We start from the raw sequence: 72,089 nt of genomic DNA, 5'->3' as shown, positions 1-72,089 counted from the left end.
TTCCACTGATGCCAAATCTGCTAGCTTACTGTCTGCTACTATCTGAAAAAGGGTAAAAACTACAGAATGAGCTAAAAAGCTCAGTGTGCTCCATACAGTATATAAGAAAAATATACAGATAAAATCTTTCAATGAAATCGGTTTATGCAATATGTTTTTATTTTTATTTTTAAAACATGAACACTACCCCCATCCGTTCACATCATAGTTGTGTAGGTTCCCCAGAACCATACACCCAACCGCACATGCCATTTAGACCCTGAGCACAAAGCCGAGAAGTCTGCAGATAATCTTCCTTCAACAATACCCCCCCAAATGACAATGAATGTATTAAATTGAAAACAATGATTAATCACTTAAAACATAACAAATATTTCATACTTAGAAACCATATGCAGAAATACGGAAATCAGAATTCAAATCAATAATTCAGATATCAGATAAGCAGATCTCAGAAATCGGTATGAAATACCTTAATTCAGAAGTTATATCAGAATATACATCAAATCAAATATCAAATACTCGGTATTCAGATAAATTATTTAAATCAGTAATATAATACTGTTAGGAAACACACCTGTAACAGTCTGGGAAATCAGATAGGGAAGCCTATTACTGGGTATGTCGATCACGTTCTGCTGCAGCGCTAGACCTTACGAATTGGAAAAATCCATATTGGAATCCTAATATAAATAATCTAAATATTATTTATAATATACTGAAACCTACGGGTAATTCTCGTATTACGCGGTTCAGACTGATCTGACGAACGGATAACACCGGACCTAATTGATCCTTGCTCAGGTGAAACACGAGTACCTTCATAAAATATTTTGTCGAATAAATTCCTTAACCAAAACTCTTAAAAATAATCAAAACATTAAGATACTAAGTCTTTTTGAGTTCACATGCTCGATTTGGGAATTTTGGGTCAGAATTTGGCAAAATAGACTTCGGAATCAAACTCAGGACGTCGAAAAACATAAAGTATGACCTTCTAAAATTTCGAATTCTTGGTCAAAATTAAAGTCAACGGTTTTGACTGACAATTTGGAGACTTTCGGGTTTGAATTTAGCAAAACAGACCCCAAAAACGGATTCGGGACGTCGAAAACTATCAGGATAGGTATTCTCGGTCGAAAACAAAGGTCGTTTAATAGCCGGTCAAAGCCGGTCAAAGTTCTGGTCAAAGTAGGTCAACAAACTTTCAAACATTTTACACAAATAGCACCATTTTCGAATTAATTCCCAAAATATTATTTTTTTCGAAAAATTACTAAAATAGCACCCATTTCGAATTAATTCCCAGAATAGCACCAAAACTAAATTAATTCCCAGAATAGCACCGGTCAACGGTCAACGGTCAACGGTCAACGGGTCAGGTCAACGGTCGGGTCGGGTAAACTGGTCGGGTAAACGGGTCGTGACCGGTCAAACCGGTCAAACCGGTCAAAACCGGTTCAAAACCGGTTAAACCGATCAAAACCAGTTTCCAGCGTTCACTCGCCTGCGGCGGCGCGTGTGGGCGCGTGCGACGTCCTCCGGGGCTCTAAAAATCACGGAAAAATTTCTAAAAATTATTTTGAGCGATTTCGAGATACTTACAAAGATCGGTTCAAATTTTTGAACGGCGGAGAGCTCGATTTCGACTCGGCCGAATCTTTGACTGATCTACCTCCCCACGCGCCGCCATCAACGGAGATCGAGGATGACACCGGCGGACTCGGAACGGCACAAGGAACGCGATGGTGCGGGAGGTGTCGTAAACGGAGCAACGATCCGCGATGAATTTAAGATTTTCTCGGCGATTTAGCTAAAAAAATACATCGAGACTTTGACTGGAAATTCCCGGCGTTTGGCAGCGTTTCGCTTCAATTAATCTAAGGGATTTGTTCCTCGCTCGATGATGAACACGATGGTGTTTTCAAAACAATGATCGGAGGTCGGACGACGTCAGGATCGTGGTTGAAAGTTGAGATGCGTGGGGGTAAAAACTTAGCAAATTGTTCTGGTATGAAACCAGAATCAATTTGCACGCATATAAGAAGAAGAACAATCTGCCGACACTCCTTGGCATTATTCAGTGATTGGTCACTGAATTTCCTCCACTTTTTAAAACATGCTACAAGTTTTAAAAACTTCCAATTAAATCCTCAAATTTCACCAATTAACTTAATTAAAACCCCAAATCGCAACTCATTCCATCTCCATCTATCACTCTCTTCAGCTACATATGTTCCTATATCCAACGACATCCTTCCCCATCCAGCAACAGGTTTTAGTTTCACAACTCGTTTGTTTAGTAAATTAATTTACAATAATGAAATCATCTAATGTTGATAATGTTTGGATAGATTTGTGTTTTGGAGGGTCATGGGAGAATGTTCATGGTGTTTTACAATATATGCCTTTACCCATGAATCTTCAACTAAAACTGTCATTAAAAAAGTTAACTTATGAAACTCTAATGTTACGTGTTGCAAATAAATTGAATTTAGAGCCCCTAAGTGGATTTAGGCTATCTTATCAGAGAAATGGTAAAGTTTATTTGTTAACCGACAATGAAGATGTTGAACGATTCATTGCTTACATTAGTGTTTCAAGTGATGATGTTACATTGTATGTTGTTGAACCTAGAAGTAGTGAAGTTGGGTCAGTAGCGGGTAGTAATCAACTAAGTTTTTCAACCCCAGTTTATGGTGCTCAAAATTTAATGGTTCCACCACAATTTCATCACCAAGCAAATATTGTTTTACCACATTTTCAATACCAAACACAATCTCAAAACCCACAACCTTTCCCTAATCCAAATCCCAATCAACTTTCAACACCAAATTCCGGTTTTCGTATTGACCAGTTAGACGATAATGAGCCAACAGAAAAAATTGTGAGTACTAGTCAGTATTCGAAATTTGATCTTGGTCAATACCCGGACTTTGATCTTGGTCAATACTCGAATTTTGATGATTTTCCAGAAGAAGAAACAGACCCTGCGTGTAATGATTTTGATATTGGTCAATACCCGAATTTTGATGATGAAACAGCCGTTGCCGAGGAAGATGTTGTTGATGATAATGAGGAGGAAGTTACGACTGTAAATGAACATGTTGAACATCCATTCTGTAATTCATATAACACTTAAGAAGAAAAAGAAGAAGAAGAAATCCCCAAAGAAAAGTCCCCGAAGAAAATACCACGGGAGTATAACTGGAATATGCCAGAATTACTTCAGATACCGGAAGAAGAGTTGGTAAAGATAGCAGTTGATTGTTACACAAAAATTATTCGTATCAAGAAAGATGATTGTTTTGATACAAAGGAAGACTTGAAGATAGCTTTGTATACGAAATGTGTGGAAGATGGCTATCAACTAAAAGTTAACAAATCAAGCAAAGATCGTTTCGAAACAAGGTGTATGATTGACAAAAACTGTACGTGGCGTATGATTACAAAGAGGATAAAAGATTGCGAAATGTTTCAAGTTAGGACTTTTATTGATAAAAATACATGTTCAAGAACCCAAGTTTTTCCTCAACATAGACAGGAAAACAAAAAGGTGTTGGGTGGTTTTCTGGCTGAGTTAATGTTTTTGAATGGCAGGGTATATCGGGGACATGAAATTATGACTGACATGAATGCTCGGTTCAAGATTAGTATCTCGTATTCTCAAGCTTGGAGAGCCAAATGTTATGCCTTGGAATTGTTGAGGGGGTCGACAGAAGCATCGTTTGCCCAACTGTCGGCTTATTGTCACAATTTAAAGCTGAAAAATCCTGGGTTGGTAACTCATATCAAAACAGATAGAGATGGACGCTTTGAGTTGTTGTTTATCGCCATTGGAACTGCGGTTAGTAAATCAATATAATTTTGTTGACTCATTTTTATTAGTTACATGCATTTCACATTTAAATGATTATATTTCTTGTGTATATGATTTTGTAGATTCGTTCGTTTATTAATTGCATGTGCCCAGTTATTATAGTTGACGGAGCAGATTTAAAAGGTCGATACCTTGGAGTAAACTTATTAGCAGTAGCCATTGAAGCTAATAGTACAGAATCAATCAACGCTCTAAGTCGTCATTCCCGGAAATTACCCATTACTATGTTAATGGAGTTTTTTCGAGCCTCTATTCAACAGTGGTACTACAAGAAAAGAAACCATGCAGGTATTATTTCTTTAAATTCGTAACTTATCATATATTTTACTAAGTATTATTTATTTAAATTTACAGGAACATTGGAACATCGTGTTACACCATGGACAGAAAAAAAGATAACAAAATGTGTTGTGAAGTCAACGTCATGGAGAGTTGAACCATGTTCAAACACTTTGTTTGAAGTACTGGATAATAACTTAAATGGGCTTGTCGATCTAAATGCAAAGACGTGTAGTTGTATGAAATGGCAAACATCTGGTTATCCGTGTGGCCATGTTATAAAAGTTTCTCTTCATCTAAACCAAGATGATTCAAGCACATACACTATGGATTGCTACACTACAGAAGTATATCGACAGACTTATTGCGAGATTGTCTACCCTATTCCACATCCTTCTGAGTGGGATATACCAGATGACTTACAAACAGTTTTGCCACCAGCCATGGACAGAAGGCTACCTGGCCGACCAAAAAGTCACGATCGTATACCGTCTAAGGGTGAAGAGAAGAAAAGATCGACATGTAGTCGGTGCAAGAAAAGTGGTCATACAAGGTTGACATGTGGATCACCAGTGCCATCACAATCATCTTTTCCTCTACCAAAATATGGATCCTCATCAAAATCCCAATCACAACCGGCTTCACCTTTTGGGACTGTTAACTTAGGCGATTTTTAAATGCAAACGTTGTATTATATGTATATTATGTGTGAACTTTTAACATTTTCAGTTAGGCATGTATTAGTAACTTGAGTTTGAACATTGCTATGATATGTTCAGTTGTTATCACTTATTAGACATTCATTTGACTATCGCAACGCGAATATGACTATCGCAACACAGAAATGACTATCGCAAAGCGGAATTGACTATCGCAACGCGGAAATGACTATCGCAACGAGAGAATCGCAATGCGAAATGAAAATCGCAACGAGAGAATCGCAATGTGATTCTCTCGTTGCGATAGTCATTTTCGCGTTGCGATAGTCTGTTTTGCATTCAACATAATGCAGATTGAAATCAACAAATCAACTATTACATTTCAATCAATTAAACAAGCACAAATATTATGTACACATCAATTAAACAAATCAACATTTACAAATCATCTTTTACAAATCAATTAAACAATCAAAAAATAATAATGAAATCAACTTTTGCACCCATACATCCATTTCATGCAGCTCACTTCAGGATTAACCTGCAGAAACCAAACATTGAATCAACAACACTTTCTACACATCTAAAACCTACAAACAACAAATTATTGAATTCTAGCTACTTAACCAAACATTTTCAAACCAAAAAGAGTATATATGTTTAACAACACTTTCATTTGACTTACAAATTGTTTATGGACACTTTCATAACGCGGATCCAGGTAGGCAGCGTCTCGCATATATCGCTCTAGCCATAAAATGCCGAAACCACAAGCCTACTGCACCTCTATCTCTATCGGTGGGAGGTAGAAAATGTGTACTTCCTGTCGTCAAACGCTCCAAGCACATGTATACGAGAGGACCACAATCCCCTCTGGCTTCATTCGTTTGTTGTGGCGCGGTCTCGTCTCTGATAACTGTAACATTGAACTTCTTTGGCTTCTTGTTTCCAGAATTAGTCCAATAATTAATTGCATCCAAGAATTTAGCCAAATGAGAGCTCCATCCCTTAATAATATCTCTCAAATTAGACAATGATATGTAATTTATCATGTTGTCATATACTATTGTCTTTAGGGATGGGAGCTGAAGCTCGACGAGAAGCCAATGAGTACGGTCCAAAACAGGGATAAACACCTGCATCGAAATGTAATAATTCAAATTGCGCACTTATTTATGAACACCTTTAAAATATTTAAACAAATATACTAACCTTATCGACCTCCCACCATGCAGGATAAAGTTTAACTTGTCCATTAGCCAACACATATGATTCCTGTCGTTGATTCTTCAAGTGAACTACGTGAAAAGACGTCGACATAATTGTATATCACGTTTTTTTATATTTTTCTTCAATTTCCTTACAATTAGAAGACGTGTAACCCATGCATCAATATGCTGTTTTACAAAAAAAGACATATATTAGTGAATTACATAAATTTTAAAAAATATTAATCAAACTGAAATATAAGAAGAAATATAAGACTTACCCCCATCGAAATAGCCGTTGTCTTCAACCCCTAATAATACACCCCACCAAGACCGTTCAATCAACAAATGCATATCATCGTTGAGTTTGTATATGTCAGCGTAACACCCTTGGCTCCGCTCATGTAGATAAAAATCAACTGCGGTCTTAGCCCAAAGGGTATTATCCAGAATTGTTTCCGGTAGTTGTTTCCTCTCCACTTCATCTACAGGAATGGTACTGGCCGGTAACTTATACGAAAGCCAACAGTCATCCATCATGTCCGACACGCGAGGGGGATTCTCAATAATTCGATATATTACGCCGTGTGAATCGGGCTCTAGAATGTTGGGAGGGACCTCTTCAACGATGACAGTGGCCTCTTGAACGGTGGGACGGGACTCTTGAGGGATGATAGGGGCCTCTTGAACGATAGGGGAGGCCTCTTGAACGATGATAGGTGAGTCGGGCTTTTTCTTACGGATTCTTCTCACTATTGGGGTGAACGGAGACGTAATGGCACGTGCACGCCGTCTGATGCATGAACTCCGTCTTGCAAGAAAAACCCGACGTAGAGCATCCACCTTAGCGGGCCGCTAAAAATAAATTAATACATAAATCAGTAAATAAACAGACATGATATTAAACAGTGAAAACAAAGACAAATATATTTCAAACTTGCACGGTATTCACCCAAGTCATTATTATATCATTGTTCACAAAATGCATCAGATAAAATTCTAGAAGTAAGCACTTATATAAACATTTAAAAGGACAACATATAGGTTTAGTGCAGGTTCAATGACAACATAAAGAGTAGTAGTTTATTCTTGAAACTTAAATTTTCAACACTGTGAAGTTAGTATTTGTCTTTTGGTTGAAGTAATGCAATTCATTCAAGTTTCAATTTGCAGAAGAAGAATAGAATCTGGAACTTAAAATCGCAACGCGAAAATGAGTATCGCAACGCGAAAATGACTATCGCAACGAGAGAATCGCAATGCGAAATGAAAATCACAACAACAAAATCGCAACGCGAAAATGACTATCGCAATGCGAAAATGACTATAGCAATGTGAATTTAACTATCGCAACGAGAGAATCGCAATGCGATTTTCATTTCGCAATGCGATTCTTTCGTTACGATAGTCAAATTCACATTGCGATAGTCATTTTCGCATTGCGATAGTCATTTTCGCATTGCAATAGTCATTTTCGCATTGCGATTCTCTCGTTGCGATAGTCATTTTCGCATTGCGATAGTAAACTATTCTTCTTCTGCAAATTGAAACTTGAATGGATTGCATTACTTCAACCAAAAGACAACCAAAAACAAATACTAACTTCACAGGGTTAAAGAATAAACAGTTAAACAGTATTGGCAGCAACCCAATGAATTTACTAAGCAATCTAAGTGAAATTACGAGTAAATTTATCATCAAGTTAAATATGAAAAATATTAAACTTACCTCGTTGCGTAGAGTATGAACCTCATTCTACAACGATGCTACAATCTCACGTAGAGCTGCTACTTCACTACGTAAAGTAGACACCTCAACACGCCATGCACCATTGTCATCGCGTAAAGTACCGACCTCCTCACGCAAGGCATTGACCTGATTACGTAACTCCCCTAACTCATCCTGTGGAGGTGGAGAACAGGGAGATAAACGTCGTGGCATCTTTGCCGGTCGCCTATCATGAGGTGATGGTGGAGAAGAGGCTCGATGATGTGAAAGAATAGGTGATGACTCTCGTTGTGGATGTGTATATTCGGGTCGATCAGGTGATGGCTCTGGGTGAGGTGATGGCTCTCGAAGTGGTGGCTGTTCATCATCCGTGCTATCAAAAAAACGCTTACTAGCTTGCCACCAATCAGTGGCAAGCTCAGCTTCCGTGGGTGTCAGCCTCTGTAATGGAGTGTTGGCTTCCTAACAATATAAAAGCTCAAACAAAGTTAAACGTGTACTAGTAATAACTTTTTTTATAAACATATGGTAGTATTTGTGTTAACTTACATTAATTATTGTAGTATACGATAGTAAATCTTCCCATTGCTGCAAGGACCGTTTCCTCTTCCAGGAAATAACCCTAGGAATATCATTAGAAGTTTTTAATCTATATGTCTGCATGGCGGGAAAGGCCTCAAATATCCAAATCTACAAACAATATAATAACAAACATTAGTAATTGTTAAAGAATTAATTATAATTTTGGAAACATTATATAAAAATTATTACCTTAAAGGCCCAAATAAAGCCTGACAAAGTGTATTTGGAACCATCGCCACACAAACTTTTTCGATCATCAAAGGCAGACGACAACTTATTCCATGTAGCTCTCCATAGATACGAACCCCATGGAAACAGGTTCCATGCATTTAGGTCCTCTACCAATTTAATTAGATCATTAGGAATAGGTTGTCGGGCCTCTCTGCCTAAAAAGTCGGCTTGCAAAAGTATTAGAAGGCATACTCGGACAACATCGACGTCATCCATCCGAGTAAAACCATCTTTCGTATTCAATAATATCGTCAAGTCTTCCACGTGTAAATTCGGCTTCTCCGTTGACAGCTCAGGAAAAACCCGGGAAAACCATGATAGGCGGGTAATATGTCTAGTGTACCGATCTACATCATCGTGTCCGAAGCGTAGACCGATGATTAAGCAAAACTCCTCCCGCCCAAAACAAGTATACGCCGGTGGAAAATCAAACCATATCTCTTCATCACGACATTGTATAGTCTCTGGTAGATCGCTAGTCATGGTTTGAAGAAACAGATGGGTCAACATAGCATCTCCACCCGGATGTTGTACTTTCAGCCATGGCCCGAAGCAAGTATCCTCAAATATTTTTCTTTGTGCAGGTGAAAGCTTCGACGCAATTGTTTTGGCCAGGCTTACTTTATTTCTTAAGGTCAATTGAACCGAATAAAAGTTCTGCAAAAACAATAAACATACCAATTTAGATATACCAAAAACTACACTGTGAAGATATAACAAGAACAATAAACATAAAGAGTAGTAGTTTATTCTTCAAACTTAAATTTGCAACACTGTGAATTTAGTATTTGTTTTTGTTTTTTGGTTGAAGTAATGCAATTCATTCAAGTTTCAATTTGCAGAAGAAGAATAGTTTCTGAAACTTTAAATCGCAACACGAAAATGAAAATCGCAACACGAAAATGACTATCGCAAGCAAGAATCGCAACGCGAAATGAAAATCACAACGACAGAATCGCATTGCGATAGTCATTCTCGGGTTCAAATACTAAAATTCAAAGAAACTTGAATGGATTGCATTACTTCAACCAAAAGACAAAACAAAGACAAATACTAACTTCACAGGGTTAAAGACTAAACAGTTTAGCAGTATTGGCATCAATCGAATGAATATAATAAGCAATCTAAGTGAAATGGTTAATCTATTATTGAAAACACCAGTAAACTTATCATCAATTTCAATATGAAAAACCTAATAATAATGCAAAAATTTCAAAATAAAAATAATTAAAAAAACTAACCCTCGGTGGTTGATTTGGTTGATTTTCCATTTCTGACCGTGAATGATTTCGTCGGAGATGGAGACTGATATCGTCGTGGGGACTGATTTCGTCGGAGATGGGGACGGATGTCACCTTAGAGAGTGAGAGATGGAGATGAGACTGAGTTGTGATTTAGAGTTTTAGGTTATGAGTTGCGATTACGGGATATACTGTGGACGGTTCAGTGTTCCGATATATTAATATATTCGTGTTTGGAATTTGAAAAAAAATACGCGTTAATACGAATGGCGCTATGTAAATCGCATTGCGATTTACGTATTCACATTGCGATTTATGTAATCGCATTGCGATTTTCCAAATTCGCGTTGCGATTTACGTTTTCGCATTGCGAATTAGGAAAATCACAACGCGAATTTGGGAAATCGCAATGCGATAGTCAGAATCGCGTTGCAAATCTGAAAACTGATTTGCGATACCGGAGATCGCGTTGCGAATTATCGATCGCATTGCGATTTAGCTGGTCATTTTGGCAAATCCAAAAAAAGTTGGTTAAAATCGTATATTATAAGGCATTTTTGGTCACTAAGGTTATTTTCTCTTATTTCTCTTATCTCCATCACTCTTCTTTATTCTTTTATTTTAATAAAATAAAAATAACATAATATATTAAATTAATATGATAAATAAATATAAAAAATTATAATTAAGATATAAAAATATTTATTATATAGATAACTAAAAAATATATAACCATTTTTAGAATTATTTAATAATATTTTTAGAATTAGAATATTATATATTTATAATATTAATAAATTTATTTACACGATTAGGCCCCATTTGGCGTAACTTTCTAAAAACACTTTTAGGTTAAAAGTCCGTTTCGACCATAAAATTAATGATAAATGGGTAAAAATGAAAAAAAAATACTGTGAAAACGGTGATTTTCAAATCAACCACAAAAGCTATGATTTCTATCTTTTTCAGTTTCAATTTTACGTTTAGAAGTAAATTGTAATACCCCAATTTAGGGGCTAAATTTAAGAAATTATAAAGTGGTGAATTTAATTAGTATTTTTGGAAGAAATTGAGGATTAAATTATAAAATTTCAAAGTTGACAGACCGTTTTATGAAGTGCAGGAAATTCAGTAGCTAAACTATTAATTTAGCCAATTTTCTATAGGAGAGAATTATAAACTCTTCCCCGTCAGTTTTCAGAGACATTTTTCAGTTTTCCCTTCTCCAACAACCCTCTTTTCAACTCTAATCTACTCGCCGTCCGACCTTTGATCGACGAATTAAAACCACCATCGTGTTCATTGTTGACCGAGGAATAAAACCCCTCAAACCTTTCGTCGTAAATCGTTGTTGTTCGTCGTTAATTTCAGTCGGAAGTATCATCGGTAATAACTCGATTTCAATTGGTTTTTCGTTGATTCACGATGATCCGATCATCCGTTTACGACACCTCTCGCACCATCGTGTTCCTTGCATCGTTTCGAGTCCACCGGTGTTCTCCGTTTCTCCATCGTCACCGGCGTGTGGAGGGGTGAGACCGTCAAAGTTTCCGACATTTTGGAATCGAGCTCTCCGCCGTTCAAAATTGTGAACCGAGCTTTGTAAGTGCCTCAAAATCGTTTAAAATAATTTTTAGGAATTTTTCCGAGAATTTTCCGACATCGTATAACTGTTCACGCGCCCCACGCGCCACCCCCCGAGAGTGGGCATCGTCTGGTTGTAATTAATTTATGTTTGGGTGCTATTTGTGTAAAATTCGGGTGTTAGTTTCGTAAATATTTGCAGAAGGTGGCTAATTTTGTAATTAATTTATGTTAGCGTGATATTTGTGTAAAATGGGCGAATGTTGACTGTTGACCGGCGTTGTCCATAGTTGACCAGAACTTTGACCGGGCATTAAACGACCTTTGACTTTGACCGAGTATACCTATCCTGACGTTTTTGATGTTTTGAATTCGATTCTGCAGTCCGTTTTTTGAAATTCGGACCCGACGGTCTCGAAATTGCAAGTCAAACCCGTTGACTTTGATTTTGACCGAAAATCCCAAATTTTTGAAGTCATATTTTATGCTTTCGACGTCCTGAATCCGAATCTGAAGTCCGTTTCGCCAAATTCGAACCCGGTAAGTTGTTTTTCACTGATTTATCATCCGATTCGATCCATTTTTCAAAATTAAGCTCTGTTTTTAATGTAATTTCTGTTGATATGGATCCGAGGAAATATTGGAAGTTGAATTAAAGATCAAAGGCGTTTGAATGGAATTTATATGGTCGATCAGTATGGCATAGAAATCGAGGTAATACTTTACTACCTCTTTATGCTTTATGGAACATGCTGATATTGGTAAATGCATGAATAAGATAACGTTGATCACTTTTGTGGACTTGAATAATTTATACACTCGATATGAATGTGGTAGAAATTTTGTAACTGAATACATATCGAATGACTAATATATAATAGATTGATGAATTGTTAGAATGAAATTACAAGTTTGTGATTGGTGATAAAGAAATCAACCCTGGATTTGTAACTTATATTTTATATCATCAAAGGTTAAATGTTAAAGGTACTTGGATGAAAAATTATGAGAATACTCCGGTAGGGTAAAATTACGAAAATACCCTTATGTTATAGGATGACAAGAATTGTCCCTGGAAGTTGGTTAATAACTCTAAAAAGACATATTGATCCGATATAATTATAGATGTGCATAATAAAATGCTAGTTTTTAATAACTGGTTTTTAATGCCAAAAAGGGTTTGCGCAAGATGCTAGAAGTTTGTTAATGAATAATTTCAAGATCAGAGAATGTTCGGAAATTGACCATAGGATCTTTAAATTATAATTATTTTCATTAAGAGCTAATATAGAAATTATCTAATTAAGAAATTACAAAAATACCCCTAAGAGGTAAAATAGTTCGAGTTGATCCTGAATGAGAAAGTACTTTGAGGATTTGTACTTAACTCGATTAAGTACAAATTTGATTGTTAAGATCCTGACTTAGTGCAGGAAAGTCTTGATATTCCCTTGGTAAAAATCTGAGAAGGCACTTGACCCGAAAATATCCGAGTTACGAGTAAATACCTGAAGAACAATTTATCGGGGTGCTCTTTTATCAGAATTGTTCAAAGGGACTGAAATAGATGATAAATTGGAATTAAATAATAAGATAGGATGAAAGAAAATAATTGAAATACATTTGATATGTAGAATGACCATAATACCCATGTAATGAAAATGACCCAAGATTATCACCAAGCTCAGGAATGATTGGATATCATCGAGCTCTGAAATGAATGGAATAAAACTGAACACCAAAATTACCAAAATAACCTTATGGCCTAAACTAAGTAAATTTCTTGGATTAATTAAGGAATCCAAATAAGCATAAGTGTTGGACTACCTTTAAAAGTAATGAAACACAATTTAAGTGAGTAGATCAACCCTAAAGCTATGTCAATACCTGGATGGCATAGATATTACTTGAATGCGTGTTCGTCTTCTCAAGTTTGGCTCGATGATAAATTTTGGAAGTATTCAGCTCAGCTCAACTCTAGATCGCATTCAGTACTAAGAATTGGACGTTTGTTCGACAAATCAACCACGAAGACCAAATTGAATGGAATAGAAGTACAACATGTATCTAAAATTCAGGAATGTTTGAATTACTCTAGAAAATCCCGAAGTAACTGGAATGGACATGATTGCTAAATGAACTAAGTAACCTCAATGACTGAGGATTTAGTAAGTGATTTGGATAAGTCTGGAAACTATGATGAGTTTACATAGTGTACAATTACAATGGGTTATGAACAAAATAATCAAATACGCCAACATTACATGATATTGTGGAAGCGTGGAAATGAAATAAAGACATTGAAAGATCTATTCAACGATGATTTCAAAAAAAATGATATGTGGACAAGAATTTGTGGTATTAAAGAGTAAATACCCTGAAAGAACAATGAATTGACCAATCGACAAGCATTAGTTATGGGAACTATTCATCTAAGAGTTGTCTGATAATCCGATCAATCGACATAGAATGTAAATGTCCTGAACCTTCATTTCTTCCTTATCAGCTCAAGTCACATTCTGAATAACTGATGATTCTGTCAGTTATTTAACTCTTCCAATAGTGATTCTGAATTCCGATATTCTATCGGTATACTGAAGATCCGTGTTCCTTTACTTATTAAGATTATCCAATATCTTTGAATACTATATGTAAATTTTGGTGTGTTACCTACTCACATGAATATTTTACCTGATTTTTTATTTGATTTCTGATCTGATACTTGACATGGATTCAGATCTGATATCTAACATGGATTCTGATCTGATACTTGACTTGGATTCTGATCTGATACTTGACCTGGATTTTGATATGATACTTGACATGAATTATGATTTGATTTTTGATATATCCGTTTACGGACGGAACATGTTTTATTTGGGGGGTAATGTTGGAGGAAGAATACCTGGAGGCTCCTCGGCTGTGTGTTCAGGGCCTTACTTACCAGTTCCTCGGTTGTGTGCTCAGGGCCTTACTTGACTTGACGGTGGGTGTATGGTTCTGGGGAACCTACACATTTTGGACTTGACGGATGGGGGTATATATATATATATATATATATATATATATATATGTTTTAAAAAGATCTGAAAAGTTACATGATTTTTGGGAACACACTAGATAACATATTCTGATCTCCTGAACCTAGATATCTTAAATATTTCCATATGAACTGAATATTATCTGTTACTACCTGAAATATCAATGGGACCCCAGCTCAAAAATCTATAGATATCTGAACCAATAAGGAAATATATGTTTATCTGTATCTGCACGTTCTTCAACATCATCTGGTAGTTCTGTATTATTGAGCTTTTCGAAGCTCACTCTATTACTCACCATTGCAGGTTAAAAGGATTGAACCAGTGCATCTATCGACATCAGTAAAGGAATTCTTCCGACGTTGTTTGCAGACTATGGTACATGTGATTAGGGGGCATGTAATTGTATTTTGTTTTATATACGAGTATGAAAATCTATTTTATTTTTGAATACTGATAAATGATTTTATAAGTTTACGTTTTGATAAAAAGTTTTAAATTTTCCGCTATTTTTACAGTGGGTCGCTCCGGTGGCCCTAATGTGACACTCCAGATCGGATCGGGTTACCTATATCGGTCTGAGGGGGTTACACAAATTATAATTTTACCTTTACTAATACATGAGTCCCACTCAATTATGTATTTACATTTTATTTTAATAATTTAAGACTAATATCCTTTAAAAAAATAATTTATCACTTAATAATTTATTTTAATTACTAATGTTTTTTTTAAATATTCTTTTTGTCAAAACAAGTATTTAAATTATTATTTCATAATACTTTTATATCTAAGTGTTAAAAATTATTGATAATATATTTTTAATAAAATATTTCATATATAAAATTATTATTAATGAGTTATCTTAATATGTTTTTTTATATTTTATTATAGTTTAAGTTGATATATTTTATATATATCATAATATTAATAAGTGTAAATATAATTTAAATGCTATATTTTTAATTTACAATAAAAGGTATATAATTAACATTTTATTTTTTTCAAACGCACTTTTTAACTACAATCTCAAATAGTTAAATTTTAAAACGCAATTTTGTACAACACTTTTAAAAGTGTTGTAATTTAAAAAGTTTGTTTAAAAGTTCATTCTCAAAAGTTAAGCCAAACTGGCTCCTAATATTTTTCATCTAAACTTTTATTGAAATACTTATATTCTTATATTAACTTTAAAAAAAAGTCATTAAAATCATTATTTAAAATGAAATAATTTGTTATAAAATATTAATAAAATAAAAAATCATATAATTTTCTAAACCAAATAGAAATAGATTCTAATATTTTACTTTAAAATTATAATTATAATTAATTTTATATTCATATATTATAAAATAATTAATTTAATTCAAAAACTCAAAATACATCTCTAACATATTTTATACATTAAATTATTTCTACTTAAAATTATAAATTTATTATAGTGTAATCTTAACTCTTTATTGAAGTGTTTTTGGAAATTAAGATTTTGGAAGAAAAAAAGTTGAAAGAACATAGTGTGAAAATTAACTCTTTACTTAAGGCCCGTAAGAGCTAAGGATGATCCTAATGGGGAAAACTTAATCCGTGAGGGACCCAAAGGAACAAGAGGGCCTATAAACACTCGTAGGAGTGGGTTACAACCGTAGTAACCATATTGAGTGTAATACGTCCAAGTATCTTCAGTCAATCACATATTGAATAATTAAGAACAAGGATCATTGCAGAGGATGTACCGACAAGAGGTACGATAAGTAAGTCAGATTTAGTAATAGCCAAAAATGAGTGCTTCGAGAACGTTAGTGAACTGAGAACGTATAAGTTGTCCCTCCAATTCAAGGGATATTAAGGAGAAGTACGATAAGAACGATTAGAGTGTTGTTACCTAGAAATGAACCTGAGTCATGTATCAGGCTAGTTAGTGTTGCAGGCAGTGAACAACAAACCCAATAGTAATCTTAAAATCATGAATCGCGTAGAGACTCCTCCAGAGACAAAAATAACCCAGTAATTATCAGGAAAGAGAACGAGCGAGATAGTAACAAGTGATAGAATGGCCTCATTTTAGTGTGTTTAGCTATGGTATAGTATAGCCAAGATACTTTAGTTTCCCTAGTGGGGCATTAATAGCATTATGAGGCCTTAGGCCCCTTAGATATGCATATGTAGTTGTATCAATTTAGTACAACAGAGATCCTTAAAACTTGGTTTAACGGTTGTGTGAGAATTGTATCGATGCTATATGACACTGGGTTCTCCCTCCATGATCCACCTGATGGCTATGTGAGACTAGGAGATCATTCAACATCTCAGTGGAAATTTTACTGATACTATGCGACACCAGGTTCCCTCAATTAACTAATGTCTGGTGGTTATGTGAGACTATATACTAGCATTGTTGCATTCATATAATGCACAAACAGAGTCAGTGTCACATTTAGATAGTGCGTAGCAGATATAGTCATTAAGGTTATAGACCTTTTAGAGGTGTATTCATGGCGAGACCCTTAGTAAAGGATCAAGGAAGCGTGAGACTCCTACTTTAGTGATAGAACAGTTGAACCTTAAGTAGACATCACTTGATTAAAATCTACATGTACCTATCTCTTAGGACTATGTCTTTAGCATGATTGTGTTTATGAGACTCATAATGTTGCTTTAGAATAGCGATTATATTGCTAGGCTTTTTAAGCTTAACGTTTGTATGTTTTTCGTTCAGAGGTTAGTAGCTACAGCCGATTGTGGAGCACCATCGCAACATGACTTCCAGCATCTCTTCCCGAGTATTGTACTATAGCTTTAGTATATATATGTATTCATAGACCCCTTATTATTATATTCATATTTATAACTCAAGTTTTATTATTTTGGTTTTAAATTATGCATCAAGGAGCTCTGATTTATAAAATGTTTTATAATTGTCGAATATGTTTATTTTGATACCATGTATCATGATTGAAATGCAAATGAATAGTTTTTAAAAAATCAAGGGTTGTCTTAGCAGCCCAATATGACACTTTAGGTCCAATTGAATTTAGGGTGTTACAATAACAATATATTTATAATATTTATTATATTTTAAACTGTTAAATAATATATTTGATAATATATTTTAAATTTTTAATAATTTAAAAAATATATTTTAGTAAAATAAAATTAAAAATCCCTAAAATCTTAAATAACTATCCCAAATGGTATCAGAGTTTCGAGAATTTCAAAAAATACTTGAAAATCTTGTGGGATAATATTTTCTTTTCAAAAATAATTTTCCTTATTTGTTAGAATTGCAGTGGCTTAAACAATCTGAGAATTCAACTTGAGCTCTGGTACCACTAAATGTAATCCCTTAGACTTGATCGAGATACATATGAAAGCTGATATATGCTCGGTTTAGAGAGATTGATGGTATGAGGGGAGTGGAATTTTGAAATGTAACAGACAATATTGAGAACAAAAGTGAAATTTATCAACCTAAGGCCACCAAAGTATAACTGATAATTTTAAAAAAATTCAAATATTTTTTTTCTTGTTTTTGTTATTAAAAGAGCAAATATAGCATAAACATGTACATATAAATTAAATAAGGCGAATATTAAAATTTTAAAAAAATTCTATCAAATTATCTCATTTTGCCAATTATTCTCTGTCATATCTTAGAGAAAATAACCTCAGTGACCGAAAATGCCTTATAATATACGATTTTAACTAACTTTTTTTTTGATTTGCGAAAATGACCAATAAATTCGCAACGCGAACTCTAATTTCGCAACTCAGTTTCCAAATTCGCAACGCGAATTTGTAAATCGCAACACAGAAGTCAAATTCGCAACACAGAAGTCAAATTCACAACGCGATAGTCAAATTCGCAACGCGATAGTTAAATTCGCAACACTGAAGTCAAATTCGCAACACAAAAGTCAAATTCGCAACGCGAATCTGTAAATCGCAACACATAAGTCAAATTCGCAACACAGAAGTCAAATTCACAACGCGATAGTCAAATTCGCAACGCGATAGTTAAATTCGCAACACTGAAGTCAAATTCACAACACAAAAGTCAAATTCGCAACGCGAATCTGTAAATCGCAACACAGAAGTCAAATTCACAACACAGAAGTCAAATTCGCAACGCGATAGTCAAATTCGCAACACTGAATTTCAAATTCGCAACTGAATTTCAAATTCGCAACTCGATTTTCGAATTCTCAATACGAATTTAATTTCGCAACAGGTTTTAGTTTCACAACACAAATGTTTTGGGTATATAACTACGCAGCACCAGCAACTCATAACCTAAATCCCTAAATCGCAACTCATTCCATCTCCATCTATCACTCTCTCCGACGACATCCGTTCCTATATCAAACTACATCCTTCCTCATCTCTATTTTTTTTACATAATTTTATTTCTATATAATTTTTCAATGATTTCTCTCCCAAATTATCAACTATCAACTTAATACATGCATGTTTTTCTCTAAGTTAGTGATGATATATAGTTTATAGCTCGTTTGTTTAGTAAATTAATTTACAACTTGTAGAATGAAATCATCTAATGTTGATCATGTTTGGATAGATTTGTGTTTTGGAGGGTCATGGGAGATTTTTCATGGTGTTTTACAATATGTGCCTTTACCCATGAATCTTTAACTAAAACTGTCATTAAAAAAGTTAACTTATGAAACTCTAATTTTACGTGTTGCAAAGAAATTAAATTTAGACCCTCTAAGTGGATTTAGGCTATCTTATCAGAGAAAAGGTAAAGTTTATTTATTAACCGACAATGAAGATGTTGAACGATTCATTGCTTACATTAGTGTTTCGTAAGAAGATGATGTTACATTGTATGTTGTTGAACCTAGAAGTAGTGAAGTTGGGTCAGTAGCGGGTAGTAATCAACTAAGTTCTTCAACCCCAGTTTATGGTGCTCACAATGTACAACGTTGTTATCAATCTCAAAATTTAATGGTTCCACCACAATTTCATCACCAAGAAAATTTTGTTTCACCACATTTCCAATACCAAACACAATATCAAACACAATCTCAAAACCCACAACCTTTTCCTAATCCAAATCCCAATCAACTTTCAGCACCAAATTTCGATTTTTGTATTGAACAGTTAGACGATTATGAGCCAACAGAAAAAATTGTGAGTACTAGTGAGTATTCAAAATTTGATCTTGGTCAATACCCGGACTTTGATCTTGGTCAATACTCGGATTTTGATGGTGTTTCAGAAGAAGAAACAAACCTTGCATGTAATGATTTTGATATTGGTCAATACCCGAATTTTGATGATGAAACAGCCGTTGTCGAGGAAGATATTGTTGATGATAATGAGGAGAAAGTTACGACTGTGAATGAACATGTTGAACATCCATTCTATAATTCATATAACCTTGAAGAAGAAAAAGAAGAAGAAGAAGTCCCCGAAGAAAAGAAAAAGAAGAAAATGCCACGGGAGTATAACTGGAATATGCCAGAATTACTTCATATACCAGAAGAAGAGTTGGTAAAGATAGCAGTTGATTATTACACAAAAGTTATTCATATCAAGAAAGATGATTGTTTTGATACAAAGGAAGACTTGAAGATAGCTTTGTATACGAAATGTGTGGAATATGACTATCAACTAAAAGTTAACAAATCAATCAAAGATTGTTTCGAAACAAAGTGTATGATTGACAAAATTTGTACGTGGCATATGATTGCAAAGAGGATAAAAGATTGTGAAATGTTTCAAGTTAGGACTTTTATTGATAAACATACATGTTCAAAAACCCAAGTTTTTCCTCACCATAGACAGGCAAACAAAAAGGTGTTGGGTGGTTTTCTGGCTGAGTTAATGTTTTTGAATGGAATGGTATATCGGGGACATGAAATTATGACTGACATGAATACTTGGTTCAAGATTAGTATCTCATATTCTCAAGCTTGGAGAGCCAAATGTTATGCCTTGGAATTGTTGAGGGGGTCGCCAGAAGCATCGTTTGCCCAACTACCGGCTTATTGTCACAATTTAAAGCTGAAAAATCCTGGGTCGGTAACTCATATCAAAACAGATAGAGATGGACGCTTTGAGTTACTGTTTATCGCCATTGGTGATGCAGTTAGTAAATCATTATAAATTTGTTGACTCATTTTTGTTAGTTGCATGCATTTCACATTTAAATGATTATATTTCTTGTGTATATGATTTTGTAGATTCGTTCGTTTATTACTTGCATGCGCCTAGTTATTATAGTTGACGAAGCACATTTGAAAGGTCGATACCTTGGAGTAAACTTATTAGCAGTAGCCATGGATGCTAACAATGGGATAATGCCAATAGTTTACGGGGTTGGCAAATCTGAAACCTCTTATTCATGGACATGGTTTATGGGGCAACTTAGGGATTACATAGGTCCTATTAGAAATCTGACAATCATATCCGATAGGGTAAACTCAATTGACAACGCTGTTAGAAGGTGTTTCCCAGATGCTTTTCATGGACTTTGTGGTGTTCATTTGTACAGAAATCTAAAATCAAGGCCTGCTGGTATAAAAAATCACAAATGGACATACTGGAAGGCTGTAAAAGCTTATCGGGAAGTGGATTTTAATAAGCATATAAATTGTTTAAGACGTGTTTTGCCTCAATGTGCTCAACCACTAGAAGATATCGGGTTTGAAAGATGGTCAAGAGTACATCAACTTGGAGCAAGATATGGTTTCATGACGTCTAATAGTGCAGAATCAATCAACGCTCTAAGTCGTCATTCCCGGAAATTACCCATTACTATGTTAATGGAGTTTTTTCGAGCCTATATTCAACAGTGGTACTACAAGAAAAGAAACCATACATGTATTATTTCTTTAAATTCGTAACTTATCATATTTAATATATTTTACTAAGTATTATTTATTTAAATTTACAGGAAAATTGGAACGTCGTGTTACACCATGGACTGAAAAAAAGATAACGAAACGTGTTGTGAAGTCAACGTCATGGAGAGTTGAACCATGTTCAAACACTTTGTTTGAAGTATTGGATAATAACTTAAATGGGCTTGTCAATCTAAATGCAAAGACGTGTAGTTGTAAGAAATGGCAAACATCTGGTTATCCGTGTGCCATGTTATAAAAGTTTCTCTTCATCTAAACCAAGATGATTCAAGCGCATACGCTATGGATTGCTACACTACAGAAGTATATAGACAGAATTATGCCGAGATTGTCTACCCTATTCCACATCCTTCTGAGTGAGACATACCAGATGACTTACAAATAGTTTTGCCACCAGTCATGGACAGCAGGCTACCTGGCCGACAAAAAAATCACGATCGTATACCGTCTAAGGGTGAAAAGAAGAGGATATCGACATGTAGTCGGTGCAAGGAAAATGGTCATACAAGGTTGACATGTGGATCACCAGTGCCATCACAATCATCTTTTCCTCTACCAAAATATGGATCCTCATCAAAATCCAAAGCTCATATGGTACCAAGCAAAAGGAAATCAAAATCGTAATCAAAATCAAAATCCCAATCACAACCGGCTTCACATTTTGGGACTTATTAACTTAGGTGATTTTTAAATGCAAACGTTGTATTATTTGTATTTTATGTGTGAATGCATACATTTTCAGTTAGACATTCATTAGTAACTTGAGTTTGAACATTGCTATGATCTATTCAGTTGTTATCACTTATCAAATTGTTGTCTGTTATCTTTTTGAAGGTGTTTTCCTTGAATTCACAACGCGAAATCGCAAACCAAAAATCGCGTTGCGAATTTGACTTTTGCGTTGTGAATTTGACATTCGTGTTGCGAATTTGACTATCGCAACGATAAAATCGCAACGCAAATTTGACTTTCGCGTTGCGAATTTGTACCTTCAACAGGTCTTTTTTGCCTTCAACATAATGCAGATTGAATTTAAAACAACAAATCAACTTTTACAAATCAATTAAACAACCAAAAAAAATAATTCTTATTTACACATCAAATTAAACAAATCAACTTTTACAAATCAACTTTTACAAATCAACTAAACAAGCAAAACAAATTCTTATTTCCTCATCAATTAAACAAATCAACTTTCAATGTAAAATTCAATTAAACAAGCAAAAAAAAGTGTACCCCAGACTGTTTTTTTGGCACAAATACATCAATTTCACGCAGCTCACTTCAGGATTAACCTGCAGAAACCAAAAATTTTCTCAAACAACACTTTCTACACATCTAAAACCAACAAACAACAAATTACTGAATTCTTGGTACTTAACCAAATATTTTCAAACCAATTAAAGAGTATATATGTTAACAACACTTTCTCAAATTTACCAATTGTTTATGCACACTTTTAGCATGTAGATGCAGGTAGTCAGCGTCTCGCATATATTGATCTAGCCATAAAATGCCAAAACCACAAGCCTACTGCACCTCTATCTCTATCTGTGGGAGGTAGAAACTGTTTACTTCCTGTCGTCAAATGTTCCAAGCACATGCATACGAGAGGACCACAATCCCCTCTGGCTCCCTGTGTTTGTTGTGGCGCAATCTCGTCTCTGGTCATTGTAACTTTAAACTTCGTTGGCTTCTTGTTTCCAGAATTAGTCCAATAATCAATCGCTACGAAGTATTTAGCCAAATGAGCGCTCCATCCTTTTGTAATAATATCTCTCAAATCAGACAATGGTATATAATTCAACATGCTGTCATATATCATTGTCTTCAGGGATAGGAGCTGAAGCTCGATGAGAAGCCAATGACGATGTTCCAAAACAGGGATAAACACCTATAATCATAAATAATTGCGCACATCAAATAAAAATTATGAACACCTTTAAAATATTCAAAAAATAAATACTAACCTTATCGACCTTCCACTATGCAGGATAAAGTTTAGCTTTTAAATTACTTAACGTATATGAAGAATCTCTCGGATCCTTCAAGTGAGCTACGTGAAAAGACGTCGTCATAATAGTCCATCGAGTATTTTTTATTTTCTTCAATTTCCTTATTACTAGAAGACGTGACACCCATGCATCAATATGATGTTTTATAAAAAATATATATATATTAGTGAATTTATTAATAAATTTAAAAAAAAAATTAATCAAAATGCAATATAAGAAGAATATAAGACTTACCCCCTTCGAAATAGCCATTATCTTCAACCCCTAATAAAATACCCCACCAAGACCGATCAAGAAACAAATGTATAACATCATCGAGTTTGCATATGTCAGAATAACACCCCTGGCTCCGCTCATGTAGATAAAAATCAACTGCGGTCTTAGCCCAAAGGGTATTATCCGTAATTGTGTCTGGTAGTGTTTCCCTCTCCTCCTGAGGAATGGTACTGGCCGGTAACTCATACGAAAGCCAACACGCATCCATCATATCGGGCACGAGAGGGGGTTTATCAATATGTCGATAAATGACGTGTTGTGAATCAGGTTCTTGAACAGTGAGAGGGACCCATTGAACGATGACAGAGGCCTCTTGAACGGTGGGAGGGGCCTCTTGAACGATGAGAGGAGCCTCTTGAACGATAGGAGGTGCCTCTTGAACGATGACAGGTGAATCAGGCTTCTTCTTACGGAGTCTTGGCACTAGTGGGGTGAAAGGAGACGTAATGGCACGTGCACAACGTCTGATACGTGAACCCCGTCGTGTAAGAAAAACCCGACGTAAAGCATCTACCTTATCAGGCCGCTGAAAATAAATTAATACATAAATCAGTAAATAAATAAATAAATAATGCCGAAAAAATGTTATTTGCATTTTTAGTATAGTATTAAACAAATTTACCTCATTGCGTAGAGTATGAACCTCATTTTGCAATGATGAAACAATCTCACGTAGAGCGGCCACCTCATCACGTAAAGTAGATACCTCATCACATAGCACACCATTGTCATCGCGTAAAACATCCACCTCACCACGTAAAGACCGTACCTCATCACGCCATGCACCATTGTCTTCACGTAAAGTACCGACCTCATGACGCAAAGCACCGACCTCATCACATAACTCATCTCGTAGAAGTGGAGAACAGGGATATAAATGCCATGGCCTCTTTGCTGGTCGCCTATCATGAGGTGATGGTGGAGAAGAGGCTCGATGATGTGATGGAATAGGTGATGGTGGAGGTGGAAAAGAGGCTCGATCAGGTTATGGCTCCGGGTGTCGAGCTGTAGAATCGGCCCGATCAGGTGATGGCTCTCGAAGTGGGGGTGCTCATCATCCATCCCATCAAAAAACCGCTTACTAGCTTGCCACCAATCAGTGGCAAGCTCAGCCTCTGTGGGTGTCAGCCTCTGTAATGGATAGTTGGCCTTCTAACAATATAAAAGCTCAAACAAAGTTAAACGTGTACTAGTAATAACTTATTTAACTATATGGTAGTATTTGTGTGTTAACTTACATCATTCATCGTCGTATATGGTAGTAACTCTTCCCAATCCAGTATGCGGATCCTCTTCTAGGTAATAGCCCTAGGAATATCATTTGAATTTTTTATCTCATATGTCTGCATGCTGGGAAAAGCCTCAAATATCCAAATCTACAAACAATATAATACACAAACATCAGTAATTGTTAAATAATTAATTATAAATTTGGAAACATTATATAGAAATTCTAAATTTAAAGGCCCAAATAAAGCCTGCCAAAGTGTATTTAGAACCATCGCCCCGCAAACTTTTTCGGTCCTCAAAGGCAGACAACAACTTCTTCCAGGTAGCTTTCCATAGATATGAACCCCACGGAAACATGTTCCATGCATTTAGGTCTTCTACCAATAATATTAGGTCCTCAGAAGTAGGTTGTCTGCCCTCTTTAACAAATAATCTCTTCAAGTCGTCGACGTGTAAACTCGGCTTTGACTTTGCCAGATCAGGAAAAAACCGAGATAACAATGATGGTCGGGAGATATGACTAGTGTACCGGGTTACTTCATCGTGTCCGAAGCGTACACCAGTGATTAAGCAAAACTCCTCCCGCCCAAAACAAGTATACGCCGGAGGAAAATGAAACTGTATCTCTTCATCACCACATTGTATCTTCTCGGGTAGATCGTTAGTCATGGTCTGAAGAAACAAATGTGTCAACATAGCATCTCCACTCGAATGTTGTACTTTCAGCCATGGCCCGAAGCAAGTATCCTCAAACAATTTTCTTTGTAGAGGTATAAGCGTCGACGCAATTTTAGTGGCTAGGCTTAATTTATTCCTTAAGGTCAATTGAGCCGAAAAAAATTTCTACAAAAACAATAAACATACCAAGTTAGATATACCAAAAACTACAAATTATACACTATAAACAGACATGATATTAAACAATGAAAACAAAGCCAAATATGTTTCAAACTAGCACGGTATTCACCCAAGTCATTATTCCATCATAGTTCACAAAATGCATCAGATAACATTCCAGAAGTAAGCACTTATATAAACATAAAAGGACAACATATAGGTTTACTGCAGTTTCAAGGACACCATAAAGAGTAGTAGTTTATTCTTGAAACTTAAATTAGCAACACTGTGAAGTTAGTATTTGTCTTTGTTTTTTGGTTGAAGTAATGCAATTCATTCAAGTTTCAATTTGCAGAATAAGAGTAGTTTCTGAAACTTAAATTCGCAATGCGAAATTAAAATCGTGTTTCGAATTTAAGTTTCAGAAACTACTCTTATTCTGCAAATTGAAACTTGAATGAATTGTATTACTTCAACAAAAAAACAAAGACAAATACTAACTTCACAGGGTTAAAGACTAAATAGTTTAGCAGTATTGGCATCAACCAAATGAATTTACTAAGCAAACTCAGTGAAATGGTTAATCTATATATATTGAAATTACCAGTAAATTTATCATCAATATAAGAAAAATCTAATAATAATACAAAAATTTCAAAATAAAAATAAGAGATTAAAAAAACTAACCCTCGGTGGTTGATTTTCCATTTTTGACCGTGGATGGTTGTGAGGGTTGCTCTGAGAGATGGAGATAGACGGATTTCGCCGGAGATGGGGACGGATTTCGCCGGAGATGGGGACGGATGTCGCCGTAGAGAGTGAGAGATGGAGATGAGACGGAGTTGTGATTTAGGGTTTTAGGTTATGATTTGCGATAATATTGTTTACATTTGTGTTGCGAAATTAATATTGTGTTTCGAATTCGAAAATAAAATAAAATTCGCGTTGCGAAAATAAACGCGCTTTGCGAATTTGACTATCGCATTGTGAATTTGACTATCGCGTTGCGAATTTGACTTTTGTGCTGCGAATTTGAAATTTAGTGTTGCGAATTTGACTTCTGTGTTGCGAATTTGAATTCAGTGTTGCGAATTTGACTATCGTGTTGCGAATTTAACTTCTGTGTTGCGAATTTGACTTCTGTGTTGCGATTTACAAATTCGCGTTGCGATTTACAGATTCACGTTGCGAATTTGGAAATTGGGTTGCGAAATTGGAGTTCGCGTTACGAATTTGTTGGTCATTTTCGCAAATCCAAAAAAAGTTGGTTAAAATCGTATATTATAAAGCATTTTTTGTCACTGAGGTTATTTTCTCCATATCTTATTGTTTTGTTCGTGTATCGAAAGAATTTTTATTTTTCATAACAAATGCAGAAACTAAATCATTTCAAAATTCAAACATCATAAGTTGCAAAAAATTGTTTTCCATAGGCGACTGTTGCAGCTGAGGATGGGCATGTTGTGGGGTAGTCCAGTTTTTTGGTCGTATTGATCATGACCCAAAAATATATTTCTTACACTCAACTCTGCCCCATTCTGATGAATTGCATTTTTTCTCGCATCGACTTAAAAATAGTTGAAAATCTTGTAGCATCATTTTTTTTCAAAAATAATTTTCTTGGTCTAAAACTCATTTTGGAAAATTTTATTTCAAATATTTTTTGAATTATAGGGGCTACATAGTCTTAGTGTTTAACATGATCTTTGATACCACTAAATCTAACCCCTAAATCTGGCCGGGAAGCGGTTAGAGGTTAATATGGGGCTGGTGAACCGATAGTGTTGAGAGGGTGTAGAGAGATTGATGGTGTGACGAGGGTGGGGCTTTTGAATGTAATGGAAGGTTTTATGAACAGAAGTGAAACTTATTAGCTTCAAGCCACCGAAGCATAATCCATAACTTGGAGATAATAACTTTTTTTGAAATATTTCTCTTGTTTTTATTACGAAAAGAGCAAATGTATCCTAACATATAAGAATAGATTAAATAAAGTGAATATTAAATTTAAAAAAATCATTAAATTATCTTATTTGCTGATTTCTGTATGTATATATATACACACGGTATGCACTGTGAAGCGAAACTGTGAATATCTACTCATTTTGCACTGTGCATTTGCGTGTACATTCTAAAGGCTTACTGAAATATACCTTATATGTTTATTTTATAGGGAATCAACAGGGACAGAGTAGAGAAAATGGAAGATCGATTAAAGAAAGATATTCTGTTGGAAGCTGCTAGGTATTTCCTTTGATTCCACTTACACGTTTTGTTTAATATGACTTGTAAATGTTTGTTTGCTGTCTTTATGAATGGTTGCCCCACCTTGCATGATAGCAAATTTTATTTGGAAATATGACATAGCAGATATGGGAATAAGATCCTTGTCACTGATGAACTTCCAGATGGTCAGATGGTGGACCAGTGGGAACGGGTATCCGGTGATTCTGTGAAGACACCTTTAGAGGTATAAGCTTTGGAAAATAAGAAAAGGTGACTCAACAATTGCTCTCAACGAATCATGATATCATTGGCTAAACTAAGGGGTTGAAATATTTCCACATTTACTATGTTTCATTCACGGGCCATTATCTTAATATATTCCGGCTCAGTACATAAATATATTTACCAATGATATCATGATTCCTATGAATTGTTGCAAAATGTTGAGAAATACCCTAAGAATTGGTAAAGATATTTATGTAATGAGCCGGAATATATTAAGATAATGGCCTGTGAATGTAAATGAGAAGATAAAAGAAAAAATATATCTGAATATCATGATAGAGTAATGCAATGAAATTTATGTTGATAATAGGAACAGCATAAATAGTAGCAAAATGTGTATATTGTTTGTGTTGAACTTAAAATTACAAAGAGGCAACAATACCAGAAGCTCCGATTCTGTTGAGATAAACCAAAGTAGCAATCACCATGCCAGTAGTCGTTCTTCCCCGACCCATTTGACAATTAAAAATAACATCTGTGCTTATGTCAGCTTGAGAAATTTCATTAGCCTAAACACAGAAAGGAATAAAGAGATAACGTAACGCATTATTAGCACAATGCAATTTTGGGATGCTAATGCTACATATAATAATCATAAAACCACAAGATTGACTTCATGCAGAAAATGAAAAAAACAAGACTTTGAATCACCGTGACATCATGTAAAAACACATAATTTCTCCCTTTTATTATAATTGTTTAGCTGTACAAATCCTTTCGCAGCAATTCAATGTGTTTTTTACATGAGTAACTGAGCTAAAGAGAGATAAATAATATCCAATAATATGAGTTTTTTTTTTTTTGTAGAAGTTACTGAGCTAAAAAGTGATACATGGTATCAATTAATTTCCAAGGAGTCTATCCAAGAGCAGAAATGACAGAAAATAGATATGTCCGCATTACCCAATACCAGAATATAAAGGGAAATGCACTTTTTCCCCATTGAAAAAATCAATGCAAAATAGCGCAAATTCAAGATTCTAACTATACCCTTTTTTTACCTTTTGATAATTCTAGGGAACCCAATGCCAGAAAATAAAAGAAGATGCGGATTTTCCCCTCGAGAAGTCAATGCAAACAGAACGAAAATTCACATTAAATCCCTCCCAAGATTCCAAGTAAACCCTTTTTTCTTGACAATTCTAAGGAACAAATGCCAGAAAACAAGACAATGTAATGAAAAAGGTATTGAGGGCTTGGGGAAATGGAAGGAAAATAAAAATGATTGTAACAAAGAGAAAGGCTAGTGAGGAGAAAAAATGGAAAATTTAATTTGTCCACTCAAAATTAACACCACAACAAATTTTTTTTACAATTGATGCATTTGTTTAAGTTTAAGTTGAGCCTACGTTATATAATATATGTATGTCATATATAAAAAAATATTAAATATATATATATATATATATTCTATATGATTATAGAAAATATTTAAATTGAAATAAAATAATATCATAATATTATAAATATTTACAATTAAATTTAAATAAATATTTGAACAACTCGACTTCACTCGAATTTTATAAACTCGACTCAAAAGAATTTTAAATCAAGTTTGAGTTATAAAATAGGACTCATCAACTCAAATATCTCAAAATTTTTTTACTCGACTTGATAGAACACTCACCCCTACCTGGTTCGAGCAGATGTTTCTACTGAGTGTGTGTTGTCAACATGGGGAGAGCTAGAAATTTTAGACTACGATGTTATAATTTAAGAAATTAAAACATCTAAATAAAATTATAAATTAATGCATAATATTAATACCCCGTAGATTAATGTATAATATGGTTAAAATAAGGATTTAAAAGAATAAACTATTTGATGATTATTTGTGAATCATTCTTATAGTATTTATTTATGTTTATTTATTAAGCTAAATAAACAATATGAATAAAATTTGTATATTCATTTAATAAACGAAAGAACACGAACAAAGATGTTTTTAGTTCGTTTATGTCTATGAAAAAATTTATTTATTTACTCGTTTATAAGCTAATTTATTTATTAATGATATTTTCTTATAAAATATTTAAATAATATTTCCTCTATTTTTATTTGAATTTCAACTCATTAATATAGATATACATATTTGCAGTAGTGTAATTATATGTTTTTTTTTGTAGATACCATATTTACACCAATATAAGTATCTACATCTATCATTATCTTGCTACCAAAAAATTAATACATGCTTACACCAATAAAGTAAGTACATCTTTTATCATCCTTATACCTAAAACTAAACACATAGTTATACTAGTGTAAGTATGTACATCTCTCATTATTTATTTTTAAACTTATTTTGATACTAAATTATTCAAATTATAAAATATATTTTTACTAATTTTTTTTTATGATATGATTATCTTTGTGAGGTGGTTTTATATTTTTAACTAGTTATATTTCTATAAGCATATTTTTTAATAAATATTTTTATGTTACATTGTTGAATATATTAATAGTAGTGATAATAGATATCGGGAAGAGTGTGTGTTTATGGGATTGAAATGAAATTCTAAATTTTTTTGTTATTAAATTTTTATAAATTAATTTTAAAAAGTATAAGATCAATTTTATTTTAAGGGGTGTCAATTTTTTTAAGAGTATTATATTTTTATTTTTATTTTCATATTTTAAATATGGCAAAAAGGCACCCAAGTCCCCGAACTTAAAAAAACAATTTGACACTCAACCTTTTTTCCGATCAATGTGGCTCTCCAACTCTGAAAAAAAATCTCAATGTGGCCCTTTGACCAACAAATTCCATTGTTGACCAATAGAACTGTTATTTTCGACTGACGTGACATGTTAACTTACCCAGCTCACCCGTTTAATGCTGATTGGATGCTGATTGTGTTTAAGCTGAGGTGGAAAACAAAAAAACATTGGAAACCTTAAGCTTCTAAGGCACGCTGTTCCTCGTACATTGAAGGAAAACTGAGAATAAAAAAACCTCTTCATCTCCAAACCAAAACTGAATGATTCAGTTTATTCTTTGAATCAAACAGAAGAAAATCATCTTACTTTGCAAAAACTGATTCTTAGTTTTAGTTCTTCAAAAATTGAATCGTCCATCTGTAAAATATTTTCATCCCTAAAAAAATTAGTATCCCTCGAATCGAAACTTAAACTCAGAAAACCCTGATTCAAACCCATAATAAAAAACCAACATTTCTTCCTTTTTTAGTTGAGAAAACTCAGATTCAAACCATGTATGAATCTTTGGTTGGATGAAAAACCTAGATGCAAGATACATTTTGGGGACTGTTTATGCAAACTAAAAATATTATAGAGGAACACTGCAACAAAAATTGCTAAGAATCTTTATTTACTTCGAGTGTTTGTTTAAAAAATTCATTTTTGTACCTTTTTGAATTGTTTTGTTTAACTTTCTCTTTTGTTTTTTGTTCTCAAAGGTAAACATTGTTGGAAGGAAAAGAACAACGAAGAGGTGAGATCTTTATTCGTTTTTTTAATTACCCTGTTGTTGAAAGGGTTTTGGTTGACTATTGTTTCCTTGAATCAGTTTTGTTTTCCGTGGTTAACTTAGTTTGTTTTTATGTAATATTTACTTGGTTTTACTAGTTGACTTGGTTGGTTTTTCTGCTCTTTTATTATATATATATATACATTCTGGATTATGTTTGCCCTAATCTTTTTTTATGTTTGACTTAGTTATTTTTGTGTTGTGCTTTGGGATTCTACGTGATAACATGTGAGGATATAATATGATTTGTTGTGCATGTGGTTCACATGCTTTGGGATTTTGTATAGTTTTGTCTGTTAGCATGTGTTATTGTTTTAAAGTTTTTCTTTGGTTAATGTGCTAATGTTAGCTTTTTGTTTCATGTTGATGTAGTACTATGGCTATTGATATTTATGCACTATAATATTTTTATGGTGGTTGATTTAAGACAAGTCCAAAGTTTGAATATGTAAATGGAGCCATTGGAAAATTTCAAGTTGATCATGATGTGTTATGCTTGTGGGATATTGTTAGGATTTATGAAGCTTGATCGATCAACCGAAATATGCCAAGAGATGGTGAATTAACGTTTTGAAATTTAGAGTGTCAGGAGTATAAAGATACGAAAATTTACACAATGATTTATAGTGGTTCAGCTTCCTCAAAGAAGTCTTCATCCACTACTTAAGCTCCTCACCTAGGATTTTCCAACAAATCCATAAATCCTCAAAGAAGTCTTGAACTTGTTTTTATATGTTGGAATGAGTTACTAGTTGTTTCTAGCCATTTGGGAAGGTTTGGAGTTGTTAAAAGACTTTATGCACACAAAAGTTTCGAAACTCTAGGAAATTTCTGAAACTCTTCAAAAACGTCGTTTGAAAAATCTGACTGTTGGACCCAAAGTATCAAAACTTTAATGAAAGTTTCAAAACTCTTGAGATAGTTTCAAAACTACAGGAAAATATCTAAACTTTTTGGGCTTCTATCTTGGAAAGTTCTGAAACTCTTGTACAAGTTTCGAAACTTCTAGTCAAAGCTTGTTTAAAAAAATAGTTTTTGACATTTTGAGAAATATTTGAAAATGATTCTAAAGTATTTGAAAGATATTTTTAATATAATTTGAAGTTAAAAGACTCATTTTAAAGTTTTGAAAAAGTTTAGAAAACATTAAACACATACCGTTCAAATTTAGTTGGACTTTAAATTATTTTTGAAAACTTTGAATAAATTCAATTTAGTTCAACAAACATTTTTCCCTTATTTGTTATATCAAAATATAAGTTCTACAGATATATTAGGGAATGTGTAACTTTTAGGATATAGACTGCATAAATTTGTGTACTATAGGGTACTAATATGAAGTTTGACTGTAATAGCTTGGTGTTGATTCATAATAATGGTACATTTAGACAGATGATGGATTTATTGTTTAAGAATAGTATTGCATATATCTACGTTGACCATAAAATTGATGAAGATGTGGTTGTTGGGGGTGTTAATAAAGTTGTTGAGGATGAGCCTACTAATGCCGATGGGCCTGCTAATATAGACGGGCCTACTGCTACATTCGGGTTAGAGACAGAAGGAGTGTGTGGGTCTTTTGTGGTTGATGAAGAAACATGTGAGGTTGGTTTTGAAGAGGATATTATTGTTGATGACGAGGTTGATGAAGATTGTTTCGTACATAATATAGAGTTAGCATCTGATGTGGATGATGAAGTTATAATCATCAAAAATCAATTGACAAGTGGCCAGAAAAGGGAGAAGAAACAAGTTGAAGTTAATGAAGATAATGAACATGATTTTGTTGAGGAAGAGATGCAGTCAACCAAACGACTGAGAAGCTTGAGGGTAATGGCAGTGAGTACTTGAACTCTTCTAACCCAGGGGAATATGGTGATAGTGATTACTCTTCAGATATATGTGGGGCATATTCTGGGACTCGAACAATAGGACCTAGATATGATCCAAATTGTGACATCCCGAAATGGGAACTTGGCATGAAATTTGAAGATTGTTATCAATTCAAAGAGGAAGTGAAGAAGTATTGTGTGGCAAAATGTGTGAACTTGAGGTTCCTGAAGAATTAAAGCAAAATAACAAGGGTGTGTTGTAAGGGTGATTGTCCTTAGCAAATATTTGCTAGTCATGACAGTAGATTTGATTGGTATGTTGTAAAGACATATCATCCAGTGAATAAGTGTTATAGGAGTAATAAGCATACAATGTTATATTGTAAGATGTTGCAGAAGAAATTCAGAGATAGGATATTGATGGAACCCAAATTGAAGATATTAACATTGAAGGAAATGTGCAAAATAGAACTTGGTGCTTATGCAACTTATAATATGTGCCAAAGAGTTAGATCTGCCATTTTGAAAGAGATACATGGTTCTTATATAGAGGAGTTTGCTAGTCTTTGGGGGTATGCTACCGAGTTGCTACATTCTAATCTTGGAAGTACAATTATAATTCAAGTTGATAGAGATAATTATGGAGTGGCAAGATTCCATAGGATGTATTTTTGTTTACATACACTAAAGCAAGGGTGGGAAGAAGGTTGTAGGCCTTTTATCGGTGTTGATGGATACTTTCTGAAATATGTGACAAATGGACTACTACTAGTGGTTGTTGGTAGAGATGGAAATAACCAGATGTTTTCGGTTGCATGGACAATTATTGAAAGTGAAGGCAAAAAATCATGACGATGGCTTTTTCAGAAACTAATGGTCGACTTAGAGTATCCTAAATATAATTGACTTACACTACTGTCAGACATACAAAAGGCTATAGTTTATTATGTTCCTTAATATTGTCAAATTATGTTTTTTATTGACTACTGATGCATTTTTGTACTATTTTGCAAGGTCTTATACCATTCATAAGGGAATCATCCCCGATGTTAAGCACTGATGCATTTTGTACTGTTTTGTAAGGTCTTATACCGGTCGTAAGGGAATCATTCCTCGATATTAAGCACAAGATGTGTGCAAGGCACATCTATGCACCTTGGCATAAGAAATGGAAAGGGATTAACATAAAAATTCAATTCTAGAACAAGGTCATATAAACTTTTGTAGAAGACTTTGATGAACAATTGAAAAAATTATAAGCTTTGGGGTATGGGTCTTCAAATAACCTATTAGATACCCCTGTGGAGCATTGGTCAAAGGCTTACTTTAAAGGGACTTGAAAATGTGATGTGATGGATAGTGGAAGCAAGATGCAAGCCTATTATCAATATGCTTGAGAATATTAGGGTCATGGTAATGACTAGGATGGATACTAAAAGATGTTGAGCGGAAAAGTGGAAAACCAACATCTCCCAAGAGCTCTTAAGGTTTTACATTTGGATAACCAACATGTGGTTGATTTAAAGAAGTTGAAATGCCCTTGTAGGAAATGGGAACTCAATGGGATTCCATGTTGTCATGTTATATGTGCAATGTATCAAGAGTCAAAATCACCTGAAGATTATGTTTCTAAATGGTATAGTAAGGAGATGTATGTGGCAAGTTACAAACATATCCTACAAACCGTGAGAGGAAAAAAGTTCTAGCCCAAAGATCTTTCTCTGATTAACCCTCTCGTTATAAAGGTCTAACCTGGAAGGCCCAAGAAAAAGAGAAGAACATATAAAGATGAGACCACAAAATTGACATTTGGAAAGTAGTCAAGATTCAGGTTAAAATGAGATACGGTCATTGTAAAACATTTGGCCATAACAAGCAAAGTTGTCCACAAAAAATAACTAATAATGCTTCAAGTCTGGTAAACATGTTATTTAATTTTTGCTCGAAATTGTGATTAGACAGAATTTGTATCCATTAACTTTATGGAATTACATGTGAATACAAATGCAACCAGATAGAAGAAGTCAACCACTTCGACTAATAAGAATGGTGATGGACCGTCTAAAAAAGGAAAAGATAGATTGGTATTGGTATTTATACCAATATGAATATTGGTGAAGAAATACTTAATGTGAGTATTTCATCTGTTTTTCTTCTTTTGCCAATTTGAATTTTTTATATTGAATAGTTGTTTGAAATGATATTTGGTACAATTCTACAGTTGGTTAATTATTTGTCTGAAATTGTAGAAATTATCTTTTTTGAAATTATGGAAATTAGCTTATTGTAATTCGTGAACATATCTATCAATTTGCAGTTGGTTAATTATTTGGGAGAAATTATGGAAATTCCATTGTTGACATATGTCAACATACATGTTAACTTTATTTGTAGCTTGGCTTATCTAGTGAAAGGGTTTTAAATTGTCTATTAGTGCCCCAAAGAAAATTGGAGTTCCTAATTCCCAGTTTTAGTATACATGGTATGGTCATGGATTTAATTGGAAAGGGAATAAGGTTGTCACTACTAGGTCAGTGACTAAATTGCAAATTTTGAAAACTATGTGCTTGATTTTGAAACAAGTTAAAAGTTCATGGATTTAATAGTAAAGCTGTAAAGTAACAAGGGTATTATGGTCTTTTCTAAGAGAAGATTTTTATTCTCTTTTTAAGGAATATAAAAACGTGGGAAATGAGGAAAATTTATCCAGAGTCTTCTTCTTCAGCTTCTTCTTCTCCCCGTAAGTCTCAGTTAAAGGTGAATTTAATTTCAGCTATTTAATTCTTGGATTTATAAGTTGATTTTGATTCTTTGAGTATTATATAAGCTTAAGGAAAGCTTATATAAGCTTTAAACATCAAGAATAGAGAATTAAAAAGGAAATTATATGAAGGGTGTTGAAATAAACTTTTGTTATAGAAAGGTTTTTGAAGTTCTAAAGATGGATTTGACTTGTCAAGGGTCTAATGAAGAAATTAGAAGCAATAGAATTGAATTTGGAACATGTTGAAAATTTAGTGTAATTCTTGAATTACATATGGAGAATAAGATTTTGATGTTAAAGAGGTGATTAATGAATAGAAATGAGTTTGAATATGAGTATATAAGTTAAGAATAAGAAAATGGATGATATATGAAGTTATTAAGTTAAAAAGAGTGGATTTTCGGGCATAAAAATGAATTCTGGGCTATGTGTACCGATGCATCAAGGGTATTTTCAGAAATTGTTCAGTGTGTATCGATGCACAGGAAGTGCATCGATGCACCCATTAAAAATGAAAACATCGAATGCAGTTAGTGCATCGATGCATAAGGAGTGCATCGATGCATAAGGAGTGCATTGATGCACCCCCTTAAAATGAAAACATCGAAGGTGATTTGTGTATCGATGCATGGGTATTGCATCGATGCACATATTAAAGAATGCATCGATGCACTATAGAATGTATCGATGCACTTCAAGGGGAAATTGAAATAGACATTTCTTTTGGTCTAAGAAATGATAGATTAGAGTATATCAATGGGATACTGATATGTATCAATGTATGATTATGTAGATATCGAACATGAACAAGTTCCGGAACGATTGTCGAGTTAAGATTCGATCGAAAGAGAGGAAATCATAAAAGTGGATTGGAACTTAGTGAGGCCAAGGTGTGTGCATCTTATTTGTATAAGATTATATGGAAATTGGACGTGTGATAAGTCTATTTCCTATAGTAATAGCTCATTAAGTCTTGATTATATGTATGTTAACAATATGAAGTGTATGTATATTTGATCATGTGAATTGATATTTTTTGTATGTGCTATGTGGTTTATGTAAAAACACTATTAAGTGTTAATGAGAGAATATAAAATAAGTTATGAAATTATAGGAATATAGAAGATAAGTCAAGAGATGTATGGAAATGGAAATAGATGTTTATGAAGAGGCATAAGAGAACAAATATAAGTCATATGATAATGAAATATAAGACTATGTGAATACATGGTTATGAGATAAAATATGTAATAATACGAAAATATGATGAAAGTGAGTTCATGAGAAGTGATAGGAACTAGGTAAACATAGGTAACAATATATGTATAATGGAAACATGAGTTGGACAAGTACATAGTGGTATGATCCATTATGAGAATTAGTATAATAGAGCTTTTTGATTTAATGAGAGTTAAGGGAACTAAATAAGATTGAATTATAGAATGAAATGGGAATAGTATATCAATTAGGAAACTTGAATTTATGCACTTTGGATATATGTTATATGACATGGATCTATGTGACTACGTGAGAAAGTATATAAGCTATGTGTCATGTAAATGTGAATCATATGAAAATGTTCTACGCGTAAGTGAACTATGTGTATATATGAATATGTGAAATGACATAAATGACAATGCCCATGTTTTGTGTCTTGAGAGCTAGAGGTATAGTTTGCATGCCAAGAGTCGAGGGTCTACGCGGTCCTTCGGGACATATATGTATTCCTTGGAACATGTGTGATGTCTTTTGAGACACATAATTGATCCTTTTGTATATGTATATGATTCTTAATGAATTTTCTATGTGGTCCTTAGGGACATTTTATATGGAACTTCGGTGCAATTCTACGCGGCACTTCGGTGCAATTCTACGTGGCACTTCGGTGCATTTATACGAGCTGTGGTGACAGCATTAGTGCACAACCTCTATAGACTCACATATCCATAGTTCTCACATGTGTACATGGGCTAATAAAGAAATAAAAACAAACATATAGTACATGTGACTTGTATGCTTTTGTGCTATGAATGATATTATATGATTTATATGTTAGTATGAGGGATTGTATGATTAAAATGAGTCAAATGTTGGTTAAAAGTCTAGGTATAAGAGGATATGTATTAAGTGATATAAACGGTAATAATATTGATAACGAAATAAGGATAATGATGGATGATGAGTATATGTGTGTGTATATGTTCTTACATGTAATGATATATTGCATAGATGTTATAGGGATTTGTTACATGAATAAGGGTATGGGTGATAGCAGTAATTGTTCATGCATGATTACAAGCTATAGTTTATATTATTTGCTTATTTGTCTCACTAAGTCATAGACTTAGTGTGTGATTGTTTCACACGTAGGTTACAGAAGTGAGAAGAGTAAAGAGCAAAGTGGAGCAAGACATGTCAGTTACTTCTTACCGAAGATCAGATCAGAAAAGATGTTTTGAATTATATGTATTATGTACATTGAAAATAGTTGGCATGCAATTAATGTTTTGAATTGTATATGCTCTAATCGGTTTTGCAAAAACATTTAAGCTCTGAATAGTTCTGGAAATCTTTTGAATAAGTTACATGTATAAAAGTTTTAAATTACTCACTATTTTATACAAGTAAATGTTTTGAAAAGTCAATGTGACACCTCGGACTCGAATCCGGGTCGGGTACGGGTTGAGGGTGTTACAAGGATGCCTCTCTAAAGCATCCTAGAATTTGAATGACACAATGAATTTTTTATGTCAACTTTTGTATTCTGGTTTGTTTTGTATGAAACAAGTTGACCTTTTGTTTTGTATAAAACAAGCTAGTCTTTTATTTTATATGTAACAAGTTGGTTGATGAAACTCATATGCTTGTCTAAACAAACAAAGTATATTGGAGTTGACTTTGAGGTGTGTTGTGAACTTTTACCAGACATACATATTGGCAAGGCCAATTTTTTTGTAATTGTAATTGTAACATTTTTTTCCTTTCACTTTTAAATTAACTTCAACTTATATTAGAATAATTCAAAATATTTTAACAATAGTAAACTGCAAATACAAGTAGTCATAATTTTTAATCCATTCTATGACTAAATTAAACATCAATCAACAAACTAAAAACCACTAAACAAAAGCATTAAACCTCAATGGTTAAACATTAACCCATAAACCTAAATTCTTAATCATTTAACCCATACACACCCATACTACTACTACAAATTTATCCAAGAAAATATCATCCCAATACAATACAAATTTCTCTTCCCCCTAAGTTTATGACCATGATTTACTTCAGCATACAATTGCTTTTTGACCGAATTCATCTGAAACTTCAGTTCTTGAATTGAGAAATGATTATTAGATTGTAACAATTTTTAACTCTTCTTTCTCTTTTCGTAATTCGTAAATCACGAATTTTGCTCTTTCGGACATTTCTTCTTCATACCATTTAAAGAACTTACAATCTACACTCTTGAAACTAGGGCAGCTAAAAAATCTTCTACATGCATTTTTCCTTTTCCAAATTGTCCACATTATGGTACTTTAATCCACATTTACAATACAAAGAATTTCCATCATATTCCTACGAGAAAGACGAATGAACATTGCTACCGCAACTGCTCTCAGTTAACAAGCTTACTGAATTAGCCATAGTGTTTATAACACTACTGAAAAATATTTTAAATATTTTGAGAAAATGAAAAACAAACATTTAGGGTTTTCAAATATTTCATTCAAACAAAAGTTCCATTCAAGAAAAGAAAAAAATAGAAAAAGATGAAAGGAGAATCAATTCGAGATGAAATAATGCTTTAACATTGAAGGTCCAATAGATTAGAGATGAACAACTTACATTATGATGCCCAACGGATGCAGGTGATCATAGGAGTTGTAGCTATTCAAAATCACGATGGGGTGAGATGAATTTGGGGAGAGTAGAGAGGAAAACATGAATTTAGATTTTTAAAACACAAAAAAATGTTTAATACTTTTTTTTTTGTGTTTTTAAAAGATTTTTTACACCACAGCTTAAACACAATCAACGTCCAGTCAGCATTAAACGAGTGAGCTAGGCAAGTTAACGTGCCACGTTAGCCGAAAATAACGGTTATGTTGGTTAACGATGGAATCCGTTGGTCAAAGGGCCACATTGAGATTTTTTCAGAGTTAGAAGGCCATATTGATCTGAAAAAAGGGATGAGGGTCAAATTGATTTTTTTAAAAGTTCAGGGACCTTGGGTGCCTTTTTGGCTTTAAATATTTAATTTTTATATAAGGTTTTTAAAAAATTTTGGGGAGTCAATTGACCCCCTCATAGTATGCCAGCTCCACCTATAGTTGTCAATGATTTAGAAATATTATAAACATATATTTTTCTTATAATCATTACAGACTATTAAAAACTATTTTGATTATATAATTTTATAATATTTATAATTGTGATTATACCTTATATTTCTAATATCAGAAAATAATTAAATTTAAATAAAGTAAAGTAAATAGTAATACAATATAAATATACAAATGTCTAAACCTATCAATTATTTATATTAGGATTAAACATTATTTTTGTCTGTATGATTATGCCATAGAGGGGAGCAGATAAGGACATCGTTTTTTTTTTAAATTTTTTTTTTATAAATTTTAGATTTTTTTTGTATTTTCAGTTGAAAATTTGTTTTTATCTCTTAAAAGTTTATAAATTCGCACTTCTTTAAGTTTTATAATTTCGTTTTCTACCATAAATTTTTTTATTTGTCCCATATTATACATTATTATCATTTTTTGTAGCTTCATATTCTCTAAGGAAATAAAAAATTACAGATTATCACCAAATAGGGATGGTGCTAGGATCAAATATTGAAGAGGTAAAATTATTGTATATCAAAAGAATAAAAATCTATCAAGTATAGTTCCTCTTAACCACTATGTAGCTTTGTCTTCATCAACAAGCACCTAAAATTGTCGTTAGTAATGTAATGAAACCAGTGATAAATGCAAAATTTCATGGGGTAAACTTTTAAAATTTTATAAAATAAAAAACTTATAAATTTTTAAAAAAAGTATATATAAATTTTTAATTAAAAGTAAAAAATATTTAATATATATATATTAATTTAAAATATTTGGAGTACATCTCTATATGGCTCCCAAGTCTAGATGGTAGGGCACTAAAAGGGTCCTAAAACAGTATATGAAATCTCAAATCCATTCCCACTCAACTTGTGAATATATTTTTCAACATCTACTTATTCAATGCCTACTACTAGTACCCATCAATCAATGTATCCTAACTAGATGGGATTTGGTTCATGCACTAATGTATAATTCTAGGTTTTTTTTTTTTTTATAAAATGGGCGGCTCAAATGAGATGTAGATTTATTTCGGTAACTAAACACCGTTTTTATAGAGGAGGATAATAAGATAAGTAGTATTATATTTTGGGTAAAGTACATAATTAATATCTAAGCTATCATTTGTGTTGCATTTTAGTACCTAAACTTTCATTCATTTCAAAACCATACCTAATATTTATTTTTTGTTTCATTTTAGTATCATGCATATAAAATATTTGGTACTAAAATGCAATAAAAAGTTAAAGGCGGGGGTACTAAAATGAAACAAAAAGTTAAAGTCGGGTACTAAAATGAAAGAAAAAGTAAACGTTAGGTATGGTTTTAAAAGATTGAAAGTTTAGGTACTAAAACAAAACATACTTGATAATTTAGATACTAAACATATAATTTATCCTATATTTAAAAAAATACAAATTCGAACATTAAAAATAATATTATTAGAATCGACAATCATAAATTTTAAGATCTTTTAGTGTCCTAAAGTTACTCGTTGCATGAGAGCGTGTGAAGGTTAAATTAATCTTTATATATGTTGGTTGAAGCTTGTGTCTAAGATGGTCTTTTCAACTCTTTGAAATCTTCAATTCAATCAAATCGCTATCTTCATAGTGGGGTAAAACGAAGAATTTTATGTTAAAGAGAATAAATTTATAAAATTTTAAAAGATGAAAACATATTATTAATAGAAAATATAACGAAAACTTTAAAATATGTCGAAATTTAAATTTTTTTAGAGGTAACCTCCCTCATTTGTCCTTCCTCGATCAATCCATATTCATAATGTTGATGAAAAATGATGATTGCAATGATTGTTGATGGTCCACCCCTTCTGATTTTGACGAAAAGTAATGATTGATCGTTTTATGAGAGATGTAAAGTCGGTGACCTGAAGAAGATGATGGTTTATATGTATTGATCTTTAGTATTGAGTCAATCCTAAAATGATGACGGTTATTTATAAGTTGACAGACTAAATAGATTTCATATCATATAGTAAATTTAATCTTGATAGGTTACGTGAGCCATCCAATAATCATATAAGGAGATTACAAAGGTTCGAAGGATATTAGATTATGGAGGCTTCAACAGGCAAAAGACCACTTTTATTCGAATTTGTAAGTGTAAACTAATAGTCACGATCGGACTTCATTGAGATTAGGGATGGTAGATAAGTACAAATTCATGGATTTTACACCGCACCCGCTTTAATTAGGATAAAAATATATATAAGTTTATTGAGTAGTTAGTGGGTATGAAAATATTAGATGGATATAAATACGAGAGAAAGGTATATGTACCTACTCGTCCGTTTGCCATCCCTAATTGAGATGATTGGGGATATTATTTCATCTCCATTCCATTTGTTATACCCTACATGTGGCCAAAATGGATGCTCGAGTCTTATCTCTCACCATTAATCTCCATTTTCCTCGAATAGACCACCCTCCACTTCCATGACTAATCAAGGAGATACAATTAACTAGCACATGGATTGGGTGCAAATCTAAGATACAAAGAACTAAAGTGATGGAATGATGACTAATCCCTAGACCTCAACAGTGTTTGAGATTCGATGGGAATGATATTCATATTCCCATAGAGGGTTAAGCCCTTTATTTATAGTAAAAAGGATGGGATTGGGGTTCAAAGATCGAGGTCCATTTTGGGGTTCATAAACAAGATGGACTGGTGTGGGCAATGGAGCTTTGTTGTTGCCATGGTAGCTATCAACTTTGCGTTGGCTACAACAAATGCACTTTACAAAATGATTCTTGACCGAGGAACCAGCCGTGTAATCATCTTGGTATATCGTCAAGCCATTTCTACACTTTGTTTGACACCAATTGCCTGCGTTCGGGAAAGGTATATATTCGATATAAATATGTTCGGTTTATTTAAGTTATTTTTAGGTGATTACAAGGTAGTATATGCTAAGAAAATTTCTTAACTTATGACAATACATATACACTAGGGATGGCAAACGGGTAGAATTTCATGGATTCCTCACTGTATCCGCTTCAATTGGGGCGGGATGGATATAAGTTTAGTGGGTAGTGGGTGGTGGGTGGTTGTGGATGTAAAAAGTCATATCCGCTGTAGGTAATGGGTAAGTGATGGGTTTAAGACTTTACTCGTCTCGCATCTATCCGTCCACTAACTACCCACCATGTAAATTTTTTATCATTATGAATTTAAGTATAATTTCAGAGATTATTATGTAAATCTTAAGATTTTATAGGACATGACTTGTAATTTAACTAAATGTTAGGGTATAAATATTTTTAGGTTTGAAGATCACTGTTTATCCTATCTTAAATTGGTGGGTATGGGTAGGTACAAACGTATACGGGATGAGTGGTAGACATCTAGTTAGGTAATGGGTTTGAGATGGATTTGAGAATATACCCGCGTGGAAGGGTGTATATTTGAAAATTTTACCAGTCGTGGGTGGTGGGTAGGTGGTAGATATGAAAATATTAGGTGGGTATGAAGATAGGGGAAGGGGTATCCGCACCCGCCCCATCCGTTTGTCATCCCTAATATACACCATGCATATGCAGCTTCTCGAACTTGAATCCTCTAAGAAGAATATTTTTACAACTAAAATCACACAATGAATTTTATTTAGGGTAAATTACTCATTTAACACTTAAACTATCAATATTTTCAATATAATACCTAAAGTTTAGTTTTTGTTTCGTTTTAGTACCCCCAACATTAAAAACTTAACGCATTTAGTACCTAAACTATCAGATTTTGTCTGTTTTATTATCTAAATTTTCAACAAAAAAAAATCAAAACTTAATGTTAAATTTGAACATGGGTGCTAAAATGAAACACAAACTAAACTTTAGGTATGGTTTTGAAAAACTGAAAATTTAGGTGCTAAAATAGATCTAAACTAATAATTTAGGTACTAAACGTGTAATTTACCCTTTTATTTAAAGATTAGTGAATTATGATAATTGGTATTGTATTTTCGAGATGTTTATGAACGGTTTATGAACTTTCTTGCAGAAAGGGTAGACCAAAGCTCACAGCCAGTGTCTTATGCCAGCTTTTCCTCAATGCTCTCATAGGGTTAGTCTAAAATCCAAAACAGCTCCTTTTTTTTTAATGATTATTCTGCTGATTTTATAAGGTTAAACTGTATACAAGGTTCTCGTATTATGTATATATATATTTTTTGCGGATTTGTTTCTTCTATTATGGTATATTCACTTCCAACCCCTTTACATTTTGAAATGTGTATTTTCAATCTTTAAGGCAAACTCTTTCCATTAATTTTTGTCAAACAGTTTGACATAATTATTTCCTAAAAGTCTAGGATGACGTCAAGGATGAAACTAAGATAAATTATTAGGAGGTTCAAGTTGTCTAGATTCAAAACTGATTAGGACCTAATAAGTATTTCTACTAAACAAATGGGGGCTACAATTAATGTGATTAATTTCAAAACTGTCAGGGACGTGGAAACTAATTAAACCAAAAAAATTAGGGGGACAATATTTAATTTGACTATTTTAAACCGATAGAAACCTAAAAACTAAGAGTAAACTACACCATTTATCACTAAACTATACCCTTATATTTTACTCATTGTACTTTTAATTTTTTCAATTTACTCGTTGGACTCTCGAATTGCTCCTATTTAGGTCACTCTAAATTATTTTATTATTATTTAGAAGTGACATACCATTTATTATTATTATCTAATATAAAAATAATTTAAAATATAAATTTAAACCTAGATGGTGGTCGCCGGTGACGAGAAGGGACAATGATTATTTAAAATCATTTAAAATTTAATAATAAAATATTATTTTAAATTATTTTTATATTTAATAATATATAAACATTGCATGTCATAGAATAATAATAATAAATTTGCAATGAACAAAACAGGAGAAATTAAAAAGTTCAATGAGGAAATTGAAAAAATTAAAAATATAATAAGTGAAATAGGAGAGAGAGTAAAGTTCAATGATGAATAGTATAATTAACCCAAAAGCTAATTGGAAGGGAGGACTTAATATGAATAGTTTGAAAAGTAGGGATCTAGAAGCAATTAAACCAAAAAGTTGGAGGATGGGGCATCCCCCTCCAACGTCCTAGATAGCTCCGTCCCTATAAGACGTGACATACACTTTGGTATTTTTGTATAGTTGGCCAAAATTATCTGCGTTTTCTAAAAAAAGAAAAGGAGAGAAATTATTATACCATTTGACTGATCAACCGGAAAAGATTAGTATCAAGGACTAATATATACATATTTCAAAATATAAAGGACTAGAAATGTTCAAGTTAAAAAGTATCTAAATTCACTAAAGATTTATAATGCAGAGACCTTGTATTAAATTTGGCCGTCTTATAATTATTCTAAGAACCTATAAACAAAACAAACCCTGCAGGACAACATTGGCACAGTATTTTTTCCTTCTTGGCCTCGAATATACTTCAGCTACGTTCTCATGTGCATTCCTAAACACGGTTCCTGCAATCACCTTGCTTTTGGCTCTACCATTTGGGTAAAATCCTTAGACACCAAGCTCATCATCTCTCCAACTTGATGTAGTTTAAACTGAGTCGTAAACCAAATCAAATCGGCACATTTTCAGGCTTGAGAAAGTGAATATCAGAAGCATGGCAGGTCAAGCAAAGGTCGTTGGCACGTTGGTTTGCATCGGTGGAGCAATGGTATTGACACTTTACAAAGGAAAGACATTGGTGGGATCAGATTCAAGGGACACAGATGATCATATCGTAAACTACGGCGGCACGATGGTTTCAACAAGGAAGAGAGAGAGATGGAGTATCGGTTCGATGTTTCCGGTTGCATGCGCCATCTGCTGGTCATCGTGGTTCCTTCTGCAAGCTAGGATTGGAAAGAGGTATCCCTGCAAATATTCAAGCACTGCATTTCTGTCTCTCTTCAGTGCCATTCAGTCAGCCATATTAGGATTGGTATCAGAGAGGGACTTTGACAAATGGATTTTGAAGGAAAAAGTTGAACTAATAACAGTCACATTTTCTGTAAGCACACCCTCTTTGTTATTGTTATAATGGTCAAATTATGGTTTTGGTCCCTCTAACATGACAATATTTGGAATTTAATCTCTCTTAGGGAATAGTGTCATCGGGCTTGTGCTATGTGGGAATGTCATGGTGTGTAGAACATAGGGGTCCCGTCTTTACATCAGCCTTCACTCCACTGGTACAAATATTCGTAGCAACGTTCGATTTCTCTTTTCTACATGGAAAACTCTACTTAGGAAGGTTATCTACTCTAACCCTTATTTCCTAATACTAATTGTTGCTAATATCCAAACATTTATATGGGTTCTAACTATGCTAAGCTTTCATTGAACAGCGTCATCGGATCAATCTTAATCATAATCGGTTTATATATTCTGCTATGGGGAAGAAACTCGGAGGCACAAGAAATGCAACATCCGCAAGAGAAAGAAGAAGTAGGTGACTGTAATACAAGGTCACAGGTGTAACAAATCTCTAGCTGTGCAAGCACTTTCTGTTGTGTGCCCAAATCAACTTTGTATTATATAAATAATGTCAAAAAAGACTAGCATGAAAAATGTACAAATGCAACATAAACACACATTATCGATAATGCATTCAAGGAATAGTCAAATACTAACAATTAACAAGGGCAATTTGGATTCTACCCCTACCAAACATCTTTTCATTGCCAACACATACGAACAACAATGTCATAACATAGTCGGCATTATACCAGAGGATATGCATATTATCACGCTAAAACATGTGAATGAAAAGTGTAATCCCACAAATGCCAGAGGATATATATATCCAATACTCACAGCATGCGAATGAAAAGTGATAATAAACGTATCCAATACAGCTACAGATCAAAACAACAAACTAAGCACCAAATCATGCATTGCAACAAAATAAACAAAACATAATTTCAACACTCCAAAATGGCCTTAGAAGACTTGTATATATGAAAAAGAGATTCAAACATTCGATTCTTAAAGGAAGATAACTCAAAACAAATAAATAATAATACAGATAAAACTCAAAACAACTACTGTCAAAGTTTAGAGCATTAAACCAGTAATGTGATCAAAACAGGAACTGAAAGGAGCTTTCTAATCAAACAAACCAAATCCCAAATCGTCATCGCTCTCCTCCTCTGGCTCTTCCTGCAGAATAACAAAGGAAAATATCATATATCAGAATAAATAGTGACAAATGAAATGCATCTGTTTATTCATTTATGATTTATAGTCCAACCTTCTTCTTTTCCTCGGGAGGTGGAGCAGCAGCACCGCCTCCACCGGCGGCAGTAACAGGTGCAGCAGCAGCAACCGGAGCACCACCACCACCAGCACCAACATTGGTTATAAGATTCTCAATGTCACACTTCTCGAAAAGCTTAGCGAACAGACTCAGCCAATAAGACTCAACCGAAACATTTGCAGCATTAACTAAAGTTGCAATCTTCTCAGCCTATTAGCTACGGTTAAAGAAAACACCAAACTTCCCAAATCTACAGGCAATTAACTCTTTCAATAACAATTATCAAAATCCCATTAGAAATGAAAATAAACATCAAACTATAAATCTGGGGAATCATAAAACAGAAAATGCTTAGAGGATACAGTAATGGGAATGCCATCGTCAGGAGAATCAAAGCAGCATAAGAGCAAGCAGCTTCACCAACAGAAGACATTGTTTGACCTGTTACCAAAAAAGCAAGTCCGTATAACGATTAACAATAAAATCGACAACACTATAAATGAAAATAAAACTACAAGAAATCTAGGAATGTAAAGTTTACCTGGGAATGTACAAATTTGAGCGGTCTCAGTTCAAAGTTGGAAGCAAAGTGTTGCTAGGGTTCCTCTTCGGCTTTGAAAGAGGGATTTTAAAGAATGAAAAAAAATAGTGTGATTTTGGGCTGTTCAATCGGGCCTCAAAAGGTTTCTTTGCCATTTGCTAGTTGGGCCTAAAATATTTATTTTTTAACACATAAAAAAGGATAATTGCAGCAATACTCATATATTTCTCCAAATCTTTCAATGTAATACCTATACCTTCTAAATGTTTTGTCGTGCTCCGTATTACTGCTCTATGTACTTTAGGGATGGCAAAAAAATCCGAACCCGACGGAGAAAACCGAAAACCGAATTAAACGGGTTGGGTTCGGGGATGATAAACGAGGATGGGGACGGGACGGGGAAAACCCATTTATTTTAAACGGGGACGGGGACGGGGACGGGTTTGGTAATCCCCGCCCCGATTACCCGCCCCGATACCTGACCCGATAAATATTAAAAATAATTATTTATATATATATATAATATTAATAAATTTAATTTAAATAAAAAATATATATTTATATATTTAATTTAAATATATATATATATATACCCGGCCCGATTCTCGACCCAATACCCGACCCAATACCCGGCCCAATACCCGTTTAAATAACCGTTTATGCTAAACGGGGATACCCGTTTCCCCGCGGTTTTCCCCGATTACCCGACGGGGATCCCCGTTTAAATCCCCGCAGTTTTTTAAACGGGGACGGGTACCGGTTTTTTAAACGGGGACGGGGACGGGGGGACCAATACCCGGCCCGAACCCAGCCCGTTGCCATCCCTAATGTACTTTGCTTTCCATCTTCTACTATGTCTCCAATACTAACAGGGTTAAATAAGGGTGTTCAATCGGTCGGTTCGATTAACAGATTGAACTAAATTTCCAAAATTTTATTAACTGAAATTTTTTTCATACCGTTAATCCAATTGATTTTTTTAAATAATTAACGAATCAAATAAAATTCGGTTAATCGGTCGGTTAACCAAATTAACCAAAATTTATAAACAATATATATTATATATTAAATATTTTATATTTTTAGTTAATTCAGTTAATTTGATCAATTAAAATCAAAGTTTAAACAATCTAATATATAAATAATATATATGATACATTAAATTTTTAATAATTTTGATTAATTCGGTTAACCGACCGATTTCGAATCGAATTAACCGATAATCGAAGTTTGAAAAAATCATTACCCGTTAACTGATCAATCCTAAAATTAATCGACCGATTAACCAAAAAACTTCGATTCAATCGGTTAAATCGATTTTAACCGAAATTTGAACACCCTATATTGTTATGTGGCTATTTTTTTAATGAAAAATCCACATAAAACAAATTAAAAATAAATTACATAAGATATTATTGAATTTTGGATGATGTGTATTTACATTATTAAATTTTTTATTTTTATTTTTATTTTTATTATATTATTAGACCATTCAATTAGTAATGACACGATGACGTAAGTGACAATTATCGATATTAACATCACACTAAAACAACTTCGTCTTGTTGAAAAAACTTGAAAAAAAAATATCAAAAGCTCTTTAAGAAACTCAAACTTAAGGTTTTAGGGAAAAAACGAATATCTAACGATCAATCAGAAATAAAAAAAAATATTTTGTTTTTAATAAAATTAATATATATTAAATTACAATTAAGAGTAAATTATTTTTCTTACAACCTTAGGTTGCGTTTGGTTCACGGAATGTAAGATTACCACTGGGAATAAAAGATTACTAGGGAATAGGATTACTGGGAATGTTGTATTTTGTGTTTGGTTGGTTTACTTGGAATGTAAGATTACCGTGTTTGGTTAAAGGAATAAAAGATTATTGGAATGTATATTTGACCAAATTGTCCTTATTATATATTTGTATAATATTAGAAATTGTAAAATATTTATATATTTTCTTTAAAAAATTAAATTCATAATATTTATATAATTTTTTTTAAAAAATTTAAAATATAAAAAAGGTTTAATGAAAGGGTAATTTTTTTTAACCCCTGAACTTCATATAAAATTTTAATTATAGACTTTTTTTTGTAAATCTAAAATAATTTAAGGATAAATTTGTAATTTAACCTTCGTAGAATTTTTATTATTCAATGACAGAAGAATGATATTTTTGAAAAAAAATAAAAATTTAAGGGCATTTTAGTCCAAAACGCCGGTAATGTTACAATACCTAAGGGAAGGGAGGTAATGACATTCCCGGTAATATACCCCAAAAAATCTACTATTGGTAATAAAACATTACCGGGAATGAGATTCCCGGCCAACCAAACATGGGAATCCCACAATCCTTGAACCAAACACCCCCTTAGAGTAAATTAGGGATGTAAATGAGTTGAATTGAGTTAGAGTATTTCTTAACTTAAATCAAAAAGTTTAAAGTTAAGTTTGATTTGACTTGAAAGCTCTTGAATTTAAAATTGTCAAGTTCGATATGAATTCGAAATTAAAAATTGAAACTCAACTCAAGTTCAAAACTTAAACTCGAAATATTTTTTAGGCTTAATTCGACTTGTTGAACTATATTTTGATATAACAAATTAAGGAAAAATGTTTTTGGACTTGAATTGAATTTATTTAAAGCTTTCAAAGTTTTAAAAAATAATTCAAAGTCTATTTAAGTCCATTTAACTTGGAATTGAACACAAAATGCTTTTCTGGACAAGAAGTACCGATATTGTTCTTACAGTATTGATACCCTATGAACAGTACCGATACCAAAGGTATGGGAAGTATCGATACTCACTAGGTAGTATCGATACTACCAGCTTGCTCAAATTCCAGAATGCAAAAATGGTACTGATACCCAAAGGGGTACCAATACTACTTTACATAGTAGTATCGATACCATAGGCTTAGTATCGATATCGTCAGGCCCAACGGCTAGTTTTATTTAAAAAAAAACAAAGGTAGTACTGATACTCCCTATAGAGTATTGATACCCTCTGTATTGGGAAGTTTTATTTTGTAGAGAAAAACATCCCCAATGGCTCCAAATCACTCCCAACGGCTAGAAACGATCACAAACTCATTCCAACATATAAATACAAGTTCAAGACACTTGAAGAAGGGTTAGAACACCTATCCAAGCAATCAAACACAAGAGAAGAGCTTTTCACTCTTTATTTCTATTCTCTTGTAAATATTTTGTTCTTGTGCGCTTTAATTCTTTGTAATCACCTTCCTTTTTGAGGTTTTCTTTTTTATATCTTTTTCCTTGTAAAGGGGTTTTGATTCTAGCTGAGCCTTTGAAAAGCTACAGAGTTTTGTAAAGGTTATCTCTCTTCTTAAAAAAAATTCTAAGAGAAGAGCTTAGGTAGTGGATGTAAACTTAGTTGAGAAGCCGAACCACTATAAATCGCTATGCAAAATTGTCTATCTTTTATTTCTCCTTACTCCCTAAACAATTTTTTACCAATTCACCCCCTTTTACATTTTTCAGTTGTTCAAATTGAGCTTCAACAATCCTAAACTCGAGTCTTAACCTTAAGCATATGAAAATCTTATATTATATTTTTGTAAAAAGCAATGTATAAATATCAATATTATTAATAATTTAATTTAAAAATTATATATATATATATATATATATATATTGTTGAACTTATACTTTGATATAACAAATATTTGTAAAATTGATTTTGGACTTAATCAAATATTTCAAAAATAATTCAATGTCCCAAATAACTTGAAAAATATGTGTTTTAAATTGTTTTATATATATGAACTATTTTAAGTTAATTAAAATATGTTTAAAGTGTTTAAAATGTGTTTAAAGCTTTTAAAATATAAAAAAATACTACTCAATCATTGTTTGGCACTTTTCATATACGAGTATTGTTAATAGTTTCGAAACTTTGCCCTCTAAAATTGTTTTAATGACCCGATTTTCTTCAACTGTCATATTTTTAATTAAGAGTTTCGAAACTTTCATTACAATTTCGAAACTTTAAAAAATAGTGTGTTTATAAGTTTCTATACTTTCACAATAGTTTTGAAACTTGCATCAAAGTTTCGACACTTGCTCTAAAGTTTCGAAACTTCATGTGCAGTTGGCCTTAATTACATATTTTTAAAGCAACCAACGGCTATAATTCATCCCCAATGGTCATAAACGGCTAGCAACTCATTCCACACAATAAAAACACTCCAAGGACACTTGAAGAATGTTAATACACTTACCCAAGCTTAGAGATCAAGAGAAAAAAGTCTTCATTCTTATTTCCTTCATTTTTCTCTTGTACATAAGTGTATAGAGCTTAATTGCATATCTTTTGTATCCATTCTTGTGAGCTTAATCTTTGTAAACACAAACCTAGAGAGGTCTTCTCGTTTACACAAGTTATCTTTGTTGAAAAGGGGAGTAACCTTGAAAAGATAAAGAATTCTAAAGGTTACTCTTGAGCCTAGAAAAAAGAATAAATTAGTGAATTTGTTAGAAAATCCTTAATGTGGAGCTAAGGTTATGGATGCAGACTTTGGTTGAGAAAGTTGAATCACTATAAATCGTATGTTTAATTTTTATCTTTCATTGCTTTTACATCAAAGATTTTTTTATAGGACAATTCACCCACTCTTGGCAGTTTTTGGTTGATTGATCGAGCCCAACAATTGGTATCAGAGCATGTCACAATCAATGATTTAACAAGCTTGTGAAGATCCTATAAACACTCTATCAATTTCCTATCCAACCGAGAATATGTTTTTGTAACACCCTCGACCCATACCCGACCCGGATACGAATATGAGATGTCACATTATCTTTTTAACGCTTTAATACTTTGAAAATCAGACTAAAATTTAGACTTTTATATGACAAATAAAAATGAATACTTAATAACATATCAGAGCATCTACAATTTAAAATATTATTAGTATATGCCAACAACATTTCAAATAACAAAAACATATAAAATATTACATGTATACTGTCCTACCCTTGCTTATTCAACTTACTCCTCGAATCTTTTTGAACCTACGTGTGAAAACAATCACACCCTAAGTCTATGACTTAGAGAGGTAATACTGAGTATAATAAAACAATAAAACATTTATGTAAATATTTAAGAAGAATCATTAAATACTAAAACATCATACTCTTAATAATTTGTAACATATACTATTAATAATTGATTAATTTATATCCATTTGACACTTGCTTATACATTTCCTTGAAACATTTCATATAGAAACCAATAGACACTTCATGCAAATATCATATACTGTTACACATTGTTCAATTTAATTAATTTGTTTTATTAGCCCATTGTATATCATTGGGAACTCAATGTATGTGAGTACATTGAGGTTGTGCACTAATGCAGTCACCACTGCTCATATAATTTGCACCGAAGTGCCACGTATAATGTGCACCGAAGTGCCACATAGATTTGTCCCGAAGGACCACGTAGAACCCTCGACTCTTGGCATGTCAACTATACCTTTAATTCTCATACATATACTTTGGGCTTTAGCTTTAGAATTAATTTTCATTACTTTAGTCCAATGTCTTTTATCCACATATAACACTTTCGCATAGCATTTTCACGTACAACACATTTACATATATCATATTCACGTAGAACATATTCACATGTTTTATATACTCATTGTATTTCACATAGTCTTTCTCAACTTATCATTTATTCACATAGATCATATACTCATAGCATTTCATATGCCATTATTCAAATTATCATTTCTTCCATAGAACATGTTCACATAATTCATATATTTATAATATTTCACATAGAATATATATATTTATACTCATATCAATAAAATTTAAACATTACTTTTAAAATATGATTTAGCTAAAACCATAAATGATACAAATCATTTTGTTTAAAAACAATTGAGGTTTGCTTATCGCAAGCAAATCCTCCAATCTTATATAGAATAAGTAAGTAGCACTCACCTTTGCCTCACGTAAATCCTAAACAAAATTCTTTTCTTTCATTCAAACTCGTACTATGTCAATTCTTTCAATACACTTTCGATCCAAATCTACACATCATATGTCCAAGATCAATATTGAATTTCCATTAACGAATAACCAATTAGTATGTACATAATCAAACTGAATACCCTTATTTACTATTTCAGACTGAATAGTATCGGTATTTTACCTACATTACAGATACTTCTCTTCTATGGCATCGATACCTACTTTAGTATCGATACCTATTTTAGTATCGATACCATTTCGACATTCTGGAATTTCATCTTTATTTATAGTATCCATAGCTTACCCTTCGTATCGATACCTTCACATCAGTATCGATACTACTCCAATCAATATCGATATTGCTCATACAATTTAAACCATTTATTTCAATTTAACCTTATAGTATCGGTACTGTTCTTCCAGTACTGATACCCTTACCCAAATTTCACTTATTTTATTCTGACTTTTACTCCAAACTCACCTAAATCCCATACCTCTAACTCCATTCAAGCCCTTAAATTCAATAACATTCATCCCACACAACTTATATTCATTAATCCCCTTTTAACATCCAAAATTCTCCATGGAACACTTAAATTAAAAATCACACCAAATATTCAAACATGTTTTCAATCATTTTTAAAACTTCAAATACCTTAATTAGGTATTTTACAAGTCAAATATACTTTTAGAATTCAATTACTAACCAAATTTCATCATTTTACTAAATCACCATTAAATCCTTAATCCCTTAATTTCTACTCATCTTTAAGCTTCCTTAAGCTTCTATATCACCCAAGAACTCAAGATCAATTCAAAACTGAAAGAAACAATCAACTTTGAAATCTCTTACCTTAGCATGGAGAGTCTCGGTGGAGAAAGGAAGAAGAGAAGCTGAAGAGAAGAGTTTCCATATTTTTCTTTCACTTTCTCTATTCCTCATATGTTAAATATCCTTAAATATGAATTTTTAATTCATTCATGCTAAAATACCTCTTTTTCCTTCCATTTTTCCATCTTTGATAATAAGTTGTTGCGTGTTGTGAGTACTATAAAATATACGCAAATAATGTGCAAGTATACACAATCGCTCAAATAATACAGTGATGAGTGAGTTTCGTCTCCACAGGGATTGGGTGAAATTACGAAAGTCTAACCAAAGCTAAGCACTAATCTATCTATGTGTAGTTGGTCTTTATATATACAAATGTCACGGCAAAATGAAAAATGTGTATGGAGGTGGATGTAGATGAATGGTCTGATGGTGTAGTAGATGGAAATGTAATGGCAAGATAAGATGTTTAGTGTTGAAAATGATGTAATGTTGAGGCAATGGAAGATTGTAAATAACAGTAAATAAAATGAAAAGAAGATAATCCTCACGTGACAAGCTTCTAATGGAATGAATGACAGGGATTGATCTAAGGATGCTAAACTTATTTATCAGGTATATCTAAGTTATCTGGTCTTTACTTGCTCGATAGGGCTTTCCTAAAATGTTCTCAAATGAACCTAACAGAATAGGATGCCAAGGCATCTGCTCTCACTCAAAGATGTTGGCCAGCCTACCCTATTGATAAAAACACCCTTTTTAGTCGTTAAAATCCTATCCTAGTCTCTCCCGAGATCTAAGGGATTAGGTTGTAATATCCCTAGGCCGGTTCAAAGCCCCTTGGAAATACTATAACCCATTGCTTATGAGGATCTTAACTTGCGGTTCTCTCGAATACTTACAAGTATTTCTAGCTTAGGTTTCTCCCGAATACCTAAACTTCATCTAAGAAATGGACATTTTCATGCCTCTTACAAGCCTAGATGGTGAAGCATTCATAAGCAAAGCAAATAAAGAACCAAAATAAACTCAAATATATCATCAAAATTAAGTCTAAACATCCATTAAACCAACCACCACCAAATAAGTTAGTTCATGGTGGGGTTCAAAATATCCAAACACAAAGTCATGAAAATATCCGTTCCTACAACCCACAAATAAATAAAAAAATAGTAGCAAAAAGGGAAGTGAGAAAAAGCCTTCGACGCGCAACCGGTGGTCTCCTCGGCCACCACGAACCACCTTAGCTTGCTAGCTCCTCTCAGCATCTAGCTCGCCACTCCTTGAAGCTTAATCAATGGAGGAAAACCCAAGGAAGAAGAAGGAAAAAAGGAAAATAAAAATCTGATTTTTTTTCTTCTCTATGCGTGTGCCTCTCCACGTGTTCCCCTTTTTTTATCCCTTTAGGTGTCATTATAATAAAAGGATCTAGGGGTAATGATTAGGTTGTTAGGTGCGAAATACCCCTCATACCCCTAGAATCATACCATAAGCATGAACTTAATTCTCCATGTGGCCTTAGTCCTCTAAAAGGTGGCTACAACAATCATTCCACGTGCAGTGCCAGATGTCCTCATACAACTATATATTTTTGTCGTTTTCTGCGCCAGAAATGCCAAGGCATTTCAATATGCTTCAGCAACGTGTGATGCCGCGACATTACTTCCCAACGAATCCTTTTTCCTTGCTATTCCTGCACATCATAGACAAACTGCATCTTTCCCTCAAGCTGCATCATTAAAAAATAAAATAGCACTACCACCACAAATGCAACTATATGCAACTACATGATCTTAAAATGCCTAAAATGAACTTTTAAATAAACAATAACTTAAGTGAAAAAGGCCTTAAAAGTAGCCTTTTTAGGAAGTTAACACACCCCCAAACTTAAGTTATTGCTTGTCCTCAAGCAATGGATAGCAGTTACATAAGCAGAATATCATGGCAATGTTCAATAATAAGACAGTAGGACAAAATCAAATTTCAACCCTCAGAACAATAGGCTTCAACATGCTAGACATATCAAGAAATCAAGTATTTTTCCCTAGGTCAAGATCCTTTGTGGTCGTGTGTGTGCATGATTGTATCCAAACTATACTTAGCAAACTTAGACAATTTCTAATCAAGTCCCCTAGTTTTTGTCAAGGCATTTACTTATTTATTAAGCACATTTTCTTTACTCCCTTTTTCTTTTCTGATTTTTTTTAACTTGCTGTTACGAAGGGAGTCAGCTCATCACACCTACTCTCTCATACTCTAGGTGAAAGGGAGCATACCTTCCACCCCCAAGCTAGTTAAGTAGAGTCATCCCGTGACTTCTTTCATTCACTCATATGCACAAGGCTGTCATTTATTAAAGAGAATTCCAGGCAATGCCACGACAAAGAGGAGTGTCCCTCTACAGCTATGCCTAAGCATTTATTCACAGTTTCATTTATAAGGGAGTTGTTTTTTATTTTTCTTTTAAACACAATACCATATTTCAATGCCAAAACTAACTAGAGTTCCTTCATAAAAATTTTCCAAATTTTCTAAGTATAGAGAACATACAAATCGTGCAAAACTTTTTCACAAAGCATCAAGCCCTATAGTGAATTCTATCATTCTCAATAGTCATTTACATTCAGATTCTAGCCTAACAAAATCATCATCATCAGGTATCCTCAAAACATGCTATCTAACTGTCCTACCATTTACTGATGCCATGACATAATACTATGCTAATACTATCATGCATATGTCCTACTAAGAACACTACCTCCCCCAAACTTAAGGGAAACATTGTCCTCAATGCTTAAAGAGAACTAAACAAAATATAAACTAAATATAAACTAAATACCATGCAATGAAATGCAACTAAATGAAAATGAATGCAAGAGAGGTACCTCAATGATTGCGTGGTGGCATGGACTTGGAGGTGCTAGCAGCTCCTCGCCTAGTGCGCTTTCGAAGGGGTGCTGGGCTGGACTCGGAAGAAGAAGAATAGTGATGCGCAATCTTCTTACGTCCAACCGTGGTCTTGGTGCATCGACCACTACAGGGTGCAGGCGAAGGATTGGGTGCAGGGACAGGACTAGGTGTTTCTTCTACAGAAACAGTGGGCGGATATTCTGGGGTGTCAGATCGGTGCAGATCAGGTGTTGGGTCATCAACTGGAGGATCATCTTCACCTTGTACGGGCTCTGGAGATGCCTCGACATTGAATGCCGGTAGAATTTTGTCTGGGAAGCCAGGGAAATTCCATTGACCGTGGGGAATAATTTCTTGAAACATTAATTCCACCATAGCATCTCTATGCTTCACATATCCAAAGAACTTATGGATTTCACCGTGCAAAGCATGCAGGTGAGTCTGAATCTGCATCACTTCTTCCTCAAGAGCAAGCAATCTTGCCTCGACATCGGATTGTGTAGTACCTGCAGGTTTCTCATGAACATAGTCTTTAGACTTGGGACTTTCAATTCCCAATAGCAGTGGAAGTTTAACCCTATTAATGCCCGATAATCCAGGTAAAATTTCATCAAAAGCATTTTCCTCAACCTTTTTCTTACGACACAAGGCAATAATTAAGTTAGGAAACACTAAAGCACTTGCCTTTGTACTTAAGCAATCATGAACTTGCTGAACAATAATACGCCCAACATCAATAGGACGGGACACCATTATCAAATGTAAAAGCAGTAAGCGTGAAAGTGATACTATTGTATTGTGAGAAGTGGGCATGAATTTGTGCTTAAGGAAGTGATTCCATAATTTAGCACGCGACTGAAGACACTCTCTATTGACCGAGTATCTACTTGCTTGACGCCCATTCTACTCAATGTTTGTAAAGCATAAATCCTCAAGAATGTCATCATAAGTGTGGCTATCAGCTTCATTTTTGAATGCGGCATGCCCATCCACTACATCCTGCAAGTGGAAATAACGATTAATCATAGTGGATGTAAAACGAATCTGCTTACCTCGCACGAAAATGACATGTTGGTTTGGCTTTGAAATATTTTCGTAAAATTCCTTAACCAACGAGGCATTCACTGAACCTGGATGGCGTGCAAATTTCTTCCACATGAGCGGCGTAACTATATCCACTACATCGGGTCCAAAACCACTATCGGTCTCCTCGGTAAAAATGAAACCTAACTCGAAGAAGAGTTTGCGGTTCTTGAAGTTTTGAAACCGAGCCTTAGCCTCCTCGTTCTTAAACTGTTGGAACTTGGAACCTTCGGGTGCAGCCGGTCTTATGCGCACCATTTTCAACAGTTGTGAAGTAAGAAAAAAATTGGAAAAGGAAATAGCTTTCAAAAGCTTTGTAGAGTTTTGGCTATGGAGAAAAGAGTGAAGAAGATGAAGAATATGAGAGATAAAAAGTAAAAGTTAAAAAAATTGAAATAGAAAAGTTAAGGAAGAAAGAGAAAAGAAAAAGTTAAAAGTTTAGGAGGGAAAAAAGGGTGATAAGACGGTTAAGAGAGAAATTAGTGGGTGGGGAGGGGTTATGCGTGTATGGGGAAGGAAAAAAAACTGTCAAAGGAAATGATGATGATGGCATAAAACTGTGGAGAGAGAAAAGTAATGTCAGAATTAAAGTAAATTAAAAAGAAATAAAATCAAAGAAATATCTCTCCCATTAATGCGCTGTCCTTTCCTCTAATTAGATAACCGCTCCTGCATGGTTTTGTAGTACTGTGGTCCCTACAAATCATATCAAAAATTAATTACAAAATAAAATGAAACAAAAGCTTAAATTTTAAATTTTATTTATGCACAGACACAAATTCAATGCCATGGCATCGAATTTTGGTTCTCCTCTTAGCACGCTTCAGTATCGTGCAAACGTAACACATCCTTGTTGTGCGGTGGTGGAACTCCATTGTAGGCTTTCAGACGCTGACCATTGACCTTGAAGATCGTCCCATTGTCTATTCTCTTGATGTCAACAGCTCTATGGGGTAGACATAATTCACCTCAAATGGCCCTGACCATCAAGATTTTAGCTTCCCAGGAAAGAGTTTAAGTCTGGAGTTGTAAAACAAGACTTGTTGCCCCACATGAAAATGCCGTGGCATCAGTTTCTGGTCATACCACTTCTTGGTTTTCTCCTTGTATATCCGAGTATTCTCATATGCTTGTGCTCTAAACTCTTCCATTTCATTAAGTTCTAGTAATCTCTGCTCCCCAGCTAGTTGAGCATCAAAATTCAATCGCTTGATGGCCTAATACGCCTTATGTTCAAGTTCAACCGGGAGATGAAAAGCTTTCCCATATACTAGCTTGAAGGATGACATCCCCAAAAGAGTTTTAAATGTTATTCTGTACGCCCAAAGTGCTTCATCTAACTTTGGTGACCAATTCTTACGCCTTGGGTTCACTACTTTCTCCAAAATCTGCTTGATCTCGCGATTGGAAATTTCTGCTTGGCCATTTGTCTGCGGATGATATGCCGTGGCAATCTTGTGTCGAACCCCATATCTCTTCAATGCCTTAGCAATCAATTTGTTATCAAAATGGGTTCCCTCATCACTTATAATAGCTCGGGGTACTCCAAACCGAGTGAAAATGTACTTGTGCAGAAACTTGAGCACGGTCTTGGAGTCATTCCTTGATGTCGCTAGTGCTTCTACCCACTTTGACACATAATCCACAACAAGCAATATATATAATTTTCCTTCAGAAGATGGGAATGGTCCCATGAAATCAATGCCCCACACATCAAACAACTCTATCTCCAGAATATTTTGCAGTGGCATTTCATGTCGTCTGGAGATGTTCCCAGTCCGCTGGCATCGATCACAAGCTTTGTAAAATGCTTGAGCATCTTTAAACAGAGTTGTCAAGTAAAAGCCTGATTGCAAGACCTTAGCAACAATCCTTGCTCCACCAAAATGGCCTCCACATGGGGCCAAATGACAATGGTACAAAATATCACGTTGTTCCTCTTCGGGTACACATCGTCTAATGAGCTGATCGGTACAATGCTTGAACAAATATGACTCATCCCAAAAATAGTGTCTTGCATCGTGCTTGAATTTATTTTTAGCCTGACTATCTAAATCAAAAGGCAAAATTCCACTAACAAGAAAATTAACAAGGTCAGCGTACCACGGAATTGTCGCGGCATATAAAAGTTTCTCATCAGAAAAATCCTCTTGGATATCTACAGTGTCATGGCATTCAGAATTATTCTCTAGCCTAGATAAGTGATCAGCAACTTGATTCTCAGTTCCTTTTCTATCTACCACCTCTAATTCGAATTCTTACAAAAGTAAGATCCACCTAATAAGTCTAGGCTTGGCATCCTTTTTGTTCACTAAATATGTTATAGTCGAATGATCATTGTGAACAATAACTTTAGTGCCTATTAGGTAAGGTCTAAATTTATCAAAAGCAAATACCACAGCAAGTAATTCTTTCTCAGTGGTAGTGTAGTTCAATTGTGCTTCATTTAAAGTGCGACTAGAATAATAAATAACATGAAAAATTTTACCTCGGCGTTGCCCCAAAACAGCTCCTACAATATAATTGCTTGCATCACACATCAGCTCAAATGGTGATGTCCAATCGGGAGGAACTATAATGGGTGCCGAGATCAGTTGTCGTTTCAACTCAGTAAATGCGCCGAGACATAACTCATCAAACACAAAGGGTTGGTTTTGTTGAAGCAATGTGCACAAGGGCTTAGAAATCTTGGTGGTGGTGGAAACTTTTCAATCACCTCAATCTTTGCCTTGTCCACCTCAATACCCTTGATTGAAATTTTGTGGCCTAATACATTGCCTTCAGTCACCATGAAGTGACATTTTTCCCAATTTAAGACCAACTCAACATCTTCGCATCTTTTGAGAAATTTTGCCAAATTGCCGAGGCATCGTTCAAAATCGTCCCCACAAACAGAAAAGTCATCCATGAAGATCTCCAGAGAATCCTCAACCATATCTGAAAATATAGCTTGCATACAGCGCTGAAACGTTATCGAGGCATTACAGAGTCCAAAAGGCATCCTCCTATAGGTAAAAGTGCTATAGGGACAAGTGAATATAGTATTCTCTTGGTCCTCTGATGCGATGATGATTTGATTGTACCCCGAGTATCCATCCAAAAAGCAATAGAATGCTTTGCCGGCCAATCGATCCAACATTTGGTCGATGAAAGGTAGAGGAAAATGGTCATTCTTCGTAGCTTTGTTGAGCTTTCTATGGTCCATGCATATCCTCCATCCGGTAATAGTGCGAGTGGGTAATAGCTCATTATCCTCATTAGTAACCACAGTCATGTCTCTTTTCTTCGGAACACACTGGACAGGGCTCACCCATGAGCTATTAGAGATAGGGTAAATCACTCCAGCATCAAGCCATTTCAGAATTTCTTTCATCATCACTTGCATTATAATAGGGTTGAGTCTTCTTTGTGGTTCAATTGAATTGTCGTGGCAATCTTCCAGCAGAATCTTGTGCATGCAGATCGTGGGACTAATGCCCATCAAGTCGGCCATAGTCCAACCAATTGCTTTCTTATGCTACATCAACACACTTAACAAACTTTGCTCTTGATTAGTAGTAAGGTTAGCGGAAATAATCACCGGTAAAGTCTCATCGCTACCTAAATAAACATATTTAAGATGCCCTGGCAAAGTCTTAAGCTCTAGAGTAGGTGCATGCAATAATGAAGGCTTAGGAGGAATGATTCATCAAAATTCAGAGGTTCAAAATTCATACCTGATCTAGCTTGTAGTAAGCTAGATTGCTCCTCCAAAATTGAAAAGTTGTCGGACTCCACTAAGCTTTCATCATCCACCAAATAATCATTTTCTGCTAGCTGAATGAAATTGTTCTGCAAATATATCCAGTCTCTTCTTCAATCACTGAGTTCGATTCAGAAATACCTTGGTATTCTTCAGTGTCATCGACATATTTGAGTGTTCGAAACACATTGACAGACACACATTGATCGGCTACTCTCATGGTGAGTTCACCTCTTTCACAGTCTATCAATATACGTCCAGTGGCTAGGAAAGATCTTCCCAGAATAATCGGTGCCTTGGCATCAACTTCGCAGTCCAAAATTAAGAAGTCGACCGGAAACACAAACTTATCCACCCGTATTATAACATCCTCGACTCTCCCTTCAGGTTTAACATGGGATATGTCGGCAAGTTGTAAAATAACCGAGGTGGGTCTTGCATCTCCTATGCCAAGCTTCAAGAATATAGATTTTGGCATTAAGTTGACACTTGAGCCAAGATCACATAGTGTCTTTCCAACAAAATTAGCTCCAATCGAACAAGGAATAATAAAGCTGCACGGATCATTTCGTTTTGGTGGCAACTTACTCAATGAAGAACAAAATTTTGTTGCCGTGGCAACAGTCTCTACTTTCCTCTTCTTGGTACAAATTTCCTTCAGAAATTTGGCATACATCGACATATGTTCAATAGCTTCCAAGAGAGGTACATTGATATGGAGCTGATCAAGAATGTCCACGAACTTCTTGAACTGAACTTCATCACTATGCTTCTTTAATCTTTGCGGGAAGGGTGGTGGAGGTCTCGCTTCCTTAACTGCAGTAGTAGGAATTGCTTTTGCCTTGGCATCAAAATCTGGTGCCTTAGTTGAATCATCAGTAGAACCCTCCTCCCTGTCCTTCTCAGTAATGGTATTGTCATGCCATTCAGCTTCACCACTTTCAGTAGTGGGAGTAGAGTCATCATGTTGTGGCGCACTAGCTTTGACTTATTGATTGATTTATGTTCCACTCCTAAGAGTTAACACATTGCAATGCTCTTTTCCAGGCCCTTTAATGACTTCAGTATCACTTTCCAATCACCCTTGCTGACGCTCTTGCAATGCCGTAGCAATCTGACCAACTTGACCTTCCAAAGCTCTCAAAGACGAGCTATGGCTTTGAAGTAAGGCGCCTTGATTATGAAGTAAAGCTCCTTTATTTTTAATTGAAGTAGAATGGTCTTGCAGTATTGTCTTTATAGTAGATATGAATTCTTGAATTGTAGCTTCCAAGGAACTCATGTTTGCTGAAGTTGAAGCTCCTTTGTTAACATTATACCATGGCATAGCATTCTGGTAACCTTGAGACATTGTGATTCTGCTGCCGAGTAGGTTGATTAGCATTGTGGGCTCTTTGATTTTCCCATGAGAAATTGGGGTGCTGACGTCATCCAGCATTATAAGTGTTAGAGTAAGGATTGTTGCTGCCTCAATTGTAATTGCCTACAAAGTTGATGGACTCATGATTGCTCGGGCATTCGCTCTCATGATGATTGCCTTGGCATAACAGACATACCAAGCTAGTTGCTTTCACTTCCTTTACCTCAGTAGAACGTTGTAAGTTTTTCAGCATATTGGTGATATTTGAGAGTTGAGCGGACACCGAATCCTTGGTATCTAACTCAAATGCTCCAGGTGCTCTTCTCCCACTCCCAAGTCTTGAGGAAGGAAATTGATAGTCATTATTAGCAATTCTGTCCAAGATAGCAAACGCCTCCATAGGTGATTTATCCAACAATGTCCCATTTGCCGAGGCATCAAGTAATATCCTCATGGGTGCATTGACTCCATTGTAGAACATGACTACTTGAGTCCAATCATGAAAACCATGATTTGAACACTTTCGAATAATGATCCCAACACTAATACATGGATTCGTCGTCGCCCTGGCGAAAAGATGATATGTCATTCCTTAGCTGCGTATTCATGTTCGGTGGGTTGTACCTCAATAAGAAACTCTTACAAAGATTAGCCCACGATTCCATCGAACCGGTTGGTACACCACTCAACCAAGCCCTTGCTCGGTCACGCAATAAGTACGGGAACAACTTTAACTTCGGAAAATCCTCATGTACTCCCTCTTGGCGAAAAGAATCACAAACTTCTAGAAAATTACGAATGTGCTGCCTAGCATCTTCATTTGGCATACCCCCAAACTGTCCAATGGAATTCAACATGTTGAACATGACTGGTTTCAGCTCGAAATGTACAACTTGAATTTCAGGTGCCACAATTCCAGGATTCAGATCATCCATCATCGGATTTAAGTGATCACGAATAACACGCAGCCTACCAGCAGGTTCAACAATTCCTAATACCGCAGTATTCTGATTTCCGTCATCCTGACCAATGCCTTGGTTTCCAATCTGATACATATTTCCTCTAGCGCGTTGTGCACGTCTCCTTTGTCTAAAGAGTCTTTCAATCTCAGGTTCTATCGGTTCCAAAGGCTCTTCATAATTTCTTCTAGGCATATACTAGATAAACCTGAAAAAAAATATATAAAGTAAACTATACACAAATAAAAATGCAAAACAAAATAAAATGCTCTGGCAAAACTAAATAACTTCAGGCTGCCAATCGCCGGCAACGGCACCAAAAACTTGTTGTGTGTTGTGAGTACTATAAAATATACGCAAATAATGTGCAATTATACACAATCGCTCAAATAATACAGTGATGAGTGAGTTTCGTCTCCACAGGGATTGGGTGAAATTACGAAAGTCTAACCAAAGCTAAGCACTAATCTATCTATATATAGTTAGTCTTTATATATACAAATGTCACGGCAAAATGAAAAATGTGTATGAAGGTGGATGTAGATGAATGGTCTGATGGTGTAGTAGATGGAAATGTAATGGCAAGATAAGATGTTTAGTGTTGAAAATGATGTAATGTTGAGGCAATGGAAGATTGTAAATAACAGTAAATAAAATGAAAAGAATATAATCCTCACGTGACAAGCTTCTAATGGAATGAATGACAGGGATTGATCTAAGGATGTTAAACTTATTTATCAGGTATATCTAAGTTATCTGGTCTTTACTTGCTCGATAGGGCTTTCCTAAAATGTTCTCAAAGGAACCTAACAGAATAGGATGCCAAGGCATCTGCTCTCACTCAACGATGTTGGCCAGCCTACCCTATTGATAAAAACACCCTTTTTAGTCGTTGAAATCCTATCCTAGTCTCTCCCGAGATCTAAGGGATTAGGTTGTAATATCCCTAGGCCGGTTCAAAGCCCCTTGGAAATACTATAACCCATTGCTTATGAGGATCTTAACTTGCGATTCTCTCGAATACTTACAAGTATTTCTAGCTTAGGTTTCTCCCGAATACCTAAACTTCATCTAAGAAATGGATATTTTCTTGCCTCTTACAAGCCTAGATTGTGAAGCATTCATAAGCAAAGCAAATAAAGAACCAAAATAAACTCAAATATATCATCAAAATTAAGTCTAAACATCCATTAAACCAACCACCACCAAATAAGTTAGTTCATGGTGGGGTTTGAAATATCCAAACACAAAGTCATGAAAATATTCGTTCCTACAACCCACAAATAAATCAAAAAATAGTAGCAAAAAGGGAAGTGAGAAAAAGCCTTCGACGCGCCACCGGAGGTCTCCTCGGCCACCACGAACAACTTTAGCTTGCTAGCTCCTCTCGGCACCTAGCTCGCCACTCCTTAAAGCTTAATCAATGGAGGAAAACCCAAGGAAGAAGAAGGAAAAAGGAAAATAAAAATCTGATTTTTTCTGCTCTATGTGTGTGCCTCTCCATGTGTTCCCCCTTTTTTTCTCCCTTTAGGTGTCATTATAATAAAATGATCTAGGGGTAATGATTAGGTTGTTAGGTGCGAAATACCCCTCATACCCCTAGAATCACACCATAAGCATGAACTTAATTCTTCAGGTGGCCTTAGTCCTCTAGAAGGTGGCTACAACAATCATTCCACGTGCAATGCCAGCTGTCCTCATATAACTGTATATTTTTTTCGTTTTCTGCTCCAGAAATGCCAAGGCATTTCAATCTGCTTCAGCAACGTGTGATGCGACGGCATTACTTCCCAACGAATCCTTTTTGCTTGATATTCCTGCACATCATAGACAAACTGCACCTTTCCCTCAAGCAACATCATTAAGAAATAAAATAGCACTACCACCACAAATGCAACTACATGATCTTAAAATGCCTAAAATGAACTTTTAAACAAACAATAACTTAAGTGAAAAAGGCCTTAAAAGTAGCCTTTTTAGGAAGTTAACATAAGTCATAGACACAAATTTCAAAATCAATCATTGAACTTTTTAATTTATTCAAATTAAACCACCAAATTTTAAATCCTTACATTTTAGTCACTGACCCGATGTTTAGGGTATTACATGGCTTCCACTTCTGGCTCATTCTATATAGAGGACTATCAACAACCTTTATATTTCAATAGAGCCAACTATGGTCATTGGAAGAACTTAATGAAGCTATTCATTCAATCCATTGATCTTGGAGCAAGAGAGATGATCAATAATGACTATTCTTCTCCAACGAAGAAGATGAAGAAGTGTAGTGACCAAGAACGAAAGAAATTTCAACAAAATGTCATGGTCATGCACATTTTATTTTGTACATATGGTCCCAATATATATGGAGGAGTTTCTTCATGTTCTAACGCCAAGGAGCTATGAAATAAGCTTGAAGAACTTCACAGTGACAAGAAAGAATAACCATCAAGTTAAGATCTCCTCCTCAATCCAAAGGTGGTGTGCTTTATAACTGTTGAAGAGCAAGATGTATCTTCTAACTCAAATGAATTAAATTCATATTCTTTTAATAAGTTACAAAAAAGAAAGCGAAATTTTATTTTGAAAATCAAAAAATGATTTATAGCTTGAAAAGGTAAAAATTGAAAAATTTGAAAAAGAAAATTTTGATTTAAAAGTTAAGCTTGAATGCTTAACAAAAGAAAAAGAAATCATTTTAAATAATTCATCTAGTTTAATAATGGTAAAATGCTCACATTGCCATTATCATGGTTATGATATACATACTTGTCCTATTAAAAATCGAAAACATTTCAAAATTAGATAAGTATGGCTTCCTAAGGGAAGTAGAGGCATTGAAACTAATATTCAAGGACCCAAAGTAATTTGGGTACCAAAAACAAAGTAAATGTCTCTTGTAAATGTGTTGGAACAATGATTATAAAGGTAAAGAGTTTGGATGCTCTAATCACATGGAGGAAGGATGTGTAACCTCTGAACTTAAAGTTTATTGATTTTGTATGTTGGTTGTCTATTGTTTTTATGTATGCATGAGTATTGATCATGAATGATTGATTACATGTTGTTTGTTATCTCATGTATGTTGAAAATGTGTTATGATGGACATATTTTAAAATTATAAGTTTTTATCATTATTTAGTTCATCATAATATTTTTTGTCAAGTAATATTTTTATGATTTCTTTAAAATATCTTGACCAAAATGTGCTTTTGTTGATTTTTTTCTTCTTTAAACAAGTGACATCCATGGTTTATTGAATATTTTTTAAAATTGGATTCACTTTAAATTTATGGTACCAAATATTATAATATTTTTAAAATCTCTTTCAATTGGTATCATTTAAATGATGAATATGTAAGAAAATTTTAAATATTATGCCTTATTTGACATCCTCTATACCTACAATTAATATCATATTTTTTTCAAATATCAATTGATATCAATTTTTTTCAAATTAGTATCTCATGAGTTTTATCTTTAAATTTTTTTTTGGGATATCTAAGTAAGGGGGAGTTATAGAAAATGATTTTAATAGATTTGAATGAATGCAAATCTAAATAATGCAAATTGTGATTTATGAAATATATTTTTCTATTACATGATTATATAGTAATTAGTTTGAATGTTTATCAATTGATTTTAATTGTTTGAATTTTGATATTTTGATTCTTTTACTTTTTGTATATTTGCATATATATGCTTAGTTTTCATATCTTTAATATGCTATACATATGGTTAAATGTTCATGCATGTGCTCTCATTAACAATTGCTATCCATATTCAATGCATAACATTATGTAGTACTTTATGCATGTGAAATTCATTATGAGTTTTCTTTATATTGCATAAAGTATGATAGTCTTGAATTTATTGAATTTCATGTGTTACTAACATGTTTTCTCTTCTTATTGAAATTTAATTTACTTCTTATAGGTGTTTAGGTGTTTTTATGCCAAAACTTTTCATGGAATGTCTTATTAAGGGGAGTTTTGTTTTCAAATGATTTTGTGCTTAAATTTTTATTCTCTTTTAACTTACTCTCTATTGTTATTTTGAACCAATAAAGTTTAGATAATTTTTTATATAACAAAATGGGGGAGAATTAAGAGAAATTTTAAATTTCTCAAAGGAAAAAAGGGAGCTTAATTTTTTTTAATAAATTCTATTTTTCTAAAGGGGAACTTTTGTCAAAAAAATAATTTTTCAAATAAGTTTTGGTATATCAAAAAGGGAGTGATTGTTGAATTATATTTTGATATAACAAATATTTGTAAAATTGATTTTTGACCTAATTAAATATTTTAAAAACAATTCAATGTCCAAAATAACTTGAAAACGTGTATTTTAAATTGTTTTATATGTATGAAATATTTTTATGTTTAAGATGTTTAAAATGTGTTTAAAGCTTTTAAAATATGAAAAATACTATTCAATTACTGATTGACATTGTTCATGACATTTTTCATATACAAGTACTATTCACAATTTCGAAACTTTTGATAAAATTTCGAAACTTTGTCCCCTGAAATTGTTTTAACGACCCAATTTTCTTTAACGGTCATATTTTTAAGTAAGAGTTTCGAAACTTTGATTTGATAAAATTTTGAAACTTTGCCCCCTGAACCTGTTTTAACGACTCGATTTTCTTCAACAAACATAATTTTTAAGTAAGAGTTTCAAAACTTTCATCAAAGTTTCGAAACTTTCAAAAACAGTGTGTTTAGAAGTTTCGATACGTTCACAATAGTTTCGAAACTTCATGTGCAGTTAACCTTAATTACATATTTTTAAAGCTACCAACCGTTATAATTCATCTCCAATGGTCATAATCAGCTAGCAACTCATTTCACACAATAAAAAAACTCAAAGAATACTTGAAGAAGGTTACTACACCTATCCAACCTAAGTGTTTAGAAAAGAATCTTCATTTTTCTCTTGTACCTAAATGTATAGAGCTTAATTGCATATCTTTTATATCTGTTCTTGTGAGCTTAATCCTTGTAAACACCTACTTAGAAAGGTCTTCTTGTTTACATAAGTTATCATTTGTTGAAAAGGGGGTGATTCTAGTTTAGTCTTGAAAAATTAGAGAATTGTAAGAGTTACCCTTGAGCCTAGAAAAAAAATAACAAATTAATAAATTTATTAACAAATCCTTAGTGTGGAGCTAAGATAGTGGATGTAGATTTCATTAAAGAAGTTGAGTCACTACAAATTATTGTGCAAATTGTTTATATTTATTTCTTCCACACCAACTTTTTTTAAAGGTCAATTCACTCCCTCTTGACGATTTTCGATTGATCGTTTCGATCCTAACACACACACATATATTGAGTTACTTGCGAGCTTCATGAGTCGTTTGCGAGTTTTTTTGAGTTAAATATCATGTAACTCGATTTAGCTCGTTAAGAAATGAGTTGAATTCAAACTTAATTCAATCTAATTTTCTTTAACTGATTAAGAACTCAAGTAAAATTCAAACTTAAATCAAATTTATTCAGATTAAATATTAATCAAACTTTAACTAAATCAAACTCAAATAAACTATTATTTATTCGACTCTCGTGTAATACCCAAATCACTGCTGAAGCTAGCATAAGGTCATTCATGTCTTATGATTACTACGAAAGTTGGGCAGGCAATGGAGGCTGCCCCTTAACAAAGTCCCAGCTATTAATTACTACAGGACAAGCGGACCATTTAACTATGAATGCCACAAGACTTAGATTTTGGGTGCACAAGTACACGATTCTTCTGTCGGCTTCGCACCGACGAACTCAATAATTTATTTTTCATTATGAATAATGTATAGTTTTATAAAAAAATAATTAGTTATATATTTTGAATTAATAAAAAATAATTTTGTTAATAAATAAAATAAAATATATTAAATTTATTATAATAAAAACTAAAATAAATTAATCATAGTAATCAATTATTCTCCTTAAAATCGTCAAATAACACAAAATATATATTAATAAAATAATATAAATTAATCACTAAATAATAATCTTTACGTGAAAAAGATTAAAAATTTAATAGAATAATTTGAGAAAATAAAAAATATAAATAATTATCATTATTTGAAGTGTTTTTTTTATAAAGAAAATGGGTCTCATTAAAACCCTTTATGAGACTTATAAGGGGAAAATAGTATCCAAGGACCTTGTATTATCATAAGAAGAATCACTAGATACAACAGACGTGATGATCTCATGACAAACCAAATCAAAATACAAGGCATTTTCATAATAGAGAGTCCACTTAACAAAACTATGTGCCACAATATTACAAACTCTAGAAAAAATATACGTAATAATTTAAATTAGCATCCAAAATCCTTCGAACTTCTCGAAGATGACAACCCAACGAACAAGTCCTCCTTTGGTCGAGATATCTTGTTAACTATAAGGGTTGAGTCCGATTCAAAGACTACATGCGTCTATCGATACTCACCCGCTAAAGAAAGTGCCACATTTAGATCATGAATCTCCGAAAGTCTAGCCTCAACACAATTTGGTGATGTAGCCATGCCACCAAATAGGCTCAAAACCACCATCAAGATTGATCTTTACATAACTTGGAGGGGAGGGTTGCCACTTTGCAAGATCAATACACGAAGCTGCTTTTGGAGAAGACCACAAAGTCTTTAAAGGATCAATACATGAAAGATAAACATCATTAACATTATTGTAAAAAAATGAATATAGTAATAATAATACATTGACATCAAAT

The 72,089-nt window shown here is 33.8% G+C and overlaps 1 protein-coding gene and 1 pseudogene across 1 annotated transcript; one reads left to right on the top strand and one right to left on the bottom strand.

The window, feature by feature from the left end:
- The first annotated feature begins 43,288 nt into the window (after nt 1–43,288).
- Nucleotides 43,289–47,173, top strand: LOC120129575 (WAT1-related protein At3g30340-like). Its single transcript, XM_039147039.1, has 6 exons — nt 43,289–43,489; nt 44,645–44,707; nt 46,039–46,155; nt 46,246–46,660; nt 46,752–46,903; nt 46,998–47,173. The coding sequence occupies exons 1-6, from the start codon at nt 43,308–43,310 to the stop codon at nt 47,128–47,130; spliced, it is 1,062 nt and encodes a 353-aa protein (XP_039002970.1). The 5' UTR covers nt 43,289–43,307; the 3' UTR covers nt 47,131–47,173.
- A 505-nt stretch (nt 47,174–47,678) lies between these two features.
- Nucleotides 47,679–48,341, bottom strand: LOC120129549 (annotated as a pseudogene).
- Nucleotides 48,342–72,089: the final 23,748 nt, after the last annotated feature.

This window comes from Hibiscus syriacus, unplaced genomic scaffold (genome assembly GCF_006381635.1).
Source record: "Hibiscus syriacus cultivar Baekdansim isolate YM2019G1 unplaced genomic scaffold, ASM638163v2 tig00110503_pilon, whole genome shotgun sequence".
NCBI classification, from domain to species: Eukaryota; Viridiplantae; Streptophyta; class Magnoliopsida; order Malvales; family Malvaceae; genus Hibiscus; species Hibiscus syriacus.
This window is presented reverse-complemented; position numbering and strand designations above follow the sequence as displayed.

What these genes read in the sequence shown, in the direction of transcription:
- LOC120129575 (XM_039147039.1), top strand. Translation starts at nt 43,308, where the DNA reads ATGGACTGGTGTGGGCAATGGAGCTTTGTTGTTGCCATGGTAGCTATC. An exon ending in TTCCTCAATGCTCTCATAGG is followed by an intron (nt 44,708 to 46,038) that starts GTTAGTCTAAAA and finishes CAAACCCTGCAG; the next exon opens with GACAACATTGGCACAGTATT. An exon ending in CTTTTGGCTCTACCATTTGG is followed by an intron (nt 46,156 to 46,245) that starts GTAAAATCCTTA and finishes GCACATTTTCAG; the next exon opens with GCTTGAGAAAGTGAATATCA.